General features: G+C 36.2%; 2 protein-coding genes across 2 annotated transcripts; both read left to right on the top strand.

Annotated features, from left to right (window-relative positions):
* The first annotated feature begins 5,043 nt into the window (after nucleotides 1-5,043).
* On the top strand, nucleotides 5,044-17,322 carry botv (exostosin like glycosyltransferase 3). Its single transcript, XM_088256616.1, has 8 exons — nucleotides 5,044-5,349; nucleotides 7,170-7,295; nucleotides 8,825-8,977; nucleotides 9,480-9,847; nucleotides 10,759-12,390; nucleotides 13,184-13,457; nucleotides 15,728-15,832; nucleotides 16,968-17,322. The coding sequence occupies exons 1-8, from the start codon at nucleotides 5,194-5,196 to the stop codon at nucleotides 17,070-17,072; spliced, it is 2,919 nt and encodes a 972-aa protein (XP_088112742.1). The 5' UTR covers nucleotides 5,044-5,193; the 3' UTR covers nucleotides 17,073-17,322.
* Nucleotides 17,323-27,676: 10,354 nt separating this feature from the next.
* On the top strand, nucleotides 27,677-59,734 carry LOC148311482 (uncharacterized). Its single transcript, XM_088256576.1, has 4 exons — nucleotides 27,677-28,764; nucleotides 37,009-37,213; nucleotides 41,895-42,351; nucleotides 59,241-59,734. Exons 1-4 carry the CDS (start codon nucleotides 28,655-28,657, stop codon nucleotides 59,732-59,734), a joined length of 1,266 nt encoding a protein of 421 aa, XP_088112702.1. The 5' UTR covers nucleotides 27,677-28,654.
* The last annotated feature ends 3,777 nt before the right edge of the window (nucleotides 59,735-63,511 follow it).

Genomic DNA, 63,511 nt, shown 5'->3' with positions numbered 1-63,511 from the left:
TTCAATTAAATTACAGTAAACCGCCTTTGAGGTAGTATTTTACGAAAATGGCGGTACATATATCGCTCACCCCTTTCAACAACGTCACATATAAAAAAACTTGATTTTTCAGGAGATCGTTTTTAAAGTTTAAGAATATATATATATATATATATATATATAATAAAACCCTTATCCGCACCCAAATGGTGCATAGGGCACTGTCATATAAACGCAGTATTATCTTGATCGTTTATACATGAAGGAAAGGTGATCAGCCCTCCGCTTCAGGTACCAGTCCATGGCAATGTTGAATAAATATTATAGTGAAAAATCACTAATATTTATTTTACCCCCCTTGGGAATCGAACCCGGAACCTCCAGAACGGTAGCCGAGCGTGCTGACCATTACACTACGAAGGCGGACATACATACACTAAGAATATAATGAAATGTATTAAAAATAAATATCAAGCCACTTATTGAACTTTTTACTGTGCAACAGATCTTTTGAGGTAAAACCTGAATGTTTTTTCTCCATTTGAAAAATATTTAGTATATTTCAAAAAATAATTAAACAATACCTTTTCTTCAAAATGCAAAAACAACACTTTCTGCCCTGTAGCGGGTAAATATTAAGTTAAAAATATGCTGCTTTTGCTGGGAAGTAGTACATTTTCTGGGCATTCTGAAAACATGCATAAAAAAATTACGATTTTTGATATATGACGTTGTTGAAAAGAGTGAGCGATATAAACTATCCACAATTATTTTTGACAGATATTATATAAGCAAGTGTTTGAGAAAGATGTCCAGCTCATTTTATATTTCATATTTATCAATAAATTTGAAGAAAAAAAAAAATCATTAATATTTTGCTGGTTTTCAATATCAATCATATTTATACTGCATGTATTATTTGACTGGATCAGAATTTTGTATAGGATATATATTTTTACTACTTGTAAAATAAAATTTGTTTTTAACCACTTTTATTTTTGGTACTTTTCTCCAACCGGTTTCGACAAGAACCTTGTCATCTTCGGGGATTATAAAGTGTACTTGTTTTATAAAATGTGCCACAATGTATCTGCAAAAAACCATTCAAGAAATTATATTTATACAAGTTAAATTTAAACAATATGGTCAATTGAAATTTAGGTTTTAAAATATGATATTTTACACCACTAAAAGCATTTTTTACTTGGTAAATACCACTAATGCTTCAAATCTATTGTGACACGTGTTTCCATATATTCCGCATCATTTTCAAACGGAATGTATCAATACACGTGTCACAATAGATTTTAAGAAGTAGTGGTACCAAATAAAACTTATTTTATTTATTGTTTCGGCATTAACTTTGTGGTAAGACATGTTACAATGACTAAAGAAAACACTTCGTTTTTTACCACTTGAGTTTTATTATAGACTACATGTTTCAGAAGTTAAACTTCCATCATTCAGGTCTGTATAATAACTAAAATATAAAATATAAAATTGTTCTATAAATAAGGAGAGGGGAAAGTAAGGGGAAGGGGTTAGTCAAGGGATGGAGTTTGAAATCAAAGGAAAAATGGAAAGCAATGGTGAAGAATTTTGAAACAATATATTATTTAATAAATTATTATAAGAATTCAGGTTTTTTTGGATTTCTAAATTTTACTTTATTTATTCATTTTTACTTTCCCCTCTCCTTATTTATAGAACAATTTTATATTTTATATTTCAGTTATTATACAGACCTGAATGATGGAAGTTTAACTTCTGAAACATGTAGTCTATAATAAAACTCAAGTGGTAAAAAACGAAGTGTTTTCTTTAATCATTGTAAATAAAACTTTAATAAAAAATTAGTAGATTTTATTACAAAGTGTGTGATCATATTTTAAAATCAATGCATAAGATCACATTCTGTCCAATTTCAAAGTGCAATAAAAATGAATTTAAACGCAACCAATGTTCAAATTAACAAACCTTTTAAATAACATATTTTTATTATACCAACTCGTTGAATTTTCTAAACGACTGACTTTAAACATGCATATTATCATTTTTGCATGGTGTAATTATATACTGAATAAATAATGGTTTTTAATTTTTAAATAACGATGGTTGTTTTTATTCGTATACAGCTAAGAAATTTTAATTTTAATCATATTAGTTTGTAAGATTGAAATAATCATAGGCGCAAATCGATTGAAAATAATTCTATTAAAAAAACTGTTTTTACTAGATACTGTAAGGGCGTTTGTGCACTACACGGAATTTACCGTCCGGCACTTCAGTTAGCGTAAAAAAAAGATGATTGGCTTGGATTGGTTTGTGCTTCTGTCTTTCTTTCTTCGGATCGGTGCGCTTGATCAGTGCATGATCACGGTGCGCGTAAATTTGATCACGCTGAACTATCATAGACGCTTTTATTTTTCAAAACCGGAATGCCGGACGGTAAAATTCTAGGTAGTGCACAAGCGGCTTAAGGCTAATTCCCGGATCTTTCTCACGGAAACTATTTGTCTTAAAATGTACTTTGAAATTCCTCTTTTTTAGAGTCTGAAATACGCTGGAGGAGTATAGAAACAAATTCTGAAGTTAAGAATGTCGGGGTTGCCATACTAAAATATGTATAATGATTCTGGTCCGCCTCCGTAGTGTAATGGTCAGCGTGCTCGGCTACCGTTGTGGAGGTCCCGGGTTCGATTCCCAGAGGGAGGTCTAATAAATATAAGTGATTTTTTCACTCTAATATTTATTCAATATTACCCTGGACTGGTACCTGAAGCGGAGAGCTGATCACCTTTCCTTCGTGTTTTAATGATCAAGATAACACTGCGTTTATATGATGCAGTGCCCTATGCACCATTGGGGTGCGGATAAGGGTTCGAATGAATGAATGATTCTGGAAGTTAAAGTTCGCAATGATTCGGGAAGTTTGGAACAGTCAAGAGAAGTGATCAATTTTTTAAAAAAGGAAGAACCCGCAAAGCCTTTATTTTAGAAGCTTGTCTGCAGGTAGGGTAGTTAGGAAAGTGAATGTATATGTGAATAATACATTACAAGCACCCAGACCAATTGAAGATTTATATTTTTTAAATTCATTTTGCAATTGGCAGGAATCGCACCCACAATGCCAGTTTCGCAAGTCAAGCGTCTACTCGACTAGGCCACGGCGCCTGACAATGGCATTGAACTTGACAAAAATTGTCAAAATTGACTTGTTAGACAAGAATGATTGTGAACTATCTTGACAAAGAGCATAATTGTCAACCTCTCAGTTTGTTCCTAAACCCCTCAGTACAATTATTTGTCAATGAGTACCTACATACATATTTTGAGATTCATAAAATTGTTGTTTTTCTCTATTGAATTAAGATTTACATTTTCCTACTGTATATTTTTTATATGAATATATTTTTTTCAAATCTTGTAGCCTAATTGCATGAATTTATTGTATTATAAATGTTTTACACGACGAATGAGGGATGCGCGGTGTCATATTTTGGACGATTTTAGACCTAATATACTCAAAATGTTTTGAATTTAGCATAAATGTCTTTCGGTTGCTAATTTTAAGTAGGTGAAAAAATGTAATGAAATTGTGTTTTCGATTCAGTCCTTTTTGAAGACTATTATAAAATGTATATTTTTTAATAAAAAAATAATAAAATCACCCTACGGTTTTTCTTTTCTTTCTTCCTACATGTTATTCATTGTTTCGGCTTTCATTTTATGGTTAGGTATGATTTCATTTTTAATAAAACACTTGTTTTTTTACGACATGAGTATTTTTATTATTTAAAAAAAAGAGAAAAACATATTTGCGTTTTTATTATTTACAAAAATACTTCAATTTCACACTATTTCTGTGAGCCTAAGCGGCTCATTATTAGAAATAGGTATCAAAATGTGGTAGAGTGGGTTTGAACCGAGAAACTCTGACTCAAGAGTCCGTGACACTAACCACGGGACCACATTATATTGTTAGGACTAGTTTTGTATATATTTGAACCCTTAGATCAGTATTTCTCAATGTGGGGGATACGCCCCCTTGTGGGTGTTCCAGAAGACTTAGATGGCATAAGAAGCCCAAAGAGACAGATAGAAGTGCTAAGAAGTAAGATATATATTTTTATATATTCCCTCTTTCTATGATAGGACATTCTGGCAATTTTGTTTTCCCCTTTGGTGAGAAATTTTGATAGGGGGGCGCCAGACTAAAATAGTTTGGGAACCTGTGCCGTAGAGGAAAGCTGTGTAGTAGCTCCAGAAACTAGTCATAACATTACTGACTCAAGTGGTGAAAACAAATATTTTATTTATAATTCTTCGTACATAATATTATACTCCCGACATTTTGAGTGTGTCCAAATCCTTGTTCACAAATCTGGGTTTCTCCACTTAAGAATTATTTATATAGACATCTCAACGCACATGAAGAAGAATATGTTAGTCTGGGTATTTACATGGGTTGCGACCTGTCATAGATTGGTTTAAGTGAACAATTAATACAAGTAACATTTACCATTGTAACCATGGTTGACAACCACACTACTCAAATTTTGAAGCATGCTATATTTTTACTAAAAATTACAACTGCGGGTGTGGTATGAGTGGAAAAAGATTGATATCTGAATGATGCGTAATTGACGTTAGTTTTTTTTTAAATGTCTAATCTTTCTCCACAAGTTATTATTATTATTATTACAAATATTTTTTAGGGAAGAAATATGGTCAATTGGAAATAAAGAAACATTGAAAAAATGTATAAACACGAGTGGAAAGGAGAACGGAACGTTTAGGAGCTGTTTCGGACTGCCCAAAATAGGAATACCTTCTCATAAGTAATAGTCAACGTTAGGGGGACCCGACATGACACAAAAATAGAAAACAAATTGAATTTGCGGGAGTCAAACTGATGACGCTAGTTTTACAGCAAGCATCTGATGTTTGCTATACGTAGAAATTTTTCAAAATACTGAAAATAAGGTATTTATTTAGGTACTTTATCACTTTTTGTTGTTGTTTTTGTTTATGTCATGAAATGTCTATGACAATTTTTTTGTTATAGCAACACTCGTTTTAATGTCAAAGTGATTTTTGATAGGTCCTTACGATGAGCAGTGTTTGCGACATATTTTCGTGATTATTTCAACTCCGGGACGTCCATCATGACTTGAACAGCGTTCTGAAAAAAATCGGCATTAAAAATTTGCCATGTCGACGTACGAGAACGTCGGGGGCTTCCACCACACAAGCTTTAAGGATGCAATTTGCCAGTGGCTCGGACACATGAAGCTTTCCAGGATTATCATCCTAGTGTCTGTAATATTATTCATAGTTCCTCTAGTAACACATTACTACTTATCTAAGGTAAGGATCGTCGTACATATAGTTTGCTAAAATCCTTGTTATATACTTAATTTTGTACAATACAAGTCATCATTATGTAGGGAGCACTTGTCTATATCGCCTGTATATTTTTAATTGAAAAAAAGTGGCTAATTTTTTTCGTCGTGGTTTTATGCAAGAGTGTTTAACCAATGCGTTCTACCCGTCCTAACCTATGGCGCGGAAACAATGACTCTGACCAAGCAATCCTCCCATAAGTTGCAAGTTGCACAGAGGAGCACGGAGCGAATTATGCTCGGAATAACATTAAGAGACAAAAAAAGGAAGGATTGGATCCGACGCCAGACACAGGTCTGTGACGTGGTAGAGCGAATCGCTTGGCTGAAGTGGAAATGGGCCGGTCACATAGCCAGAATGACCGACGACAGATGGACGAAACGCGTTCTGGTGTGGAGACCGAGGAACCAGAGGCCTCGAGGACGTCCACCGATGAGATGGGTGGACGACATCGGGAAGTTTGCTGGAAGACAGTGAATGGGGACGGCGCAGGATCGGGAGGAGTGGAGGCGGAAGGGGGAGGCCTTTGTCCAGCAGTGGACCTCAACGGGCTGATATGATGATGATGTTTTATGCAAGCGTAATTTGTAATGGCACGATCAGGTATGCCAAATACTTGAAAGTGGTCAGGTTAGGAGTCGTAACAATCGGCGGGTATGTATGAGGAGATGCATGAACGTGGAAGAGGCGAAGAATGTTTGCAAGGACAGAGTGGTGTGGCGCTCTATTCTCTCTGCCTACCGCTGCGGGGAAGTGGCGTGATGGTTAGGTAGTTAGTTAGTTTTTTAATTTGACACGGAAGCGTGTTTAGCTACCGTACTGGAGGTCCCGGGTTCGATTTCAGAGGGGGTGTCAAATAAATATATGTGCTAGTAATGTCAGTATTTAACCACTCACCGAGATTTTTGTCTACTGGTTTCGAGACGTACCCGTCTCTTCGTCAGGCCAATAGTGCTATGGTAGTGAAGGGTAGTATTGTTTGCATGCTGTGGTAGTGATTGTCCTGACGAATAGACGGGTACGTCTCGAAACCGGTAGACATAAAAATCTCTTACTTACTTACTTATAACCCTTATCCGTACCCAATGGTGCATAGGGCACTGCTTCGAATTGACGCAGTGTTATCTTGATCATTAACTTACATGAAGGCAAGGTGATCACTCTTGCGCTTCAGGAACCAGTACAGGGTAATATGAAATAAATATTGCAGTGCAAAATCACTAATATTTATTTTCACCCCCCTGGGAATCGAACCCGGGACCTCCAGCACCGTAGCTAAACACGCTGACCATTACACCACAGAGGCGGACAATTCGGTGAGTAAAAATCTCGGTGAGTGGGTATACACTAATATAAGTAACATTTTTGTAAAAAATGGTAGTAATATTACCTACCATACTATGCCTCCATGGTGTAATGGTCAGCACGCTCGGCTACTGTTCTGGAGGTCCCGGGTTCGATTCCCAGGGGGGGGGGTCAAATAAATATAAGTGAGTTTTTCACTGTAATATTTATTCAATATTACCCTGGACTGGTACCTGAAGCGCAAGAGTGATCATCTTGCCTTCATGTAAGTAATGATCATGAAAACACTGCGTCAATTCGATGCAGTGCCCTATGCACCATTGGGTGGGGATAAGGGGTTATAAGTATAACCCTGGACTGGTACCTGAAGCGGGGGGCTGGCTCATCCGCACCCGATGGTCGTTAACACATGAAGGAAAAGTGATTTGAAGAAGAAGAAGAAGATTATTATTATTATTATTAATAAGTGTATTTTTCAGGTTGAGTCCAACCCAACAAATGTGGACATACATCTGACAAGAACCAAACTGGAAACGTTTGAAGATTTTTCTTCTTTTACGGCGGCTGATTTGAAATCAAGGATAGAAGAAATGCTAAGAATAAAGGTATAATTATTCACAACATTTTGAGTGTGTCCAAATACTTGTTCAAAAAATCTGGATTATCTCCAATTACAGGAGTTATTTTCATATTGTTTAAATATTTGTCCGCCTCCGTAGTGTAATGGTCAGCACGCTCGGCTACCGTTCTGGAGGTCCCGGGTTCGATTCCCAAGGGGGGTAAAATAAATATAAGTGATTTTTTGGCTGTCATATTTATTAAATATTACCCTGGACTGGTACCTGAAGCGGAGGGCTGATCACCTTTCCTTCATGTGTAAACGATCAAGATAACATTGCGTTTATATGATGCAGTGCCCTATGCACCATTGGGGTGCGGATAAGGGTTTTATTATTATTATTATTAAATATTAATATCCAAATATATCCAAATATTATTGTAAATAAATTATCTGGTCAAATTATAAGCTTAAATAATTAAAATGAAAATGATATTTTCTGGAATTTCTCACATACTAATAAAAGAGTTTCTGCTAAAAAAAAAAGCTTCTTTTCATGTCACCAATAGATGTCTCTAGTGTGGTTCTAGTGATTCAAGAACAATGTTTCAAAATTGTTTCATACATATAAAGAACTTCCAAGAATTTGAGTAGTGTGGTTGTCAATAATCACTTAAACCAGCCTATGACGGTCGTCAGCCCCGTAAATGCCCAGACTTCCATTTTCTTCTTCATCTTTGATGAGATGTCAAAAAATAATATAGTTATCGTTTGGATTATTTTAGTAGCGACACTGATGTCTTCTTCGTGGCTTACAATCTGATGATTGGTTTGCTCCTTTCACGGACAGTCTTCACCCGGCCCTATCCTCCACTCGTCAATGTTAACTATACCATATCGCTCACTCCTTTCAACAACGTCAAATATAAAAAATCGTCCATTTTTCAGTTGTGCATGTTTTCGGAATGCCCAAAAAATGTACTATGTCCCAGCAAAAGCGGCATATTTTTAACTTAATATTTACCCGCCACAGGGCAGAAATTGTTATTTTTGCATTTTGAAGAAAAGGTATTGTTTAATTATTATTTTAAATATACTAAATATTTTTCAAGTGGAGAAAAAACCTTCAGGTTTTTCCTCAAAAGATCTGTTGCACAGTAAAAAGTTCAATAAGTGGCTCGATATTTAGTTTTAATACATTTCATTATATTTTTAAACTTTAAAAACGATCTCCTGAAAAATCAAAAAAAAAATCAATAAAAAAAAACCAAGGTCTTTTCTCCATTTGAAAAATATTTAATTTATTCAAAAAAACAATTAAACAATACCTTTTCTTCAAAATGCAAAAACAACACTTTCTGCCCTGTAGCGGGTAAATATTAAGTTAAAAATATGCCGCTTTTGCTGGGATATAGTACATTTTCTGGGAATTCTGAAAACATGCACAAGTGAAAATTGAAGATTTTTGATTTATGACGTTCTTGAAAGGAGTGAGCGATGTGAGAAATGAATGTCAGTACTAAAACGGTTGAAATTACAGCATCTGGGGATTTCAACTTGTGTTGTTTGTCACAGGGATCAGTGTCCACGGAACTGAGGGACTTGGAGGCCAAGAGACAGCGTCTGCAGCAGGAGCTGTCCTCGCAGAACAGCCGGATAGAGGTCCTGAAGCAGGAACTGCTGCGCCACCAGATGGAGCTGGACAGATTAAAAATTAGCGTCGAACAGGTAAATTTCTAATATGAAAAAAGCTCACCATATTTTGAATGTATCCTAATCTTTTGTGTTTGTTATTCTGGGTTTGTATCCGCTTAGGAGTTTTTTTTAAATATTGATATCGCCCACTCCTTTCAAGAACATCATAAATAAAAAAACTTGATTTTTCAGGAGAACGTTTTAAAAGTTTAAAAATATAATACAATGTATTAAATATAAATATCAAGCCACTTATTGAACTTTTTACTACGCAACAGTTATTTTTAGGTAAAACCTGAATGTTTTTTCTCCATTTGAAAAATATTTAGTGTATTCAAAAAAATAATTAAATAATACCTTTTCTTCGAAATGCAAAAACAATTTTGCTGGGATATAGTACATTTTCTGAGCATTCCGAAAACATGCACAACTGAAAATTGACGCTTTTTGATTTATGACGTTCTTGAAAGGAGTGAGCGACATGTAAAAAAATATCTCTCATCAATTAGTAAAAATCTTTTCCGACGCGTCCCAGGCGCAGGTGGCCCAGAAGGAGGCGCGGCTGCGCAACACGCCGGACTTGGCGCCGCCGCGGCAGCTGCTGGCCGCGGCGGCGCCCGCGCGCCGCGCCGCGCCCGCCGCGCTCGCCGCGCGCGCCTGCCGCATGTTCTCCTGCTTCGACCACTCGCGCTGCTCGCTCACCTCCGGCTTCCCCGTGTTCCTGTACGACCCGGAGCGCTGGCCGGCCGTGCGCGAGGCGTACGACGTGGACGGCTTCCTCAAGACCACGGTCAAGCAGACGCTCGGGTACAACGCGCACATCACCCGCGAGCCGGCCGAGGCGTGCATCTTCGTTGTGCTCGTCGGGGAGGCGCTGCTCAGCAAGCCTGCGGACAACGTGAGGTAGGTCTCTCTCTTCCTCCTGTTCCATCCTCAGATTCAGGAAGCCTAGATGCTTCTGTATGACAGCCTTCAATATTCAATCAATATAAATCAAGAGAAGGTCTGACAGGAAGCCTAGATGCTGTTGTATCAGAATCTGGGAATGCAGTGGGACAGCTTTCAATATATTCCATCCTCAGCTACCTTACTGTCTAACTGACTAACATTCTCTATAATTACGATGCACCCGCTCGCAAACGAAGTCACGTCCTTGGAGGACCACTACTAGACTCGGAGAAGGTGAAGCTCCTACCACTTAGGCAGGTCGTGAGCTACATGACTCATGTAGGTCTTGACAGTGAGCTATGACATAACAGAGGGAGGTCGCGGTGACTTAAGGGATGCAAGATCCCTTGACCTCATAATAAAAATAAAAATAAAAAACTAACTTACCTCTAATCCCTTTCACTGCTTACACTGGGGGAATTCTAGAAAATTTGTTGGTGGTTTTACCAACTTGTGTTTATTTAGATTGGCAGTGACTGTTTTTCTCTGTCTTATTCCTCATCACTGAGGGTTGTGACCCTTGTGAAAGCAATGACTCGATGTAGCGCCCCAACCACCTTAACTTGATCGCTCTATCGTGTGGGGGATCTTCCTCTCCCTCTCTCCCCTCCAGGCTACCCATCACAACCAGTCGTTCCAGGCTATCCTCGTTGCCACGCCCAAAAATTTACTTTATAAAGGTCAACATTTTTATCTAGTAACTTATAAACCTCTTTTGGGAGTGAAGAAAAAAAATGTTTTGCGGTAGGTAGTCTTAGTTTTAGAAATGTCATAATGTTTTCGTAATTGTTCTGAGAAAATTAAGTCATTTAAAGAGAGTAGACACTTTGTTTTATAATTTTGCTTAATAAATATATCATTTTCAGATATCATCAGTCCGTCACGACGGACACTGATGATGAAAACACTCCAAAAGATGGCGGCGATTCACACTCCACGTCCAAACCGGAATCCCCGTTGAACATCACCATGCTGCACAACCTTCCTTACTGGGGCGGAGACGGCAGGAACCACGTTCTCCTAAACTTTGCCAGGCGGGATCTGAGCGTCGGCTCCGGGAACGTCTTCCTGGACGCGAACACGGGCAGGGCTATGGTGGTCCAATCCACGTATTTACAAGACCAGTTCCGGCCGGGATACGATCTGATCGTGCCGCCGATGCTTGGCCCCCCTGGCGGCGACGTCTGGCACGAATGCTCACCCATCGTTCCGGCTAGACGGAGATACCTGATAAGCTTCCAGGGAGAACTGAAACCGACCCTGGCGAAACACAACCGAAATCGCGATGAAGAAAGCTCCTTCGATGATTACATGCAAGACATTGCAGCCTTAGATGATTTCGTCATCGAATACCTCAAGAGAATGGCGCTAGAAAAAGTGTCCATGGACAAGTTTTACTTTCAGTTTGAATGCGTTCCGGCCACGGAACAAAAAACGATCGCCCCCATCAAAGATTGGTCTCTCTGCGGCACCGATACGTCAAGAAGAAACGTGCTAAAAGATTCTACGTTTGTTTTGATCTTTGCGCCGGGAAATCCGGAATACATCAGCACTACTTTACTACAAGCGAGATTGTTCGAGGCTCTGCGATCCGGAGCTATTCCCGTGCTGCTGGGCGGAGACCAGATCCTGCTGCCGTATTCCGAGGTCATCGATTGGAAGAAATGCGCCGTCTTTCTTCCCAAAGCCCGGATAACTGAACTGCACTTCTTCCTTCGTGCCATATCCGACGGGGACCTCTTAAGCATGCGCCGCCAAGGCAGGCTCGTGTGGGAGCGGTACCTCAGCTCCGTCCAGGCCACTGTGGATACGATCGTGTCCATCATTCGCAATAGATTGAACATACCTCCAAAGCCAATCGAATCAGTCAGGGCGATATCCGTGTTCAATTCTTCCTTTGTGCCTCTGCGGACGGATCCCGTCATTCCGGATTCTGAGCCCGAAGAGTCTTTGGGACCGATCGAGGCGCCTTACGCAAGCCCTGCGTACAAGAGGAATTATACTCTAATGCTGACGCAGGGTTATGAAGTATGGAACGATTGGGGTGATCCGTTTAACCTATATCCTCAGTTGCCGTTCGATTTAGTTCTGCCGTCTGATGCCAAGTTCATAGGTTCGCAGCACGGCTTCCGACCTATCGGGAAGGGTGCCGGAGGCGCCGGGAAGGAGTTCTGCGAATCTTTAGGAGGGAATCACCCGCGGGAACAGTTCACGATCGTCATGTTGACTTACGAGAGAGAGCAGGTCTTGCTGAGCAGCTTGGCGAGGCTGTACGGGCTGCCTTACCTGAACAAGGTGGTCGTGGTGTGGAACTCCCCCAAGCCCCCGACTGAAGATCTGCGGTGGCCCGATATCGGAGTCCCAGTGGTCGTCGTCAAGGCGCTGAGGAACTCCCTCAATAACCGGTTCCTGCCGTACGATGTGATCGAAACGGAGGCCATCCTGTCAGTGGATGATGATGCACATCTGAGGCATGATGAGATCATGTTTGGATTCAGGTAATATCCTATTATTATTCTTCTGTGTCTTTCATTATTTGAGAGTAATATTCTTTGTTGTGGGCAGCTCTTAACAGCGCCTCGACAGTCCTGATCCCCATCCAATCTCATATATTCTGGAGCCAGGAGATCTTCCTTTTGTGCACACCTCATCGACCCTCTATTAGATGCAATAGCTCATACCAAGCTAGGACACAAATTGCCCAACCCTCTTCTAGTGGAACGAAAGGCCTGTTAACGACAATCAGCAGTCCGGCTTCTCCTGAGGAGTGCAACGTGGTTTCCTTCCAGCAATCACCAAATGCTGGCGAGTTCCTGACTAGATTATCCCTCCTGTTCCCAACACAGATTAAAGTAAAACATCTTTTTTTAAGTTAGAAGAAACAAAAATCCACTTAATGATTTTTAAACCTTGGATATAATAACCAAGGTCAATAATAATTGCGACTCCCAAAAAAATAAAAAATAATAATAATTAGCTCCTCTACTCTTAGCACATGCCCCAGATAAGACACCTTCTGGACCTTGATACCAGTCAGCAACTGTTTCCCTGCTCTTGTTCTTTGGAGCACATTTGCGTTGATGATCATATCGGTCCATGGAATGCGTAGTATTCTAAAATGTAGCTAATTGGTTCATAGTGCTGATCTTGATGAGTGGAATGTGTAGCATTATACGATGTATAAGATTCCGGACCTTGATATCAGTCAGCAACTGTCTCCTTGCTCTGGCCCTTTGGGACACATATGCGCTGCCGACGGAAGATGAGGTGATAAGGCTCGTGTGTTGGCAGGGTGTGGCGGGAGCACCGGGAGCGCGTGGTGGGGTTCCCGGGGCGCTACCACGCGTGGGACGCGGCGCACGCAGGCTGGCTGTACAACTCCAACTACAGCTGCGAGCTGTCCATGGTGCTGACGGGCGCGGCCTTCCTGCACCGCCACTACGCCTTCCTGTACTGGCGCTGGCTGCCGCAGGCCGTGCGCGACAAGGTGGACGAGTACATGAACTGCGAGGACATCGCCATGAACTTCCTCGTCGCGCACGTCACCCGACAGCCCCCCGTCAAGGTAACACAAACACTTATCTATTCAAACTGAACTGTGAGGACATCGCCATGAACTCCCTTGTCCTGCACGTCTTTGACAGCCCCCAGTCAAGATTAGCACAATCACTTATCCATATAAACTCAACACTTATCTATTCAAACTCAACTGTTATTTAGTAAAACTCAACCGTTATTTATAATATCTCATTAGTTATCTAAATATGCTCAACTGTTATTTAGTAAAACTCAACCGTTATTTATAATATCTCATTAGTTATCTAAATATGCTCAACTGTTATTTAGTAAAACTCAACCGTTATTTATAATATCTCATTAGTTATCTAAATATGCTCAACTGTTATTTAGTAAAACTCAACCGTTATTTATAATAACTCATCAGTTATCTATATCGTAGTCATACAGGAGAAAGTGACCAAGTGCATTGTTTTACAAAAACGCGATCATTGATTATTTGATATCTTACTAGCTTAATATTGCCCTGAACAAAATCCCAAAGGATTTTAAACTTGGAAGTATAATATATTGACTAGTTAAAAACGACTAACTGCATTGATGTTTATTTTCTAGCCTAGCAAAAGTGACTTAAATGGCCCTCCTGAACATTTTACCTTTTGGTAGTTGGTCACTTTCTCCTGTACGACTACGATATATGCTCAACTGTTATTTAGTATAACTCATCAATTATTTATAAAAACTCAACAGTTATTTATAAAAAATCAACAGTTATCTTTAAAATTATGAAGATTGTTATTAAAATCATCAATAATTATGATTATTCAAAATTGTTAAATTATTAAGTTACCTATAAAAATCAAGTTATTTTCAAAAAGTCAATGGTTATTTAGAACAATTTAATAGTTATTTATAAAAACTCAACGGCTATCTTTAAAATTATTAATAATTATGATTATTAAAAATTATTAAGTTATCTATAGTATTCAAGTTATTTTCAAAAAGTCAACAGTTATTTATTAAAAGTCAACTGTTATTTATAAAAACTCTACTGTTATTTATGAAAACTAATTATTTAATCAGATATTTTTATAATATAAGATTTTGGTTGCGTCTAAATCCTTGTTTACAAATTTGAGTTTCTCCAATTAGGGGTTATTTTTGACATTTTGACATCTCAGCATAGCTGAAGAGGAATATGAATATAAGTCTGGGTATTTACAGGGAATGTTGGAAAATGTTGTGGCGTTCTACTGTCGAAAGATAGTTAGAGTACTTTGACCATCTTTGAGGGGAGAGAAATACAAAGTAATTTGTATTATATATATTTATTCATTTATTGAACGGCTAATTCCTTTTACATAATACGTATTTACTGTATCTTATATAAAAATACACTAATAGAGAAACAAAAAGTTCTACACATAAAATTATAATAAAATAACAAATAGTAAGCACTGGTAAATACACGTCTCCTTCACACACTATCAGCGAGCAGCGAGAGAGAGTGAAACACAACGTTTACATTTATCCATTATAACATGGAGAAGAAATGCTGAGAAAGTACAGACTTCAAGGTGGATAACAATATATTAAATAAATCTATACTTTCAAAAGTATTGGCTAACGTGTGAAGCCGCCGAATGGGAGAGAACATGGCATAGTTTGCATTATGTACAAATACTGCGAATAAAGATTTTTGCCTAGTACCTCTTTGACGCACGCTAAGCTTTATTTGATTTAGGAGATCAGGGCTGTTAAGAATTTTATATAACAGGACCAAATCAGTAATTTCCCTTCTATCACTAAGATTTATTAATTTTAGCCGCTTCATTATGCAATTATAATCTAACTCAACAATGAATATATAGTGTTGTTAGTAATACAAGCAGAGACTTCTCTCAACCTGCTCAGACATCCGCCTTCTCTCGTATAAAAGCGATATATGCTTCATCTCAACTAACCATCACGCCGCTTCTCCGCAGGGGTAGGCAGAGAGAATAGAAGGCCACACCACTCTGTCTTTGCAAACATTCTTCGCCTCTTCCACGTTCATGCATCTCCTCATACATACCCGCCGATTGTTACGACTCCTAAATGACCACTTTCAAGTATTTGGCAAACCTGATTGTGTCATGTTTTTCTTGGTCTTCCTCTGCTATCGCTAATCGTGCCATGCTAATCGTGCCATGTTCTTCTCAGTCTATCTCAATTTGAGACGCTTAAAATATAGATATATTATCTGCAAGGTGAATTATCCAGTGTTTGACGGAATAAAATTGTGTAAAATAACCTGTTTGACTGTTTGTGATGCCGCAGGTGACGTCCCGGTGGACCTTCCGCTGTCCCGGCTGCCCGGTGTCCCTATCCGAGGACGAGACGCACTTCAACGAGAGACACAAGTGCATCAACTTCTTCACACAAGTCAGTATTGTCTTATAACTAACTAAGTAACCATCACGCCGCTTCCTCGCAGAGGTAGGCAGAGAGAATAGAACGCCACACCACTCTGTCTTTGCAAACATTCTTCGCCTCTTACACATCCATGCATCTTCTCATACATACCCGCCAATTGTTACGACTCCTAACCTGACCACTTTCAAGTATTTGGCATACCTGATCGTGCCATGTTTTTTTCATGTCTTATGATCATATTAATAATTGTATGGAAGCGAAACCTGGACTATCGGGCAGGTAGAATGGGGGCGGCCGAAGGCATTTGAGATGTGGTGCTACAGGCGCATGTTGGGGATTCATCAGCCGGAACATGTAGGGAACAACGAGGTATCAAGCAGTACTGGGGAGTCTAGATGTTTACTAAGTAAAGTAGCCAAATGGATAGGCCATAATATAAGGCACCCAGGCCTGCGTCTTACCATTGCGGAAGGCATGTGCGAAGGCACAAACTACAGAGGACTACAACATTTTGAGTGTGTCCAAATACTTATTCACAAAATCTGGATTATCTCCAATTACAGCAGTTATTTTCATATTATTTTTTGACATCTCATCAAAGATGAAGAAGAATATGGAAGTCTGGGCATTTACGGGGCTGACGACCGTCATAGGCTGGTTTAAGTGATCACTTTACACACGTGTAACATTCACCAATTCTACCCATTATTGACAACCACACTACTCAAATTCTTGGAAGTTCAATATATATATGAACCAATTTTGAACCATTATTCTTGAATCACTAGAACTTCACTAGAGACATCTATTGATGAGATGAAAAAATCTTTTTATTCATCAGAAACTCTTTGATTAGTATGTGAGGTCCGATCTTGGATTATAATCACACACATGAGAAATGCCAGAAAATATTATTTGAGTTTATAATTTGACCAGATAATTTATTTACAACATTTTGATATGAAAAATACTCCTATAATCGGAGATAATCCAAATTTGTGAACAAGTATTTGGACACACTCATGTTTCAAATTATGCCATCTTTATTAGTGGTGCAATGGGTTAATGAAAAACTCCCCGACAACAATGTGTTAATACAATTTGTACCCAATGTGAAATTTTTAATTGTGTCTATCTGTTCCAGGTTTTTGGATACATGCCGCTTTTAAATACGCAATATCGCGCTGACTCCATTTTGTTCAAGACTCGGATCCCACACGACAAACAGAAGTGCTTCAAATTCATATAAAAGCTGTCACAAACTCAATCAAGCTGTTTGAAAATAATTTATAATAATTTGTCTTCAGACACTGCATTACCGTAGAACGGGGCTACTTGAACTTTGATGTGTTACTTGAGCCCAGTACAAAAAAGAGATTTTAATCTGTATTTGGTCTACAATAATGAACACATTGTGACAATAAGTCGCTCACTCCTTTCAAGAACGTCATAAATCAAAAAACTTGATTTTTCAGGAGAACGTTTTTAAAGTTTAAAAATATAACACAATGTATTAAAAATAAATATCAAGCCACTTATTAAACTTTTTACTGTGTAAAATAAAATATGGAACAAAGGCAAAATAAAAAATTGTAAAAACTCATCTCTTTAGGTAAAACCTGAAGGTTTATTCTCCACTTGAAAAATATTTAATATATTAAAAAGAATAATTAAACAATACCTTTTCTTCAAAATGCAAAAACAACATTTTCTGCCCTGTAGCGGGTAAATATTAAGTTAAAAATATGCCTCTTTTGCTGGGATATAGTACATTTTCTGGGCATTCCGAAAACATGCACAACTGAAAATTGACGATTTTCGATTTATGACGTTCTTGAAAGGAGTGAGCGAAGTGTCACCTGTCAGGGAAACAATGAATCATGTCATACGTTCATTATTGTAGACCGAATACAGATCTATTTTTTTTTGTACTGGGCTCAAGTAACACATCAAAGTTCAAGTAGCCCCGTTCTATGGAACTCATCTTAAGAATGAGTAGTCCACTTGTAAACCACGTTATGTTTAAAAATTTAGATTTTTAGCCGGTAGAAGATCAAATCTTCTGTCAATTTGAGCTTTATTAAGAGGTTTTAGAAAGTGAACTGTCGATCGGAATAGCGAGTTTTGTAAGGTGAGGTGGGGTACATACATGAGGTGGGGACGACAACGAAGGCGATACTGGAATGATCATGTAAACAGAATGTCAGATGACAGACTTCCACGTATCGCCCTTCAAGGAATCCCTGAAGGATGCAGACCCCCAGGCAGACCTCCGAAAATATGGAAAGACAGCTGGGAGTCAACATCCCAAGAGCTACAAGCGGGGTCACAAACAGATCCTTAGGATATAGAAAAAGAAGATGAAGAAGAAGAAGAAGATTGATTTTTCTATTCCATTTAATTCCTAACTAAAATATGGACTCTTATATTTTTAATTATCTACCGATTGGTGCCATTTTCTAAAAAACTTAATTTTTTAACATGACCTGGTTTGCAAATGGTGTATTAACATTACAGGTGTCCCAACTTGAGATAAAATATCTATCATTCTTCACGAAGGAAGTCTGAGCATGCCAGGGCTTACGACCTGGCATTTGGCCGGCTTGAGTGGTCGCTTTATACACTCGTGTGACGTTCACCATACTGCCCATTATTGAACAACCATATTGCAGTAATTTTTGAAACTTTGAAACTATTCCTTTCATAAGAGAGTAGTTATTTTATAGATTTGGAAGTGTGCCTAATAGTGGCGCCATCACTTGATAAAATTGTGAAATATATGTATCTTACTCCATCACTTATTCATTATTTAACATCCATATTGCATTAATTTTTGAAATTTATATATATGCAATGCTGGTGGAACACTTTCACATTCTAGTTCTTACCATGTCTGGTGAACGTCGTTTAAAGTGATCACTTAGGTCAGCCAAATGCAAGTCAGTGCAATAGTAAAAGAACTTTTATTTGAATTTCAACAAGATTTGGAGAAAAATGAATGCAATCTTCCAGTTTTTTATATTGTATTTTTGGATAATTCTATTTTTATTTGTATACCTCCGATATGGTCAGAAATTGACAATTTCTTGATTACTGGCATATTTTGAATGATCCTCGGTTAGGTCTATGTAAGTTGCGAGTCGGTTGCTCTTCTTCTTACTTTAATATTCCCTCTGATGTGGATAGACCGACTCTGGCCGTCACAATTCCCATGACTTGGGAATAGTCCCAATATGGCCAATGTCTGTACCCGACGGATTCTCCAGTTCTTTGGACACGTTGCGCGTGGCAATGAGGATAGCCTGGAACGACTGGTTGCGATCGATAGCCTGGAGGGGAAGAGAGAGAGAGAAAGATACCCACACGGTGGAGCGATCAAGTTAAGGTGGTTGGAGCGCTACATGCAGCGCAGTCAAGGGATAACTGGAGAAGAGTCATTGCTTCCACAAGGGTCACAACCCTCAGTAATGAGGAATAAGACGGAGAAGAAGGGAATATATAAAGCCAAGGAGATGGCGCGTTACAGAGTGACTTGCAGACGTCTTGTGTTGACCATATGCTCCACCTAGGTAGCGAACATGGGAAAAAGGAAAATATGAACCTTATATTGAGTTATCATCTCAGAATGATATGAAAGATGCTTTTTTTTATACTTTTTTAATACAATTTTTTTTGTGTTTCATTTAATAATAGTATGTAAAAAGAGAATGAATGCTGGGAACAGGGTGAATGGTGCACTGAAATCAGTTATAGCAAATAAAAGCAGCGGAAGCTAAACTGGCAGTACTCAACAGAGTCCTGGTACAAGCTCTAATGCATGGGAGTGAAGTATAGAAGGATGAAAGTAGACTAAATGCAGTCCATACGCCATCTCTCAGTGGGGCGAAACCATGTATGGTAGATGTTCCAGTGGTGATATAAGGAAAGAATGCAAGGCTGAAATAAGCGTTATCCATCAAATTAACAAAAGTGTGTTGAGATGGTTTGGGCAAGTGGAACAAATAAGCGAGGAAAGAACATTAAAACAAATATATGAGGCCAATGTAGATGAAAATAGGAGCATTGAAAGGCCGAGGAAAACTTGGCGTGATCAAGTGTTTCGAACACATCTATCTCAACATTTTGAGTGTGTCCGAATGCTTGTTCACAAATCTGGGTTTTCTGCACTTGAGAGTTATTTTTTTGACATCACTACATAGATGGAGAAGAATACGGAAGTCTGGGTATTTACGGGGCTTATAACCTATCATCCTCTTTAAACCCTCATCCACACCCGATAGTGTATAGGTCACTGCATCATATAAACGCAGTGTTATCTTGATCGTCAACACATGAAGGACGGGTGATTAACCCTCCCCTTCAGGTACTAGTCCAGGGTAATATTGAATAAATATTAGAGCGAAAAAATCACATTTATTTATTTGACTCCACCCCCCGGGGAATCGAACCCGGGACCTCCAGAACGGTAGCCGATCATGCTGACCATTACACTACGGAGATGGACTAACTACTAACCTATCATAATAAAATAACAATAAAACCCTTATCCGCACCCCAATGGTGCATAGGGCACTGCGTCATATAAACGCAGTGTTATCTTGATCGTTTACATATGAAGGAAAGGTGATCAGCCCTCCGCTTCAGTTACCAGTCCAGGGTAGTATTAAATAAATATTACAGTGAAAAAATCACTTTTATTTATTTTACCCCCCTTGGGAATCGAACCCAGGACCTCCAGAACGGTAGCCGAGCGTGCTGACCATTACACTACGGAGGCGGACAAAACCTATCATAGGCTGGTTTAACCACTTCCATATTCTTCTTCATCTATGTTGGGATGTAAATAAAATGTAATATTATCGGCTTCTTTTATGGATACAATTAAAAAGATATGATTTATGAAAATGCCGTAGTGCTGTCTTATAGCAGTACTTAATTTGAATAATTTTTTGCAAGTCTCGCCAGTCTTTTTACGGATCAAATGTGTTGCCATTAGTGAAATTTTATTATGTGTATTTTTATTTTATTGGATAATACTCATTTAAGACTAATTAGTTTAGACTAGGTAGGTACTTGATTTATGACAGGAGGCTCTGAAATGTACACTGTTTTTTTTATAAAAATATTTTAATATATAATTATCTATTTTAAGGACTCCATTTTTATATAAAAAATATTTGACAATTTTTATTTATTCTCTCAAACACTGGATCATTCACCCTATGGATGATATATCATTATTATAGGTGTCTCAACTTGATATAAGACATCTATCGTTTTAAATATGAAACAAGACGGAAGTCTGGGCATTTTAGGGGCTTACAACCCGACATTTTACTAGCTTAAGCCTCTAAAATAGGGGCTTTCCGAGTTACTTATTTGAAATTGAGAATAAAAAGAAAAATCACTTTTAAAAGTTTTTTTGTGTCGGGTTGTGGTCCCGTGGTTAGTGTCGCGGACTCTTATGTCGGAGTTTCTCCGTTCGGACCCACTCTACCACAATTTGATACCTATTTCTAATAATGAGCCGCTTAGGCTCACAGAAATAGTATGAAATTGAAATATTTGTGTAAATAATAAAAAAAAACACAAATATTTCTCTTTAAAAAAAAATAATTATAGTCTAATCTTAAATCAATAATATGAAAAAATATTATCAATATTTTTCTTGAAATGTCTATGTATATATATATTTATATATATATATATATATATATATATATATATATATATATATATATATATATATATATATATATATATATCTATAAAACCGCATGTACATATTCCTTATATACTCTAGCCTTCAGCTACTGAAGTGCAGTAAACTCACGTCTCTCTACAGACAAGTATAGCGATGATATTGTACTATTTTTTTGTTTTGTCTTATTGATTATGCGCTCTTACTGCACTTTAGCAGCTGTACGGCAGTGCTGTACTACAGTAAACCCCCCTATGACATTGAGATAAGTACCGCGTTATCGGAGATAATGTTTTAGAGGGTAAATGTTTTTAAATTGTATTTAAATTAAATTTAATAATGACTAATTGCAGTTATTTCCGCTGGTTAAAATGTAGAAATACAATTTAAAACAATAACTCCTTATAAAATTGTAAATAAAAACACTTGTTTTTTGATCAGCCCTTCTCTTCAGGTTCCAGTCCAGGGTAATATTGAATAAATACTAGAGTGAAAAAATCACTTATATTTATTTGACCCCCCCTGGGAATCGAACCCGGGACCTCCAGAACAGTAGCCGAGCGTGCTGACTATTACACTACATAGGCGGATATATTTACCACTTACAAACTTTATATTCATACCCGAAGATGGAAGCATCAAAAGCTTCTGAAACTAGTCGTTAAAATAAATAAACTCATGTGGTAAAAAACAAGTTTTGTACGCCTCCGTAGTGTAATAGTCAGCACGCTCGGCTAGCGTACTGGAGGTCCAGGGTTTGATTTGATAGTCAAATAAATATAAGTAATTTTTCACCCTTAACCCTTACTGGTCCAATGTGGAATCTCATTCAACATTGATTTTTTGCCATTAGGTCCCATGTCAGATGTTATTCCACATTGTTTTCATCATTAGTATTATTTATTTAAATTCCAAGCTTACATTTTTGTCACTCGTATCTATTACAATAGTATGTGGAACAGAAGACAATTTTTTTTCCAATTGGAATATAACTCTACCTAGATTTTTTTTTAATATATTTTGGGGGACCAGAAAGGGTTAATGTTTATTCAATATTACCCTGGACTGGTACCTGAAGCGGAGGGCTGATTACCCTTTCTTCGTGTGTTAATGATCAAGAAAACACTGCGTTTATATGATGCAGTGCCCTATGAACCATTAGGGTGCGGATGAGGGTTTAAAAAAAATATATTTATTCAATATTACCCTGGAATAGTACATGAAGCGGAGGGCTGATTACTTTTCCTTCATGTGTTAACAACGATCAAGATAACACTGCGTTTATATGATGCAGTGCCCTATGCACCATCGGATGCGGATAAGGGTTTGAATGGTAAAAAACAAGTGTTTTCATTTATAATTTTATCATGTTTTACCTCAAAGTGACTGCCGAAACAATAAATAAAACCCCTTATAACATTTCCTCCGATACCGCGGCACCTATCTTAACGTTATACTAATGTGCAAAGGCATAGTCGCAAGTTAAAAACAGTAGTTTTGATATAAACGTGTTTAAAGTTAGCTTAAAATGATGCTTTTTGCCAACACATGTATCAAATTAATACAATTTTGTGGATATTTGGATAATGAATATCTCGGTAAAGGAAGAGATGGAGCAAAATCTGTGATTGTATATGATAGAGGCCAGTTATAAGAATGCTTTGAGCCGTGTTATGCCAAACAGCCGCAACTTGAGTTACGGCCAGTTGCCTTTACACATCGCTCACTCCTTTCAAGAACGTCATAAATCAAAAAACTTGATTTTTCAGGAGAACGTTTTTAAAGTTTAAAAATATACTACAATGTGTTAAAAATAAATATCAAGCAACTTAGTGAACTTTTTACTGTGCAACAGATCTTTTTAGGTAAAACCTAAAGGTTTTTTCTCCATTTGAAAAATATTTAGTATATTTTAAAAAATAATTAAACAATACCTTTTCTTCAAAATGCAAAAACAACACTTTCTGCCCTGTAGCGGGTAAATATTGAGTTAAAAATATGCCCTTTTGCTGGGATATAGTACATTTTCAGGGCATTCTGAAAACATGCACAACTGAAAATTTACGATTTTTGATTTATGACGTTCTTGAAAGGAGTGAGCGACATTAGTATAGGGAGTTTACTGTACTTGTGTTTTCCTATGTACGATTGGGTAGATTGTTTGTTATTGATGTAACTATTTATATAAGTAGTGAATTTATCATAGCATAATATTTGTGAGAGACTTTTGGTGTCTTTTGTACGATGCATAGTTATTTTGTATATACTGTTAAAATGTAATGTTTTTATACTTGGGAAATATCATTAATGTACATTGATCAATAAATGTGAATAAAATAATGTTTTTTGTATATTATTTTTTGACATTTCATCAAAGATGAAGAAGAATATGGAAGTCTGGGCATTTACGGGGCTGATAACCGTCATAGGCTGGTTTAAGTGATCACTTTGCACACATGTAACATTCACCAATTCTACCCATTATTGACAACCACACTACTCAAATTCTTGGAAGTTCTATATATATGAACCAATTTAGAAACCTTGTTCTTGAATCACTAGAACTTCACTAGAGACACCTATTGGTGAGATGTAAAGAAGCTTTTTATTAAGCAGAAACTCTTATATTAGTATGTGAGGTCCGAATCCTCACATGAGAAACGCCAGAAAATACCATTTTCATTTTTATTATTAAGCTTATAATTTGACCAGATAATTTATTTACAACATTTTGAGTGTGTCCAAATACTTGTAATTGGAGATAATCCAGATTTTGTGAACAAGTATTTGGACACACTCAAAATGTTGTAAATAAATTATCTGGTCAAATTATAAGCTTAAAATAATAAAATGAAAATGTTATTTTTCTGGCGTTTTTTCTCATGTGTGTGATTATAATCCAGGATTCGGACCTCACATACTAATATAAGAGTTTCTGCTTAGTGAAAAGCTTTTTTACATCTCACCAATAGATGTCTCTAGTGAAGTTCTAGTGATTCAAGAACAAGGTTTCTAAATTGGTTATAATAAATACATTTATATCAACTTAAAACAATTTCCGGAAATTTAAGTAGTGTGGTTGTCAATCATGGGTAGAATTGTTAATGTTACATGTATATACGTAAAACGTATTTGTCAAACGTTTAAAGCGATCACTTAAACCAGCCTACAACGGGTCATAAGGCCTGTAATTATTCAGACTTCTATATTACTTCATCTATGTCGAAATTTCAACAAAAAATCTTGACGTTTGTATTTTACTCATTACGCCTACATATAGGCAATTATTAAAGCGATTATGCTACGCATTTTGCCTAAGCACAGGCGCAAATCCACAAAAAGCATCGCGGTGAACGTTCATTGAACGATTTATCTGAAAACATCTTCCTGCGTAAAACGATTTTTCACCTATGCAGACGAAAAAAGTATTCAACATCATAGTAAAAATATAAGGCATAGATAAAAACAATATTCGGCCACGTTTTTCAATGGTTGAATTAAGACAAATTTTAACGACAAACTTTTTCAAGTTTTTAGATTTTTTCTGAAGGATCAGACAAATGTGTGGAAAATCATAACTAACTAACTAAGTAACCATCACGCCACTTCCCCGCAGGGGTAGGCAGAGAGAATAGAACGTCACACCACTCTGTCCTTGCAAACGTTCTTCGCCTCTTCCACGTTCATGCATCTCCTCATACATACCCGCCGATTGTTACGACTCCTAACCTAACCATTTTCCATTGTATGATAGAATTAAAAACGAAGATATAAGAAAGGAATGTAAGGCTGAACGAGGAATAATTGAAAATATTAGGAAGAGTTCTTTAAGATGTTATGGACGTGTGGAGCGAATGGATAACGAGAGAATAACTAAGAAAATATGTGTAGAGAATGTGAACGGGAAAACAGAACGAGGACGGTCGAAAAAGACTTGGCACGATCAGATCAATCAGAACCTAAAATCTGGTGGTGCCAAAAGTCTGCGTAATCGGAGGGCATGTATGACTAGATGTATGGATGTGAAGGAGGCAAGGAGTGTATGTCAGGACAGAAGAGTGTGGCGTTCCATCATTTCTGCCCACCCCTGCGGGGAAATGGCGTGATGGTAGTAGTAGTAGTAGTAGTAACGTTTTACCTTGACTTATATAACGATCTAGGCAAACCAATTGGATTCGATGAGGTGCCCTGTGCATCATTTTTGTGTGGATTTCAAAGAAGAAGAATCTGTCGGGAAATTGCCCAACACTTTAATTAGGGAACGTTTTATCAAAAACTTTGATATTTAAAAAGGCATATAATACATAGGGCACTGCACGTAACGATGCCAAGGCAAACAATACGAAGGCAAGGCAAGTCTGGCGCATTGTTTACCGGTGAAGGATCATCAATAAATAATAAATAAACTAAGCTAACGACCGTCCATAGGCTTGGTTAAGTGATCACTTCACACACGCGTAACATTCACCGATCCTACCCATGATTGACAACCACACTAATTGAAACCTCTAGATATATTGATTAAACTCGTAACACAGTATGCGCGGGTAAACAGCCATCTGTGGTGGGACGAGGAAAGCTTTTATTAAGCAGAGACTCTTTCCGTTTGTGTGTTTCTATTTGACTAGTTGATAAAGAAAATTTCTAATATTTGATAAAAACATGTAATGTAAGTTTATTATATAGTTATACTTTTATGTACATGACAGTTAATTTTTATTTTTAGTTTACTTTAGTGAAAACCTCTAATTGGAATGTTTTAATTTTTAATTTTATTAATTTATGTAATTTTTGTTTTCTGTCCGCCTCTGTAGTGTAATGGTCAGTACGCTCGGCTACCGTTCTGGAGGTCTTGGGTTCGATTCCCAGGGGGGGTAAAATAAATATAAGTGATTTTTTCACTGTAATATTTATTCAATATTACCCTGGACTGGTACCTGAAGCGGAGGGATGATCACCTTTCCTTTATATGTAAACGATCAAGATAACACTGTGTTTATATGAAGCAGTGCCCTATGCACCATTGGGGTGCGGATAAGGGTTTTATTATTATTACGTTATTTTTGTTAAATATTCTGTTGGTTTTCCAATAAAAAATATATAAAAAAGTGAGGTGTGTGAATTCTGGATTATTTTTCACTTATTTGAGAAACGCTTGAAAATATGATTTTCAATTTATTTTAGCTTATAATTTAACCAGTTAATTTATTTATAACACTTTGAGTGTGTCCAAATACTTGTCAAACTCTGTTAATGCCCAGACTTCCATATTCTTCTTCATCTGTATTGAGATGTCAAAAAAAATATATAAAAAATAACTTTTTTCTTGAATGCTTTTCGCAAACATTTTGTAACACATTTTATAAACTTTATAAAGTGAAATCACTTTCTTTTTAACTTCTTTTTGTTGGTTCTTTTCTCCAGCCGGCTTCGACAAGAACCTTGTCATCATCAGTGTTGAATATGTCCATGTTTAACCCTGATGACGAAAGGTTTTTGTTGAAACCGGTTGGAAAAAAGTACCAATAAAAAGTGGTTTAAAAAAGAACAGTTTTATTTTATAAACTTTAAAAAATAACTTCTTATCGGAGATATGTAATCCAGATTTGGACACACTCTAAATGTTGCAAACTTAGCTATTTGTAAGACCTGTTAATTATTTATTTGGGAATTTTACAGAACTTTTAAAGCAATAACTTCTCTTCAAAATGCAAAAACTATACTCTCTGCCCTATAACTGGTAAATATTTAGACAAAAATATGCCGCTTTTGCTGGGATATAGTACATTTTCTGGGCATTCCGAAAATATGCACAACTGAAAATTGACGATTTTTGATATATGACGTTGTTGAAAGGAGTGAGCGATATGTTGTGAAATATTTCACATTGTCACCTGGAAGAGGTTCGGAAGGAAATAAAAGGGGAAAAGGGAATGATCAAATCTAGAGTCCAAGATAAATTATGTTAAAATTGGGTCACACGACATTTTAATGAAGGAGAGGGTTAAGAAATTCATTCATTTAAAAAGTGCGCCGATTGCAGCCCGCTGTACCTAGGAGGCGTTCGTAGCCGGCGAGACATCTGCGGAAAATTTCTACGTGGAAAAACTTTGTCTATGGAAACCGGCGCATGCGCGACGCTCTGCGGGATCAATACGACCAGTTCTGACGTCACACCGTGTGCCATCCGCCATTGGCTCAGTGTTAACGCATTATATTATTTATCAAGCCGTCCGAGCCCCCGCGAGCGCCCTCCGGAGCCCTCCGGAGCCCCCCGAACGAGCCCCCGCCGGCCCCGCGACCCTCGATCGCGCGTTTCGACCGTGTTTTATTTTAAACAAGTAAAAAAAAAACAGTCAATGTAGCGCGATTCGGGAGGAGAAAACTGTAATTTATGACAGCGATATCGAGAGACGGTTCTGATTCAATCGGTGCAATATGGAAACAGAAATCAAACAGCGCCAATTTGCGACAAAAATCTACAAACTCGGTGACTTTGCGAACAGTATTCTAGCAAAATATCTCTCAACAACCCGAATATAACGCTGAAACAACCAAGAAACGATGGTGTTCGAGCCAAAATAACATAAAATAACCCGTTTAAAAGTGTGATTCGTATAGCACGATGGTAAGCTCGCTAAAGTCGCTCGCGTTCTCCGGATTGATTCGCCTGTATTATTTTTTTATTTACCTTCGGCGCCGCTTAAAAGTGATTCCGAACAACTGATTCGATCATGTGCCGGGGATCTAATTTGGCCGACGGCGCGTCGGTGCTCGCGCGACCTGCCAACATGTAGCGGTTGAAGAGACAACGGAAAATGTAATATGTGTTTGATATGTGACTTGTGGCACGAATTATGTCAAAAACGTGACAATCGAAAGGATTTTAGTTGCCTTGTATATAAACAGTTTAAAACATAGTATAAATTAGTCGAAATATACAAGGAAACAATCGTTTTAAGCCTTTTTTCTAGTTGACAGTTTGACTTGTGGCTAACTTCGCTCTAAACCGTTCGCTTTTGTGTTTTTTTTGCGGTTATTCTTCTTGACAAGATGCAAGTTCCTGGGATTTTTCGTTTGCGGATAGTGTGAGAGCGCTTCCCAAAGCGTGGGATCGTTGAAGGTTCGCGATGGCAGACGTGCCCGACCTGTCGTACCTCACGGCGGAGGAGAGAGCCATCATTGAGGGCGTGATGCTGCGACAGAAACAGGAGGAGCAGAGGGAAAATGAGATCATGAGGCAAGTTGGACCAAATATTTTTTTATATATTAAAAGCATTGTTAACTTTGTGGTATGGTAATATAACACTCTTCATCCTTCACTTACGACATTTTGAATGTGTCCAAATACTTGTTCACAAATCTGGATTATCTCCAATTATAGGAGGTTTTTTCATATCGCTCACTCCTTTCAAGAACGACATAAATCAAAAAACTTGATTTTTCAGGAGAACGTTTTTAAAGTTTAAAAATATAATACAATGTATTAAAATAAAGCCACTTATTGAACATTTTACTGTGCAACAAATCTTTTTAGGTGAAACCAGAAGGTTTTTTCTCTATTTGAAAAATATTTAGGATATTCAAAAATATATTAAACGATACCTTTTCTTTAAAATGCAAAAACAACACTTTCTGCCCTGTAGCGGGTAAATATTAAAAATATGCCACTTTTGTTAGGATAGAGTTAATTTTCTGGGCATTCCGAAAACGTGCACAACTGATAATTGGCGATTTTCAATTTATGACGTTCTTGAAACGAGTGGGCGATATTATTTATAATAAGCTAAAATGATAAAAATGAAAATGATATTTTCTGGCGTTTCTCATGTGTGTGATTATAATCCAGGATTCGGACCTCACATACTAATAAAAGAGTTTCTGCTCAATAAAAAGCTTCTTTTCATCTCACTAATAGATGTCTCTAGTGAAGTTCTAGTGATTCAAGAACAATGCTTCAAAATTGGTTCATATATATATAAAGAACTTCCAAGAATTTGAGTAGTGTGGTTGTCAATAATGGGTAGAATTAGTGAATGTTACACGTGTGTAAAGTGATCACTTAAACCAGCCTATGACGGTCATCAGCCCCGTAAATGCCCAGACTTCCACATTCTTCTTCATCTTTGATGAGATGTTAAAAAATAATAATATGCACTAATTCGTGACTACCGATTTCGGAATAATCATTCGATCATCAGGTCATTAATCGAAATTATTATGGTCTGACATTTGTACAAGAATCAATTTTTTAAAGAGAGAAAGAAGACACATGAATCACAATGGGAATATTTTTAAAAGTGGAGTTGAAGTTAAATTTAGTTGATTTAATTGATGATGATAATAAAATAATATAATAAAAACCCTTATCCGCACCCAATGGTGCATAGGGCACTGCGTCATATAAACGCAGTGTTATCTTGATACATTAAGGAAAGGTGATCAGCCTTCCGCTTCAGGTACCAGTCCAGGGTAATATTGAATAAATATTACAGTGAAAAAATCACTTATATTTATTTTACCCCCCCTGAGAATCGAACCCGGGACCTCCGGAACGGTAGCCGAGCGTGCTGACCATTACACTACGGAGGCGGACAGATGATGATAATAAGGAAGGCGAAGTATGAAGGGAGTTTATGGATGGAGGTAGAGGGATGAGGTTTGATGGACAGTTAGGGTTCTAATGATAGATAGTAATGTCTCAGACGTTTCTTAAAAGCTAGCAGAGAAGGTGCATTTTTACTAGGAGAGGTCTTTCATTATCGAAGTCTTTGGCAATTATTTTTAGGAAACTGGACAGTCTCATACTATTATTAGTTATTTTGTTTGCGATTGTGTCGGGTTGTGGTCCCGTGGTTAGTGTCGCGGACTCTTAAGTCAGTGTTTCTCGGTTCGAACCCACTCTACCACACTTTGATACCTTTTTCTAATAAAGAGCCGCTCAGGCTCACAGAAATAGTATGAAATTGAAATATTTGTGTAAGTCCAGGGTATAATTAAATAAATATAATAGTGTAAAATCACTAATGTTTATTTCTGGGAATCGAACCCGGGACCCTCAGCACGGTAGCTAAACACGCTAACCATTACACCACGGAGGCACATTAAGAAACAGTAGTAACAATAGTGAAACGAATTTACAAAGCGAATGTAGTTGGCAATTGAAGCAGAGGAAGACTGAGAAGAACTTGACACGATCAAATCAAATTAAAATTGAAAGCGGTCAAGTCAAGAGTCGGAATAATCGGTGGGTATGGATGAGGAGATGCATGAATGTGTAAGAGGCAAATATTGTTTGCAAAGACAGATTGGTGTGGCGTTCTATTCTCTCTGCCTACCCCTGTGGAGAGGTGGCGTGGTGATTAGTTAGAACTTCCATATTTTTATTTATTTATAAATATTTTTTTTAAAAAGAAAAGTATTCGTGTTTTTTATTATTTTAAAAAATACTTCAATTTCACGCTATTTCTGTGAGCCTAAGTGGCTCGTTATAAGAAATAGTTATCAAATTGTGGTAGAGTGGGTTCGAACCGAGAAACTCTGACTCAAGAGTCCGCGACACTAACCACGGGACCACAACCCGACACGGGTATTCAGGTAACAAATTCTTTTGGTATTCGAGCTGTGTCCTAAAAACAGGTTGTCTTTTTACTGTACATCCTATTCATAATTTCCCCCTTATTTTCTGGAGCGTGCGTATTGTAGGGAATGACGCAATTTCACGTCAAAAAAACCCGAAAGCGAACGCGTGGGCTTCCTCCTAAATCAGTTTATTTTTAGACTATTATGCATCCGGATGGAAACCGATGACGTCTTTCCCCCACGGTATTCCTTATCTCTATACCTCACGATTTAATCTGATACCCTTTCATCATTCGCCAGTCAAGTACCTACCGAGTACCTACGCAACTATTAGTCAATGTTTCATCTATGGTTTATGTTCGCACTGACGTTTATTGGTGGGACTGCATTTTATACAGGTTTTTCACTACATATTGGGGGTTTTACAATCCGAATTGGCCTAAGGGCGCTTGTGCACTACACGGAATTTTACCGTCCGGCACTTCAGTTAGCGTGATGAAACGATGATTGGCTCGGATTGGCTTGTGCTTTTGTCCATCTTTCTTCGGATCGGTGCGCTCGATCAGTGCGTGATCACGGTGCGCCAAAATTCGATCACGCTAAACTGTTGTAGTCGCTTTTATTTTTCAAAACCGGACTGCCGGACAGTAAAATTCCGTGAAGTGCACTAGCGCCTTTACAAATCAAATTGTTTTTTACGAATCAAATTGCATGTTTAACAAAACAAATTGGACGTTGTATTATATTTCATAATAAAAAAAGTACAAAACAAAATGTGTTCTACGGATACATTATAAGCAAGTTTTTTACTTCGAATTGGACGTTTTACAATCTAAATTGGATACCTTACAAATCAAGTTGGACCTTTATAAAATAAAATTTGAAGTTTTACAAAGGAAATTGGGTGTTATATTGTATTATATTAAAAAAATATATAAAAATATATAATGAATTAGTGTGTAAAGTGAACACTTAAAGCAGTAGTTGACGACCACTTAAAAGTGGTCGTCAGCCCCGTAAATGCCCATACTTCCATATTGTTCTTCATCTTTGATGAGATGTCAAAAAATAATATGAAAATAATTCCTGTAATTGGAGATAATCCAGATTTTGTGAACAAGTATTTGGACATACTCAAAATGTTGTAAATATTTTTGTTTGTTTCTTTACACCCCGTATGCGCATGCAAACGGGGTGTATAGAAACAAAACTGTTATGTACCTACATACCTACATAGGTACATGACCGTTTTGTCGCAATTCCTTTATCGGCGTATACAGGTACTTTGGCAACCAATCAGACAGCTGACGTCACTCGCACATTATCAGGGCTCACGAAGTCTTAATTAAGAGGAGAAAGTGAATTTGCCAACCCACTCCCGACAGACAATGTGCTCTTCTATGGAGAATTTAATAAAAAAAACAACATGAAGGGTGACCAGTTTATATTTTAATTCGATTCTGATCGTCATCACCTCCCAATTCATATCGCTCACTACTTTCAAGAACGTCATAAATCAAAAAACTTGTTTTTACAGGAGAACTTTTTTAAAGTTTAAAAATGAAATACAATGTATTAAAAATATATATCAAGCCACTTATTGAACTTTTTACTATGCAACAGATCTTTTTAGGTAAAACCTGATGGTTTTTCTCCATTTGAAAAATATTTGGTTTACTAAAAAAAATAATTAAATAATACCTTTTCTTCAAAATGAAAAAACAACACATTCTGCCCTGTAGCGGGTAAATATTAAGTTAAAAATATGCCGCCTTTGCTGGGATATAGTACATTTTCTGGGCATTCCGAAAACATGCACAACTGAAAATTGACAAATTTTTATTTATGACGTTCCTGAAAGGAGTGAGGGATATGTTGTAGTCATACAAGAGAATGTGACCAAGTGCATTTTTTACAAAAACGTAATCATTGACTGTTTGATATCTTACTAGCTTAACATTGCCCTGAAAAAAATCCAAATGATTTTAAACTTGAAGTATAATATATTGACTTGTTAAAAATGACTAACTGCATTGATGTTTATTTTCTTGCCAAGCAAAAGTGACTTAAATAGCCCTCCTGAACATTTTACGCTTTGTTAGTTGGTCACTTTCTCCTGTACGACTGCAATGTAAATATATCTTTTTCTTCTTTGTACTACCCTTATTACAAAGACACTCATTTTTCATAGCTCCAAAACTGTTTAATTATTATATAAGGTTTATATTATTCTTCTTCATCTTCTTCAAACACTTATCCGCACCCCAGTGGTGCATAGGGCACTGCGTCATATAAACACAGTGTTATCTTGATCGTTAACACATGAAGGGAAGAGGATCAGCTCCCCGCTTCAGGTACCAGTCCAGGATAATATTGAATAAATATTAGACTGGGAATCGAACCCGGGACCTCCAGAACGGTAGCCGAGCGTGCTGACCATTACACTACGTAGGCGGACTGCCTTCTTTATTATAGACACAAATTATTTGATTTTTAATTTGTTTCAATTTAATATTTTGTTGAAATTATTTATTGGAAAAACTTTGTAAGATCTTTTTTTTGGATTGATATAATATAATATTTTTTTAATTGTATTAAGTAAGTTAGTAGACTCAAAAAAATTGTGTTTGATTTAAAAATTAATTCATAAATCGATCAATATACTTACAAATTCCAAGAATTTGAGTAGTGTGGTTGTCAATCATGGGTAGAGTTTGTGAATATTGCATTAAAGTTTTCTTAATTTTTTCGCTACTTAATAATAAAATAATAATAATACCCTTATCTACACCCAATGGTGCATAGGGCACTGTGTCATATAAACGCAGTGTTATCTTGATCGTTTACACATGAAGGAAAGGTGATCAGCCCTCCGCTTCAGGTACCAGTCCATGGTAATATTGAATAAATTGTCAGTGAAAAAATCACTTATATTTATTTTACCCCCCTTCGGGAATCGAACCCGAGACCTACAGAACGGTAGCCGAGCGTGCTGACCATTACACTACGTAGGCGGACAGCTTTCGCTACTTAGTTGATTAAATTTGTAATTGCATTGCAAGATAAGGTCTGTCAGGAAGCCTAGATGCTTCTGTATCAAATCTGGGAATGCGGTTAGGAGCTTCCAATATCGTCCATATTGTTATAATTTTTAACATAACTAGTCTCCAGGGCCATACATACTCGTATGGCGGAAGGCTTCCAATAGTAACTGTGTTATTGTTTCAACTGTTAGTCACTTATAAGGTATCTAGCGTCATAATCCCTTCTTTATTTAATTTCAAATAGCATATTTATTTTTAAAACATATTACAAGAATGTCATATATCGCTCACTCCTTTCAACAATGTCATATCGAAAAAACTTGATTTTTCAGGAGATCGTTTTTAAAGTTTAAAAATACAATAAAATGTATTAAAAATAAATATCAAGCTACTTATTGAAATTTTTACTGTGCAACAGATCTTTTTAGGTAAAACCTGACTAATTTTTCTCCATTTAAAAAATATTCAGTATATTTAAAAAAATAATTGAAGCATACCATTTCTTCAAAATGCAAAAACAACACTTTCTGCCCTGTAGCGGGTAAATATTAAGTTAAAAATATGCCGCTTTTGCTGGGATATAGTACATTTTTTGGGCATTCCGAAAACATACACAACTGAAAATTGACGTTTTTTTTTTATAAATGACGCTGATGAAAGGAGTGAGCGATATGTATGTGGATCATAATATAATAAATATATAATTTTCTTATTTGTACTACTCCATACTAGAGGTTGTCATGAGAATTACATTATCATTATTATGACAATTCTGCAGCCGCTGTAAACAGCGCCTCAGTGGAACCACTCTGTCAAGTATTATGTTTACAACATTTTGAGTGTGTCCAAATACTTGTTCACAAAATCTGGATTATCTCCAATTACAGGAGTTATTTTCATATTATTTTTTTGACATCTCATCAAAGATGAAGAAGAATATGGAAGTCTGGGCATTTACGGGGCTGACGACCGTCATAGGCTGGTTTAAGTGATCACTTTACACACGTGAAACATTCACCAATTCTACCCATTATTGACAACCACACTACTCAAATTCTTGGAAGTTCTATATATATGAACCAATTTAGAAACCTTGTTTATGAATCACTAGAACTTCACTAGAGACATCTATTGGTGAGATGTAGAGCGCCTTTTTTAAGCAGAAACTCTTATATTAGTATGTGAGATCCGAATCCTGGATTATCATCACACACATGAGAAACGCCAGAAAATACCATTTTCATTTTTATTATTTTTTCTTATATATAGAACTTCCAAGAATTTGAGTAGTGTGGTTGTCAATAATAGGTAGAATTGGTGAATGTTACACGTGTGTAAAGTGATCACTTAAACCAGCCTATGACGGTCGTCAGCCCCGTAAATGCCCAGACTTCCATATTCTTCTTCATCTTTGATGAGATGTCAAAAAAATAAGTATTATGTTGTTACAATTAGCTTGAGGAAGACTACACATTATTTTTAATGAATATAAGGTGAGGGGATGGTCACTACCTTCAGCAATGAGGACAGCGACGCAAAAAATAAGATTTTTAAAAATTTAACGTTTGAAATTATAAATAAAATGCTTCAAATAGTGTTTGAAACGACTCACAGCAACACCAAACCGATTTTTAAGAAAGAAATTCATCATTATAATACACGAAGATATAATAAAATACATGTGAAGCCGATAAACACAATTGAGTTTGCAGTAAGATCCTTGCAATATATTGCCTATACCCAAATTGACCAGCTGCCTGACATGTATAAAATAGAACCCAGTCAGGGATCCAAAATTAATTAATTTATTTTTATTTTCTTAATAAAATGAAATAACTTTGCTACAACCACTTTTTATATTATATTTTAAAATTTTAAAAACGATCTCCTGAAAAATCAAGTTTTTTTTATATATGACGTTGAAAGGAGTAAGCGATATGTGGCAAATAAATCTTGGTTCCATGAAAATCTTTTCAGGAAGTTATGCATTTTGCCTAAACTCAGGCGCTGCTGTTCATTCGATTAATTTTTAAAAAAAACTTAAAACTCTCAATAGTGAAAGAGCACTGAAGCCAACCTCTAATGTGGAGTTTGTGCTAATAAGAGAAGTTTATGTTTATTTTATTATAATTATCCACATACATATGTGATCAAATACATCTTGGTTATATGAAAAAGTTTTCAGGAAGTTATGTGTTTTGCCCTTACTCAGGCGCTGCGTTTATTCCATTTCAAAAAACTGAATTGAAATAAAGCACTCAATTGTGAAAGGCACCAATGGTGCCAATATGTCCTTCACTATTTTTTTCTTAAAAAGAGAAATATTTGTGTTTTTATTATTTAATTTTTTATTTTTATTTTTATACTTTTTTGAGAGCCTTAGCGGCTCATTATTGGAAATAGGTATCAAATTGTGGTAGGGTGGGTTCAAACCTAGAAACCATGACTCAAGAGTCTGCTACACTAACCACGGGACCACAACCTGACACTTATTTTTATCATATGTGATACTACTTTTCGCGTGAGGTTCTATGAATATTGTTGATAACGAGTGGGTGTTGTTGATAAAGCGTGAGTGTTGATGATAACGTGAGTGGTGATGATGATAACGTGCGGGTGTTGATGATGCGTGGGTATTGATAACGTGTGGATGTTGATGATAACGCATGGGTATTGTTGATAACGTGTGGTTGTTGATGATAACGTGCGGGTGTTGTTGATAACGTGCGGGTGTTGCTGATAACGCGTGGGTATTGATAACGTGTGGGTGTTGATGATAACGTGCGGGTGTTGTTGAAAGCGTGAGAATGTTATTGATAACATGTGGGCACTGTTGATAGCGTGTGTTGTTGTTACAGACGCAAGCAAGATGAGGTCACGATCCTGGAGGACAGCATCCGGCAGCGCTCGGAGCAGCAGAAGCGCGCCGGCGTGGAGCTGGACGCCACGTGCCACATCTGCCTCAAGACCAAGTTCGCGGACGGCGTCGGCCACGTGTGCAACTACTGCCACACGCGCTGCTGCGCGCGCTGCGGCGGCAAGGTCACGCTGCGCTCCAACAAGGTAGGTCACACATCGACAAGACTTCGGGAATCCCGTCAACATGTCATATGGCCTTCTGTCACATAAGGTTGGGAGTCGCAATAATTGTTAGTCAACTTTCAATTCGAGGTCACGTATCAACAAGACTTCAAAATGATTTCTCCCAACCATAAAAATTCATCCCAACTATAAAACACTACATCTGGTTAGATTGGTAGTCGAAATAATCGTGGTTCAACCTCATATTCAAGGTCTTATATCAACAAGACTTTGGGAATACCGTCATAAGCTTGTAACGATGTGTTTGGTCAGGTTGGGTTTCGGAATAATCGTGGGTCAATTTTTAATTTGAGGTCATATATCAACAAGATTTTAGGAGTCCCGTCAACATGTTATATAACCTTGTAACGATAAGTTCTGTCAAGTCAGTAGTCGGAATAATCGTGGGTTAGCTTTTAATTTGAGGTCCATATCAACAAGACTTCGGGAATCCCGTCATAACCTTGTAACGATTTGTCCGGTCAGGTCAGAAGTCGTTATAATCGGAGGTTAACTTGATAAATTATTTGCAAAGAATATAGTCAATATTTTAGAAAAGCCAAGATATAACAGCCTAGATATTGAAAAGGTCAAGAACAGATAAAAATAAAAATCAAGATGTTAAAAAAACAAGAACAGATGAAAATAACAGTCCAGATTTTGGAAAGGCCAAGAACAAATGAAAATAACAGTCAAGATGTTAGATAGACCAAGAACAGTTGAAAATAACAGTCCTGATCTTGGAAAGGCCAATAACAGTCCAGATGTTAGAAAGACCAAGAACAGATGAAAATAACAGTCCAGATATTAGATCAAGAACAGTTGAAAATAACAGTCCAGATTTTGGAAAGGCAACAACACAAAAGAAATAACATCCCAGATTTTGGAAAGGCCAAGAAAAGATGAAAATAACAGTTCAGATGTTAGAAAGACCAAGAACAGATGAAAATAGAGCCCAGATGTGAAAATTACCATGATAATTGCTATAACTTCAGTATAGAGTGACACAATCAGAAGAAGAAGATTGAAGTTAAAGACGAATGTGTCCGAACTTTTTACGCACCCAGTATGTTTATTTACGGAATGAAACATAGTGAGGATAATTGAATGTCCACTCATAGAATTAGCCAAATGATCCGATATTATGAGCACCGAGTACCTAATCAAATCAGAATACCTAGGCGATTGAACCAATAATCTTTCATCCATGTTTAATATGTCATGTCTCCCTTTATAGTGTAATGGTTGGTGCGTTTAACTACCATGCTAGGTCCTGGGTTCGGTCCCCAGGATGAGTCAAAGTTTGAAGTTCTAGTGATTCAAGAACAATGTTTCAAAATTGGTTTATATACATAGAACTTCCAAGAATTTAAGTAGAGTGGTTGTCAAAAATGGGTAGAATTGATGAATGTTACACGTGTGTAAAGTGATCAATTAAACCAGCCTATGACGGTCGTCAGCCCCGTAAATTCCAGACTTCCATATTCTTCATCACCTTTGATGAGATGTCAAAAAATAACATGAAAATAACTCCTATAATTGGAGATAATCCAGATTTTGTGAACAAGTATTTGGACACACTCAAAATGTCGCAAGTATAAAGACAAGTAGAACCGCCATTCATTCAAACCCTTATCCGCATCCCGATGGTGCATAGGGCACTGTATCATATAAACACAGCGTTATCTTGATCGTTAACCCATGAAGGAAAGGTGATCAGCCCTCCGCTTCAGGTACCAGTCCAGGGTAATATTAAATAAATATTAGGGTGAATTAATCACTTATATTTATAACGTGGTAATATTTTTCTTTGTAAATTGGGTGTAAATAATATGTAAAGTGGGTGTATAATAATAAAATAAACAATGTGTTGCTTTGTTATTAAAGTTTATAATTAAAGTTTATTCTTAATTTATCTTTATAATAATTTTCTATCTATCTATCTGATTCTGATAGTCCAGAATATTATATTTTTTCTATCTGATGTCTTTCGTTTTATTCTGTGCGACGCATGTGACATCTGGTGGTAGAACTGTTTTATGTAGGTACTATTTTTAAGTACTTAATAAAATGTATAGGTATTTTACCTAGGTATTTTATTACATATTTATTTGACCCCCTGGGGATCAAACTCGGACCGTTAGAGCGGTAGCCGAGCGTGCTGACCACTACGGAGGCGGACGAAACCGTCAGAACCGTCTGCCAACTGAATTAAATATTTTGTTGTAACTGTATTAAATAAATTTAAAAATCTTCTTTAGGATTATGCAGATTCAACTGCAGTGTGCAATTTCAGAATATGCAATTCGCCATTTGCCATATTACTGAAATTCGTGTAATGCCATACGAAAATTCATATTTTTATAAATAAAATAATACTTTAATCCGCTGGGCGCCGAGAGACAGCTGCGAACGATTCGCTGTTTATAAGGGGATCGTGCTAAATTAGTTTTATGCAGTTTTGTTTCGCAGTGCATACCACTGCACTATGGTAAGGATGCGTTTTAATACTTGACACTAGCAGAAACATCCTTTCACTGGGTGACTGCCAAATAAATAATAAAAAAAGGATGCGTTTCCGTTGTATAGTAAAACCTCGATAAAACGGAACTTTATTAAACCAACTTAGGATATCGCTCACTCCTTTCAAAAATGTCATAAACAAAAAATCGTCAATTTTCAGTTGTGCATGTTTTCGGGATGCCCAGAAAATGCACTATATCCCAGCAAAAGAGGCATATTTTTAACTTAATATTTACCCGCTACAGGGCAGAAAGTGTTGTTTTTGCATTTTGAAGAAAAGATATTGTTTATTTTTTTTATTTAAATATCCTAAATATTTTTCAAATGGAGAAAAAACATTCAGGTTTTACCTAAATAGATCTGTTGCACGGTAAAAAGTTGCTTGATATTTATTTTTTATACATTGTATTATATTTTTAAACTTTAAAAACGTTCTCCTGAAAAATCAAGTTTTTTTTATTTATGACGTTCTTGAAAGGAGTGAGTGTTATAGCGGACAATAAATAACCCTTTTAATGTGTAAAAATTATAATATAGTGTTGTTGATAACATGCTTGGCTACCGTTCTGGATTTCCCAGGTTTGATTCCCAGGGGGGTCAAATAAATATAAGTGATTTTTTCACTGTAATATTTATTCAATATTACCCTGGACTGGTACTAGAAACGGAGGGCTGGTCACCTTTCCTTCATGTGTAAACGATCAAGATAACACTGCGTTTATATGAAGCAGTGTTTAAAAAATATATTTATTCAATATTACCCTGGACTAGTACCTAAAGCGGAGGGCTGATTACCTTTCCTTCGTGTGTTAACAACGATAAAGATAAAATTGCGTTTATATGATGCAGTGCCTTATGCACCTATGTATTGGTGTGGAAAAGGTTAGAAGAAATTTTTTTTTTTTTTCATTCTTTACATCATTTGGCGTGTGTCCAAATCCTTATTCACAAATCTGGATGTCTCATTTAGGAATTATTTTTACATTTTTTTGTCATCTCAACACCATCAACAACCCCTATGCACCATCGGGTGCAGATGGGGGTTTAAAGATGAAGGACATACGTTAGTGGTTGGTAGACTTTCCACCCTCTCTGCCCACGCCTGCGGAGAGTGGCGTGTCGGTAGTAGCAGACGCATCTCACCCTCGTATCTTGTTGCCAAATGCTCCTACGCTAAAGGGACGCTCACCCCTACCAACGCCTCTTGGCTTTCTGCCCATTTAATAGCAGAAAATTCGCGCATTCTACGAATTCTACTGAGATTAATCTCACAAACTTTGGATTATGATAAAACTGGATTTAGATAAAGGTCGTGACGTCGCAACTTGAAAAAGTTTTATTTTTACAACTAACCAGGGGACCAATCATGATGCGTATTTGCTTCCGCACGTTTTGTGTTTTCAGGTATACAACGTACTAACCATCGCGCTATCTTCTTTATACAAGTATCCCCCTTTCCTTGTAGTATCTTCATACACAAGTACCTGACGGGCATCTATCTCTTTTTCACCGTACTTTTCATCGTGATATCTTCATATGAAAGTACCTGACGGGCATCTATCACTTTTTATTCGTACTATCTTCATATACAAGTACCTGTCGGGTATCTATCTATATTTCATGGTTCTTATCATCGTGTTATTTCCACATACAAGTACCTCACGGGCATCCATCTCTTTTTCACAATACTTATCATCGTGTTATCATCATATAAAAGTACCTGACGGGCATCTATCACTTTTTATTCGTACTATCTTCATATACAAGTACCTGTCGGGCATCTATCTATATTTCATGGTTCTTATCATCGTGTTATTTCCACATACAAGTACCTCACGGGCATCCATCTCTTTTTCACAATACTTATCATCGTGTTATCGTCATATAAAAGTACCTGACGGGCATCTATCACTTTTTATTCGTACTATCTTCATATACAAGTACCTGTCGGGCATCTATCTATATTTCATGGTTCTTATCATCGTGTTGTTTCCATATACAAGTACCTGACGGGCATCTATCTCTTTTTGATTGTACTTTTCACTGTGCTATCTTCGTTTACAAGTACCTGACGGGCGCCTGTCTCTCTTTCTTAATACTATTATTGACATTATTTTACATGTATTTTTTTTTGTTCAAGGTCATTTGGGTGTGCATCCTCTGCCGCAAGAAGCAAGAGCTGCTCTCCAAGACGGGCCAGTGGATGCACAAGGGCGCGGGCCAGGACGCCATCATGCGCCGCATAGAGGCGGACATGGTGGGCGGCGAGGTGCTGGGCGCGCTCGGCCCGCCCGGCCACGGCCCCGCCGGCGCGGCGCCCTCGGCCGGCGCCGACAAGCGCCCCAAGCTGGAGCGCGCGCACTCGGAGAAGGAGAACCAGCCGCTGCAGCGCTCGGGCAGCGCGCTGCGGCGGCAGTACTCGCAGCAGGACCCGCGCCCCGGCGAGCTGGACTCGCTCATGAGGAAGCACCCGCACCTGCTGCACCCGCGGCAGCAGCAGCAGCAGCACGCCAGGAGGCGCGCGCCCACGTCGCCGTCGAGCTCCGACGACGAGCTGCGTAGCACGCCAGACTGCCAGAGCGACGAGAATGACAAAGGTAAGTTGTGTGTTCTCACTTGGCTTGACAGTAATACTTACTCGATATATACCGTACTTCCCAAAGCTTGATGCTACAAGTTCTGAAACTGTCGGCGATAACGTGAGATCAGTCGTTTTTAAAGCTAAAGATATAATCGACAAATGTACCAATCGAGAAATCGACAAATAGTCAAATCGACAAATCGACAAATAGTCAAATCGAGAAATTGACAAATAGAGAAATTGACAAATCCCCAGGTTAACAGATTAACAAGTTGTCAAATTTTTATTTTATCTTATTTTTTATTTATTTCAAAACATATTACATACATAAGTCATATATACATATAATATTCCCGATGAGGAATTTATATTTCTCATTTTGGGACATGGGATTAAGGTTAACAAGACTGGAACACAAATAATAAAGTAACATTTTTTTTAAATAACCAAAACTAATACTAATACATGGCAAAATAAAAAAAAACAATAAATAGGCACAAGAAGCATATTTAAAAGAAATAAATGAGAAAAACATAAGGTAAGAAGGATATTTAAAATAAATATAAACAAACAAATGAGAAAATAGATAAAATTGACACACGATCTCAGATTTTGAGATTTAGGTTATGAGCTCATTTCTCGGTGGAACTGCATTTTATGTAATAAAACAACGAGATAGTTTTTCTTCCATTTTTCTTTTCACTTGACTAGTGACCGGGTTTGTCATTTTAGCCCTGGAATGCTCAAACTTCGATCTTCGTTCGCAAAAAAACGATATCACATCGTCACTGTTGAGGCACTAGTATGCAACAAGAAAATGAGTAAAATGTGATGAATTTTTTTTTAAATGATGCTGAACGCATTGAAACACGTGTCACAAAACTTAAATTAAAAATTAATGTTATTTTTTGACATCTCATCAAAGATGAAGAAGAATATGGAAGTCTGGGCATTTACGGGGCTGACGACCGTCATAGGCTGGTTTAAGTGATCACTTTACACACGTGTAACATTCACCATTCTACCCATTATTGACAACCACACTACTCAAATTCTTGGAAGTTCTATATATATGAACCAATTTAGAAACCTTGTTCTTGAATCACTAGAACTTCACTAGAGACATCTATTGGTGAGATGTAAAGAAGCTTTTTATTAAGCAGAAACTCTTATATTAGTATGTGAGATCCGAATCCTGGATTATAATCACACACAGGAGAAACACCAGAAAATACCATTTTCATTTTTATTATTAAGCTTATTATTTGACCAGATAATTTATTTACAATAACATTCACCATTTTGTGAACAAGTATTTGGACACACTCAAAATGTTGTAAAAATTAATGGATATTTTTACAAAGTGACTGCCAAAACAATTTTTTTTTAAAAAGAGTAAAAAGTAAAGAGGATATATTAAAAGAATATGTTAAAATTCAAAAAATAAATTTCTATACGAGATTTATTCATTATATGGACAATTGTAAACAAAGTCTCTTGTAAAATGTAAAAATTATAAAATAGCGAATTTAAATTCATTTTATTATTTTTGTTATTATCACCATTCAAGTCAAGTTCATTTTTTCATAAAAAAATATGTATAACCATAGTTTTCAGTCCCTGCCTTGTTGTGTCTATAACACGACAATTATGTCATGCCTCCTACCAGTCTGGTGATGTTGATAACGACAAAACTAGGTCACTGGTCAAATAAAATATATGTGGAAAAAACTAAAGCGTTATTTTATTACATAAAATGCAGTTCCACCAAGAAATGTCAGTAAAAAACTTAAATGTAATAAAAATATAACAGTTATCTATCAAAAAAGTAAAAGTTATTCCTCAAAAAAGTTACATCATCAAACAAGGTAACAGTTACCTCATCAAAAAAGTAATATGTTACTGAAAAAAAATAACAGTTGCCATAAAAAAGTAACAGTTACCCATCTAAAAAGTAACTCTAATCCATTCAAAAGTAACAGTTACCCATCTAAAAAGTAACTCTTATCCATTAAAAAGTAACAGTTACCCATCTAAAAAGTAACTCTTATCCATTAAAAAGTAACAGTTACCCATCTAAAAAGTAACAGTTACCCATTCAAAAGTAACAGTTACCCATCTAAAAAGTAACTCTTATCCATTAAAAAGTAACAGTTACCCATCTAAAAAGTAACTCTTATCCATTAAAAAGTAACAGTTACCCATCTAAAAAGTAACAGTTACCCATCTAAAAAGTAACTCTAATCCATTAAAAAGTAACAGTTACCCATCTAAAAAGTAACAGTTACCCATCTAAAAAGTAACTCTAATCCATTAAAAAGTAACAGTTACCCATCTAAAATGTAACTCTTATCCATTAAAAAGTAACAGTTACCCATCTAAAAAGTAACAGTTACCCATCGAAAAAGTAACAGTTACCCATCTAAAAAGTAACAGTTACCCGTCTAAAAAGTAACTCTTATCCATTAAAAAGTAACAGTTACCCATATAAAAAGTAACTCTTATCCATTAAAATGTAACAGTTACCCATAAAAAAGTAACAGTATATGATACTCTTTTTCGCACAAAGAAATTACATACATTGGAATGTAAGTAAAATGAATACCATACCAATTCTTCAGCATATTGCCACAAACCTATAAGTCTGTTTTTGGGATCGATTAGAGTCATGTTATAGGTACATTTGTGCCAGTACATTTATAAAATCCATATGTTATACGCACCAATTACACCGTGTTTCATGTGCTCATATACTGTGTAATCAAATTTCACGTTGCACATTTTCTGAGTGGTCTGCACTATCAAGGACATCTTGATCTGTGTTAATGGCCTTGATCAGTTTAGGACTATTGAGACTCTATGGTGTTTTTGATTTTTGAATGACCTCTTTTAAGTTTTAGTGGTTTTTGTATCTGGAGTATTTTTAGGACGTTACTTAGAAACCTTTGAAAATTGTGTAATGCTTTCGAAGTCTTTACCTTCAAAAACGTCTGAACTTTACTTATCGCCTCTTGTTCCTCAATTCATTGTACAAAAAATTGGTTGTATCATCAAAAATTTCATTCAATATTTCTGTATGTAAATCATATTTTTTCGACGGTTAATTTTTACGACAAATTTTAAAATTTAAATACGTTTGTGTATAATTTATATACTTATATAAAACATACCAATCTACGTTTTATTAAATTTTTATAATATTATCGTTTTCGTAATTAAAAAATATATACACTGAACACGTCAAGTTATTGATATTTTTAAAACTTAAATAAATATTCCGGTGTAAATCAAAGGTTAAAATTATATAAAATAAACACACAATATAGAAACATAATAACAAAAAAATATTTGAAAATCGTTTTTAGATGAAATTTATGTACTTAAAAACCTTTAACAGATTACGAACAACCCTTAAATCGAATTATTATTAATGTATATATATATATATATATATATATATATATATATATATATATATATATATATATATATATATATATATATATGTATGTATATACATACACATATATATATATATATATATATATATATATATATATATATATATATATATATATATATTGTATATATATATATATATATATATATATATATATATATATATATATATATATATATATATTATATAATAAATAATAATAAAACCCTTATCCGCACCCCAATGATGCATAGGGCACTGCGTCATATAAACACAGTGTTATCTTGATCGTTTACACATGAAGGAAAGGTGATCAGCCCTCCGCTTCAGGTACCAGTCCAGGGTAATAATATTGAATAAATATTACAGTGAAAAAATAACTTATATTTATTTTACCCCCCTTGGGAATCGAACCCGGGACCTCCAGAACGGTAGCCGAGCGTGCTGACCATTACACTACGGAGGCGGACAAATATATATACATATATATATATATATATATATGTAATAAAATAACTAGGTACCTACCTATACATTTTATTAAGTACTTACAAATAGTACCTACATAAAACAGTTCTACCACCAGATGTCGCAAGCGTCGCTCAGAATAAAACAAAAGACTTCCGATAATATTATTAACTGTCAGAATCAGATAGATATCAAAATTATTGTAAAGATTAATTGAGAATAAACTTTTATTGTCGTTTCTTTAATTACAAAGCAACACATTGTTTATTTTATTATTATACCCACTTTACATATTATTTACACTCGATTTACAAAAGAAAAATATTACCACGTTATATATATATATATATATATATATATATATATATATATATATATATATATATATATATATATATATATATATATATATATATATATATATATATATATATATATATATATATATATATATATATATATATATATATATATATATATATATATATATATATATATATATATATATATATATATATATATATATATATATATATATATATATATATATATATATATATATATATATATATATATATATATATATATATATATATATATATATATATATATATATATATATATATATATATATATATATATATTTGTGTGTGTGTGTGTGTGTATAGTATAGTACATATACATATACACATGTATAGTAAAGATAATTTGGAAGCGCCGATTGTGCAGTTTCCCGCCAGGCGGCGCACCGGGCACATACAATATTAGTTTAGTTGGCCGAGTGACGTACGTCACTACCCCCTCTCCCTTTCCCTCCCACCTCCCCCTCCCCCCGCCCGCCGCCCTCGGCCCGCGGGGGCGCCGAGGGCGGACCCAGCGCCATCTCTGCACCGAGATGCGGCCGTGCAGCAAACGGAGGTACAGATCACACGGTGGATTGTTTTGGAGACGTTTTTCTAGGGGGATGAAGTGAAGTCATGATGTGAAGTGTATTCAATGATACCTAAGGCAGGAAATTTATACGGCCCCTCGGATTAGGGAAAAGTTCGGAATAGAATAATTGTTCGGATTATAGGATAGTTTGTCCGCCTCCGTAGTGTAGTGGTCAGCACGTTCGGCTACCGTTTTCGAGGTCCCGGGTTCGATTCCCAAGGGGGGTAAAATAAATATAAGTGATCGATTCACTGTAATATTTATTCAATACTACCATGGACTGGTACCTGACTGCTGTCTGTCTGTCTGCTGTGCTGGTCGGGGTTGTGGGCGTCTGTGTACCGGCCAACGTCGATTCGTAATCGGATCTAGCTGACTAATTGAACTAAACACTAATCCCTTTCACTGCCTACACTGGGGAACTTCTAGAAAATTTGGTGATGGATTTACAGCCTTGTATTATTTAGATTGGCAGTGACAGGTATATTGAAAGCTTTTTAATGTAAATTCATAGTAAAATCGGGATACAATTTTATGTTGTTTCACCTTTTCAATAAATTTCGCAACTTAGTTCAAAAAAAAAAATTGCTTAGCAAAAGCAGATCTGTCAGGAAGCCTAGATGCTTCTGTATCCGGTGGGACAGCTTTCAATACCATGGACTGGTACCTGAAGCGGAGGCCTGATCACCTTTCCTTCATGTGTAAACGATCAAGATAACACTGCGTTTGTTTGACACAGTGCCCTATGCATCATTGGGGTGCGGATAAGGGTTTTATTATTATTATTATGGAATAGTTTGGATTAGGGAATCTTTCGGATTAGGGACACATTCAGATTTTTTCGCATTTTACTTGCCTCTTCGCTTCGGATCGCAGATCCGTTGGACCACACAGGTCCACAGCCAGGTATTTAAACTTTTCCACCTGCTCTACCAACACGCCATCCACAGTCATGCTACATCCCACTGGGATCCGAGAGAACACCATGCTCTTGGTCTTTGTAGCGGATATAGCCATATTGTATTTTTGACTAGCAATATGGAATGCGTGCAAGACTAGTTGCAGGTCCACTTCAGTCTCAGCGAATACTACGAGTAGGATAAGTGAATGTCACAATTCGCTCACTCCTTTCAAGAACGTCATATATCAAAAATCGTCATTTTTCAGTTGTGCATGTTTTCGGAATGCCCAGGAAATGTACTATATCCCAGCAAAAGCGGCATATTTTTAACTTAATATTTACCCGCTACAGGGCAGAAAGTGTTGTTTTTGCGTTTTGAAGAATAGGCATTGTTTAAGTATTTTTTAAAATAAACCAAATATTTTTCAAATGGAGAAAAAATATTCATGTTTTACCTAAAAAGATCTGTTGCGCAGTAAAAAGTTAAATAAGTGGCTTGATATTTATTTTTAATACATTGTATTATATTTTTAAACTTTAAAAACGTTCTGCTGAAAATTCAAGTTTTTTGATTTATGACGTTCTTGAAAGGAGTGAGCGAATTGTATAAAGTGATTTACACTTAACACGCCTAAGACGGTAGTAATCACTCTAAATGTCCAGACTCTTATATTCTTCTTCATCTATGTTGAGTTGACATTAAAAAAAAAACATAAATGGGTAAGGGCGATATTCTTTTAGAGTTTTTTTTGCGATTTTCTCGAGTTGATAGCGAATAGTGAAAATGTAGGCTGATGGGCCATCCCTGCTCGCGGAATCACGGCCCAGTGACGTCATGGCCCTCCACCCCTTCCCGTCCCCTGATTGGCGGACGGTTTGATCCATTCGGAAATACGAACTAATATCCAAAAACCGACCTAAGCGCCACCTCGCCGAAAGGCACGAAAACAACCCTGGGCCAGAAAATCGGCGCCGATATCACCCGGAAAACTTTCTACCCAGGCTACACAATTTACGAGACGTTTAAGAGAGAATAAGTATAGAGAAATCTATCTAGCTTTCAGTAAGGCTGCGTTTTCTTCGCTGGCGGTACCGCTTCGCAAGGAAAGTCCAAAACATTCCTGTTACAACGAATTATTTTCATGTTTTCCGGGTTGAAAATGTTCCAAACTCGTGTTAGAACATTGTGTTATGTCGAAAAAACGTCGAAAGTGAGTTGTTAGCCAATATGACGTTACGTTTTGACACTTTTTAGACGAAATACAACAATACCCGCGAGCGGTGAGTCAATAATGAAAACTGTGGTGTAATGAACCAGACTCTACATGGTTTTCTTCGTAGTAAATTTGCCTTTTATAGTGATGTTTCCTTCGATAATATTTATATTAAAATACCTTTTTGATTCATTTTAAGACAGTCTATAAAATAAGTGTATTTGTGTTGTATTTTGTAATGAAGTGAAATGTGTTCAAGCAGTGTTTCGGTCGTGTTTTTCGATAAAATACAACAACACGGTGATCATGAAAGAAGCATGATACGAAATATGATATTATTTCTAAGGTGATTGAAAAAAAATGCATTTTTTTCTCACATCGGATAATTTTAAACTGTCACTCAGGTTAGTCAGTTAATTTTTTTTAAACATCAATTTTTATATTTTTTATTTTAAATTAAAGTAAAAATATTTGTGTTTTTATTATTTACACAAATATTTCAATTTCATACTATTTCTGTGAGTCTGAGCGGCTCATTATAAGAATTAGGTATCAACTTGTGGTGGAGTGGGTTCGAACAGAGAAACTCTGACATAAGAGTCCGCGACACTAACCACGAGACCACAACCCGACACCTTATTTACCCAAATTTAATTAATTTTTGTTAATATTATTTTCACTTATTTGTTAGATACGTTACCTTTTATGGCGATGATTTTTAAAAAAAATGCTAAATAAATATATATTCATAAAAAAAAGAAATACTTTTGCTTTTTTATATACGCGTATTGATACAAATATTTCCATTTCATACTTTTTTCGTAGGCCTAAGCGGCTCGCTATTAAAAATAGGAATCAAGTTGTGATAGAGTGAGGCTAGATTCAGATTCAGCGATACTAACGACAACCCAACCATTTTAAAAATAATTAAAAAAGTATTATTATTTATTATACATTTATTTATCAAAAATATTTGGGTGTGTTCAAATACCTGTTCACATATCGCTCACTCCTTTCAAGAACGTCATAAATCAAAAATCGTCAATTTTCAGTTTTGCGTGTTTTCGGAATGCTCAGAAAATGTACTATATCCCAGCAAAAGCGACAAATTTTTCACTCAATATTTACCCGCTACAGGGCAGAAAATGTTGTTTTTGCATTTTGAAGAAAATGTATTGTTTAATTTTTTTTTAATAAACTAAATATTTTTCAAATAAAGAAAAAACCTTTAGGTTTTACCTAAAAGATCTGTTGCACAGTAAAAAGCTCAATAAGTGGCTTGATATTTATTTTTAATACATTGTGTTATATTTTTAAACTTTAAAAACGCTCTCCTGAAAAATCAAGTTTTTTGATTTATGACGCTCTTGAAAGGAGTGAGCGATATGCTACAGAAAGATAAGGCATGGCCTAGGTGACACTGTCCATGATAGAAGGGCCTACATCCTGAAGACGAGGAGAACTGACTCCAATAGTCTTTAAAGACTATAAGTTTTGATGAAGAAAAGTGTATGACAATAAATAAATAAATACTTAAACAGACGTATACCAAGAACCTCGTAATGCATCCAAATTATATTATATTTACAACTCCGAACATATATTTTCTTGTGCCAAATAAACAAACCTTTTTATTGGTGGTAAGTTTATTTTTAGACTCGTTTTTTGTTAATAACAGGTCCGTAATATATGCACACTTTTCCACCGTCGTATATACCTCCCACGTTCTAAGCAGCGTTTACACTGGTAGATTTCTTTTTACATTAGGGCTTGTATCAAACTTTTTGTTTATTTTTCAAAACATATTACATACATAATAATAAAATCCTTATCCGCACCCAATGGTGCATAGGGCACTGCATCATATAAACGCAGTGTTATCTTGATCGTTTACACATGAAGGAAAGGTGATCAGCCCTCCGCTTCAGGTACCAGTCCAGGGTAATATTGAATAAATATTACAGTGAAAAAAATCACTCGTATTTATTTTACCCCCCTTGGGAATCGAACCCGGGACCTCCAGAACGGTAGCCGAGCGTGCTGACCATTACACTACGGAGGCGGACAAAAGTATAAGTCATATATATAACATTCTCGATGAGTAATTTCTATTTCTCATTTTGGGACATTTCGGTCTCTACTTAATAAACGCTTTCCTCATTCCAACATATGTAGATGGCTGTTGTGAACCAGCACATACGGTGTCATGAGTTTGAATAGTATATCTAGAAGGTTAAAAAATTCGAGTAGTGTGGTTGTCAATCATGGGTGGAATTGGTAAATGTTACATGTATGTAAAGTGATCACTAAACGAAGCCTATGTCAGTCGTAAGTCCTCTAGAGGCATTTGCCCAGACTTTCATATTCTTCACCTATGTAAAAAAAATAACTCCTTCTTCTGCTTAGTGTAGGCCTTGCTGCCTATTTTTAAGAGGGATTAGCCTCCTGCGATGTCGATTCCCAGCTGTCAATCCATCTCTTGGGGTTGGCCGTACAGTGCAATGTGAGGGAGTCTGGATAGTTCCATTCTCCTCACACGCGCATACCATTATCTCCTTCGTTGCCTTCCCCACCTAACGACATCTTCCATCTCGCATATTTCCCTTGTCCTGGTGTTCCTTATTCTATCTCGTAGACTCTTGCCAGATATGCTCTATGGAGTCTTCATTTCTGACACTCTTCGCGCGTCCGTGACTCCGTTTTTGTGACTACGGTGTCCGCCCTACTTTAAATCCCAAATGCCACGATGGGTCGCACACAATTTCAATTAAATAACTCCTATAATTGGAAATTATCCAGATTGGTGAACACTTATTTGAAAAAACTCAAAATGTTGTAAATAGATGAAGAATAAAATTCTACCGATGTAAACTATGCTTCACTTTTATTTGCTAAGCTAAGGTCGGCGTTCGCGCGTGGGTTGGTTTACAAAATTGCTCAAATTTCCTAATGAATACGGATAGTACGCATTTTATATGAGAATTAAACATACCCCCCCTCGTCTTAAACCGAGGTACCGACGCACTAAGCGAAAAGGGGATATCTGCATTCAGAGGAAGTCATATGGTCGTATTTTATCGTAGTCGTACAGGAGAAAGTGACCAACTAATAAAACGTAAAATGTTCAGGAGGGCCATTTAAGTCACTTTTGTTTGGCAAGAAAATAAACATCAATGCAGCTAGTCATTTTTAACAAGTCAATATATTATACTTCCAAGTTTTAAATAGTTTGGGATTTTTTCAGGGCAATATTAAGCTAGTAAGATATCAAATAGTCAATGATCACGATTTTGTAAAAAAAATGCACTTAGTCACTTTCTCCTGTATGACTACTATATATATATAATTTATAAACATAATTTTCTGCTGATTTTTTTGTGTGTGAATAATAAAAATGAAGAGATATTTTAATTGATAAATGTTCAAGTAATTTCTCTCTTGGCAAAGATGGCGTTTTGTTATACGTACTTGAAATTGAATTTAAGGGCCTCCGTTCGCGATACGATGTCTATTGTCTGTGGGCAGCCTTGAAGCAAAAACTCCAAGCCGGGACCACTTGAACACTTCACTCGTATATGTGTGGTGTTACACCAGTATAGAGACGGCCATAGTGTGGTCTAGATACCTTCATAGTTATAAAATTTTCAGTGTGTCCGAATACTTGTTCACAAAATCTGGATTATCTCCAATTACAGGAGTAATTTTCATATTATTTTTGACATTTCATCAAAGATGAAAAAGGATATGGAAGTCTGGGCATTTACGGGGCTGACGATCGTCATAGGCTGGTTTAAGTGATCACTTTACACACGTGGAACGTTTACTAATTCTACCCATAATTGACAACCACACTCTTCAAATTCAAGAACAACGTTTCGAAATTGGTTCATATGTATGGAACTTCCAAGAATTTGAGTAGTGTGGTTGTCAATAATGGGTAAAAAGTTCAATAAGTGGCTTGGTATTAATTTTTAATACATGTTATTTTATTTTTAAACTTTAAAAACGATCTACTGAAAAATCAAGTTTTTTGATATATGACGTTGTTGAAAGGAGTGAGCGCAATACATGAATATTTCCTACAAGTTTCAAGTGCAGATACGGCCCGATCGCCTAGTAAACAACACGAACAATTTCATTTACCCACCACCCTTGGTCGCGTGTCGATTCGAAGCTTGACAAGCTCATGTGATTACTCAGAAAAAAAAACTGGGACGTGTTTCTCCTTGTGACCTCTGCTGACTGCGCGTAGTGAATGCAGCGCTAATAGCAGCGCCGACTGAAAAGTCACGACGAATGAATTCGACGATTTTTTGTCGAAATTCTGACTTGTGTACACTTGATAATGTGGCGATAAGAACGAATGCTGACATGCGATGCCTTAGGGGCCAACACGACAGCAATACTTTGTGTAATTTCAACGTGATTTAATGACCGACTGACCAACTATCCGCCTCCGTAGTGTGATGGTCAGCACGATCAGCTACCGTTCTGGAGGTCCCGGGTTCGATTCCCAGGGGAGAGGGGGCAAATAAATATAAGTGATTTTTTCACTCTAATATAATCTAATATTACTCCTTCATTTCAGGGTAGTAATTAAATAAAGTTTCATGTGTTTCCATACTTGATCATCCCAAGTTTTTTTATTAGCTAGAACCTTCATGGTGTGTATGTAAGATTCTTCCCGAATGATTTTAGGGAATGGAATACTTAGGGAATGCCTAAATGAAAATATAATTTTCTATTTTTTCAAACTTTTTTGACCAATTATTTTTATTTACTATTTTTTATAGATTTTAATATTTTTATTGATGTATGTAATCAAGGATTAAAATAAAACTTTGTTGAATTAATGCAGTGCCCTATGCACTATTTTGTTCAGATAAGCGTTAGGAGAAGAAATAATTTACAGTTTGTATTGCCCGCGCAACGTGTGGCATGAAAATAAAAATAAAAACTCCTGCGGTCGGCAAATTGCATAGCATCCTGCTATGCAATTTGCCTACAACAAGGCGCTCAGAGTGAGTAATTTATTGTTGCATTCCGGACACCAATTCTTCAATCTAATTAATGGACGCAATGTGACACGGTCGTCGTTTATTTGAAACGATGAATAACTTAATACAACATTTCATAATGAATTGTCTTTCTCAGTTTGATAGACGTTCAAATGAGTTATATATATATTAACATCGGACAGAAGTCAGAAAAAAATAGGAAAATTATACAAAATTTTTGGAACTTCTAGATATATCAATCAAATTTTTGACATATCCACCTCCTCCGTAGTGTCATGGTCAGCACGCTTGGCTACCGTTCCGGAGGTCCCGGGTTCGATTCCCAGGGCTGGGGTCAAATAAGTATATTTTTTTCAATCTAATACGAGTATTTATTTAATATTACCCTGGACCGGAGTAAGCGGAGGGATCACCTTTCCTTCATGTGTTAACGATCAAGACAACACTGCGTTTATATGATGCAGTGCCGTATGTACCATTAGGGTGCTGATAAGGGTTTGAAGGACATGTGAGTTCAAAATAGCCATCTTTGTCGGAATAGGGAAAACTGTTTCCCTTTTTATTTTTAAACAATGTTTGATTGTTTACAAATAAAAAGAGAAAACGTTATTTGTATTTTAAATGTCTTTTTATATTTGACCAGTTGTTTTATTTACAATATCTCTACTATATTATTTTCACAGATTTTACAATATTGAAAAAAAAACTTCTATAATGAATGCATCCCATTTTTGTGGATAAAAATACTGCTTTAATTATTAATGCTTCCCATTTTCGTGGGTAAAAATACTGCTTTAATTATTAATGCATCCCATTTTTGTGGGTAAAAATACTGTTTTAATTATTAATGCTTCCCATTTTTGTGGGTAAAAATACTGTTTTAATTATTAATGCTTCCCAGTTTTGTGGGTAAAAATACTGCTTTAATTATTAATGCTTCCCATTTTTGTGGGTGAAAATACTGTTTTAATTATTGATGCATCCCATTTTTGTGGGTAAAAATACTGTTTTATTATTAATGCATCCCATTTTTGTGGGTAAAAATACTTTTTTAATTATTAATGCTTCCCATTTTCGTGGGTAAAAATACTACTTTAATTATTAATGCATCCCATTTTTGTGGGTAAAAATACTGCTTTAATTATTAGTGCATCCCATTTTTGTGGGTAAAAATACTGCTTTAGTTATAAATGCATCCCATATTGGTGGGTAAAAATACTGCTTTAATTATTAATGCATCCCATTTTTGTGGGTAAAAATACTGCTTTAATTAATGTATCCCATTTTTATGTGATGCATATTTAAATGATACATATTTAAAATAATAATATAACTGTAAATTTACTTTAACTTTTAAGGTGCGTTCATTATTTGTGTAAACTTTAAGTAATAACAAAAATATTTATAAAAAACAACATTTAAATATACAGCAGTTTAAATAAAAATAATATAAATATCCGTTTATAAAAAATTAATACATTTTTGCCTAACTTTTTCGGAAAATTACCTTACGTCATAGTGATTCTAAAATAAATGATTCTAAATTTTACGGCTTATGCAACACCGCTAATAATGTTGCTTCTTAGGCTCCAAGTATTACTTCCAATGTTCAAAGATACTACAATCTCATTTTATTTGTTGATTTGGCATTACGTTTGTTGAATAACACGACGATTGAAATATAATAAGAAAACACTTGTATAAGACCACTTTTGAGTTTATTAATGTAAACACGACTAGTTTCGAGAACTCCAAATGTGTGTTTCGAGAACAACGGGTGAAAATGCAATAAAATCCGTCATATATTTTTTTTGTATTCACCCATTAATGAGAACATTTGTTGTTCTAGAAATTACTCTTGTTTACATTAATAAACTCAAAAATGTGGTCTTACACAGTTGTTTTATTTTTATACTTAAAAACAATGTCATGTTGTTCTTGAGTGAAAGTTTTTAAACTCTTGCTAGTTTATTTTTACAATATTGAAACAATCCATTGTGTAAGGTACAAGTGTTGAATGTTAACGGTTACGGCACGGTATAAAAAATATAGAGTTCATAGTATATTTTTAAAGATACTTTTTAAATGAATATACAAAATTTTCATTCACAAATGTTTTGTTTATAGAATTAGTTAAAAAACCCATTAAGTATCAAAAACACTTGCTAGTTTACAAAATTATACAGGCCATTGTGAGGTACAAGTGTTAAATATCAACGTTTACGACACGGTATAAAAAAGTATAGATTGCAGAAAATATATTCTTTAAAACATATATAAATTTATATACCAAAAATTCGGGTACAGGTCTTTTTTTTATTTACTCAATTAAAAAACCCAATGGGTTTCACTTGCTAGTTTACAAAATTATACAGGCCATTGTTAGGTACAAGTGTTAATGTCAACGATTACGACACGGTTTAAAAAATATAGAGAACATTTGATACATTTTGATATTTTACAAATGAATATACCGAAAATTCGTGGGTATCTATTAAAAATAGTTTTATTTTTTGTTGTCGTTCATTTTGTTTAAACATATTTGTGTTTTTCGACGATTGTTGCTCCCGGTAACATTTAGCTGCACCAATTAGGCTTTGTTACTATTTATTTTCATTATATTATACATAGCTATGATAGAATTACCATTTTTGTGGTATCATGCCAACGCCTTTAGTGCATTTCTTTGCTAGACTTCTGCGGGCAGTGTCTAAAATTTGTACAGTTTAAAAAAATACATAGATATGTATATTGTTATACGCAAAAGTCTCGCAAATGTGTCCTCAATCCCAAAGTTAGAACTAGAGTAGCGAATACTGCTTTGAAATTTGTATTTTTTCATGAAACGTTTCCTCATTACATTGGCTGTTTTCAGGATTCATTTGTTACAGTTTTCTTGTGACGTAATCAAATTATATTTCAGGATATTCTGCAAACGGTGAGTATTAGTTTTTATTTGATTTTTCAAACTTATATATGGTTGTATATCTCCTGTTTTCTATGTAATTTAATAGTGACCCATCATTGTTTTGTTGAAGTATCACGTGTTTTGTACGAATTGGTGTAACGTTGACTCTTCCCCTGACTCCCGTCTCGTCCCAAAGTACATTTCCAATGTTGTCTTTTACAGAAATAAGGAATAAGATCAAGCTGGATCATGCCCGGCTCCAGCAGCAGGCGATTTTAGACGAAAAGATAAAAAAGTTCCTAGCGGTGAGAGAAGTGTTCTGTGAATGTTCCGGTGGGACGCATCCTTTTGATAAATTTGCCGTTAATGTGTATTTTTTTACTTATTAATATTTCAGCTGGGTTGTTTAAATGTCTGTCTCGATATTTGGCTAATGGAATGCTCCTTTCGCCCACATAATACAAACTGTCTTATGCTCTATCTGCTATCCTGGTTACTTTATTTCTCTCTTTTATCCTTTTCTTCTATTTCTATCCTTCCTTGGCCGATATTTTGACTCATTCCGGATTTTTAATCTAAAAATGAAACACTTGTATAAGACCACTTTTGAGTTTATTAATGTAAATACGACTAGTTTCGACAACTACATATGTTCTTATCACCTTTTTTTATTACAATTAATTTATAATAATAATAATAAAACCCTTATCCACACCCCAATGGTGCATAGGGCACTGCATCATATAAACGCAGTGTTATCTTGATCGTTTACATATGAAGGAAAGGTGATCAGCCCTCTGCTTCAGGTACCAGTCCAGGGTAGTATTGAATAAATATTACAGTGAAAAAATCACTTATATTTATTTTACCCCCCTTGGGAATCGAACCCGGGACCTCTAGAACGGTAGCCGAGCGTGCTGACCATTACACTACGGAGGCGGACACTAATTTATAACCATAGTTAAAGCACAAAGAACGTAATATTTCATACATACAATATTTCAGTAAAAAGTTACCTTTCTAATAGAGTGTAGTACTCGTATTTAGGGAGAGAGTACGCTGAACAAAATATGTTTTATTTTATTTATTAAATTGATGATTGTAATGTAAAGGTAATGTAATAAATAGACTTAAAAATAAAACAATTAACCCTTACTGGTCCAATGTCGAATCTCATTCGACATTGATTTTTTGCTCTTAGGTCCCATGTCGGATGTTATTCGACATTTTTTTCATCATTAGTATTATTTATTTAAATTCCAAGCTTACATTTTTGTCACTCGTATCAACAGTATGTGGAGCAGAGGACAAAATGTTTCTTCCAATTGGAATGTAACTGTCTACCTAGATTTTTTTTTTAATTTTGGGGGACCGGAAAGGGTTAAGCTAAATCAAAGTAAAATAGGTGAAAATAACGCTTGTATTTTCATCTGTTGATGAAAATATCTGTAGTTTTCAAAACTAATCGTGTTTACATGAATAAACTCAAAAGTGGTCTTATACAAGTGTTTCATTTTTATATTTGGATCAAGTTTTAATACATTTGTTAACGTTTTGAGCATCACGCGACTGGGGCTCGATATCGGTCAATATTTGATGTCTGTCTGCATGCAAAAGCGAGAAAGAACTCTTGTTTTACTACTTCTAGATGTTGTAACTTGACGATGCACCAAAGTATGATTTTGTTATCCTATCAATCTAACATTGCTGAACGGTAACTCTTCTTTTTTGCTTTTGCGTGTGTGGTGTTTCCATATCGATTGGTCTTTGTGTCTTGCAAGAAAACAGCTCTGAATGATACCTTGACTGCATCCATTTCAATATGTGTTTCGGTGTTAGATGAATATTTGTTGGGATTGCAGTGGACGTTGTACGTTGTCTTTGGTGATGAATGCTCGTAATCACATGTTTCGTCTCGAACTACGTACGGCAGTGCGTTTTAGACGAGTGACACCCTCCTCGCTGTACAATGTCTCCCAAGCGCCGCCGTTTTACATCCACAGTGTTTTCTTTTGGCCTAATAGGGAAACTAGAGAACGGTTCACTGCACTCCTCGGCCATCGACTCGGTGACATCGAAAAACTATTACAATCTGTCCGATCGCCACGCCGCGATGATCAATGACAACGAAGGAAAGCTTTACCGGCCGCCCGAGCTGGACCCAGACCGCGGCCTTGCGGGACACCGCTTCGGGTACTCGTACGACTTCCGCGATGACCTGGCCATGTACAGAGACAAGGGGGCGAGAGAAGGCTCGTACGGGTGGGAGGATTCAGCCGACAGCAGGAGGTTTACGGAGCGGAGAAAAAAGACCGTCCGGTTCGACGGACAAGAGGGCAGTCAGACGTTTCCCAGGAGGGCGAGGGACTCGCAGCTGGCCCACGGCTGGGCCACCGTGCGCTGGGAGTGCGACAGGCAGGGTTCGCAGGATTCTGCCACCAAGGACTCCGGCATCGACACGTCGAGTACCTTTACGTCGAGCGAAGACTCTAACAGAGGAGACCCGCCCAAGGTATAGCCTCTGCGGAGAACTGTCCACAGTTAGATTATTCCAATCACGACTAGATCTTTAGATACATTTTTTTACGCATTTAAATAGAGCAATGGCGCATTTATCCCAAAAACTGAATTACCATTTCCATAGAGGCATTCCACAATATTTTGACAGAATTTTTGGAGCTACATAATTTTTTGAAAATATGATATGAAATGTACTCATAAAATAATCGATAATACAGGCGCTGTGGCGTAGTTAGGGGGATGCTTGACTGCAACAATGTGGCGTGGTGGGTTCGATTCCCACCAGTTGCAAGGTGAATTGAAGAATGTTTATTAAATTAGTCTGGATGTTTGTGATGTGTTGTCCACATCTACCTTGCCTATCTTTACTATCCAACATGCAAATCGTCTTTTTTTCTTGCTTCATCCCAACAAATCGTCTTTGAAGACTATTGGGTTCAGCTCTCCTCGCCCTCAGTAGGTCCTTCCATCATATAAAACGTCACCTAGGCTATACCTTCATGATTTTCATATCATGTTACCTTTCTGTATCATTCATGAATTTTTTGGTCTTCCTCTAGACGCCTTTCGAGGAAGATCCATGACGATCGCCTAGTTTACAATATGCTCAGGTTTTCTACGCCCTATGTGCCCATACCATCTCAATTGACTTTCCTCTGCCTTATTTTTGATGATAATTACACCCAGGCTTCCACGAATGGGTGAACTCTTTATTTATGATCTTTTCTACACTGCTGGATATAGGTCTCTCCGTATCCTTCCATTTCCTTCGGTCGGTTGCTGTTTGCAACCAGTTCCTATCCCCCACAGCGACTATGTCGTCGGACCATCTTTTTTGAGGTCTTCCGACACCTATCTTAGTCTCCCAAGGTCTTCATCTCAAAATTTTAAGGATCCATCTTGTGTGGTGCTGTCTCACTACATGTCCCGCCCATAGTCACTTTGCGTTTTGAGTTTTGTCACGCGATCCATGATATGTGTCGCCTACTTTCAAAATCCGCCATATCCATGTAGTCGATTTTCCAAAAATGCAAAATTCTCCGGGTAACATTTATGTTTAAAAGATTTGTCTATCTTTAGATGAAATATTAGGAAATAGAGAATTTCAACATTATTTTAGTTTTTTTTCAGTATTAAAAAAAAACACGAGACACAAACCGATAATGACGTCATCTTAATTTTTGACCTATCCCCGCTCTCTGATTGGCCGATATGGGTCAGAAGGCAAGTTCCATGAATATAGCGGAATACAACGCTGTTTTTAAGTATTTTTTAGCAAGGTTTTCAAGTATATATTTTATATATTTTAACAATAATACCCACAATTGGCATTCCGATAGAGTATTTATTTTAATATCTTATAAAATTGGATCTGGCGGATTTTGAAAGTAGGTAACACATATACACATATACACAGACACACATATTTCGTTTACAATTTTGAAATTAATAGTTTATACGTGTTATTTGTATTTCTAAAGTATATTTGAATTAATAAAACCAGAAAAAAGGGATAAATCCAATTGCTCTATTTAAATAATAAAATAGAAAAAAAGTTCAAATCTGGAAAAAACAGAATAGGAACAGAATGTAGATTAGGATGAAATTTTAGCTTCCACAATTTTATTAGGTTAAATTTAGTGATTTTCAACAAAATATCCCAGTGAATGAATTTCTTAGCTTTTTTATAAGTAGTGAGCAAACACTGTATATATTATAAATGAAGTAAAAGTTATATATATATATATATATATATATATATATATATATATATATATATATATATATATATATATATATATATATATATATATATATATTTCATTTTTCCTGGTCAATTTTCAATTTTGAAGGATAGTTATAGCGCCCTCTTTCATGTATTTTTAAAATAAGGTACGATGGCAATTAGGAATATGAAATGATGTAAAATCTTGTGTAATTTATTCCAGAAATATCTGTTAGTTCTCACTATATAGAGTTCATAGGCTCACAAACATGAAACGCAGGAGAAAAGTTGTCTGGTTTCCCTAATTTTGCATCTATAATTGTTGTTTTCAAAACGCAGAGTGACTCGTTTGATGCGCATAGGTGAATACATCGGCAAATGAAATCATATCTTGTGAACAGGTTTGTCACTTCAAATTTGATGCCCCACAAATCAAATTCGACGTTTTATAATGCATTAAAACTTCGATATAACGGACCTCTAATTAACTAAGTTCGGATATAACGAACCAAAACTCCTGTCAAATGTGTAAAAATTAAAAACGTCCTGTTAATATTAACCCTTTCCGGTCCATAAAAAAAAATCCACCAGGTCCACAATAGATTTACAGCATTACAGGGTTAAACAATACATCCAAGTTTTTTTAAAAATAAAACTACACTTGTGTTAATAATTTATTTTTATTTTGAATGTATACAAACTTGTGTCTTATTATTACATTTTACACTAAATACGAGTGAGAAAAAAATATGTTTGCTTGTATTTTAACACTAAACTGATGAAGAAAAAAATGTCGAATGACATTCGACATAGGACTCACCGAAATAAAGTCGATGTCGAATGACATTCGACATAGGACTCACCGGAATAAAGTCGATGTCGAATGACATTCGACATAGGACTCACCGGAATAAAGTCGATGTCGAATGACATTCGACATAGGACTCACCGGAATAAAGTCGATGTAGAATGACATTCGACATAGGACTCACCGGAATAAAGTCGATGTCGAATGACATTCGACATAGGACTCACCGGAATAAAGTCGATGTCGAATGACATTCGACATAGGACCGGAAAGGATTAAGTATACATTTAACACTTGAATTTTTAAGTGTCGCCGCATTTATACAATTTTTAGCGGCCACGATAATCACGTCATACGTTTATTAACTATAATATATTTCAGTTTATTAAGTTAAATGCGTTTGATACATATAATGTATAACAGTAGACTCTCTCCTAACCGACCTTGACGTGACCGCCCCAGGGCCGGATAAACAAAAAAGCCGGTTAAAGAGAAGGTAGTAATAAAAAATACTTTCGCAAGAAAACAGAACATTGATTCTGTATTAGAAATTCACACATTAAAAATTAACATTTCGCATACCGTAAAAAATATGTACGGGAAAAAGCCAAACATTAATAATAAAAAATCCCTTACCGCACCCCAATGGTGCATAGGGACTGCTTCATATAAACGCAGTGTTATCTCGATCGATTACACATGAAGGAAAGGTGATCAGCCCTCCACATGAGGTACCAGTCCAGTGTAATATTGAATAAATATTAGAGTGAAAAAATCACTTTTATTTATTAAACCCCCCTGGGAATCGAACCCGGGACCTCCAGAACGGTAGGCGAGCATGCTGACCATTACACTACGGAGGCGGACAAGACAACATTACTCCAACTAAAAAAAAAATTAGGTCTACAATGGATTAATTTTTTGTTATTTTCTGCTGCTTTTTGTGTCGAATCGACTTTTAATATATAAAGCGTAGTCACGCCATTTCTTTATGACCATTACATCTAGTTGCTACTTGTCCGCGTGTATTTAGGGCGCGAGGCATTCCTAGAAGAAGCCGGTTAAAAGAGCGTCTACTGTGTACGCAGTTTCACAATTTTAGGTAAAATAAAACAAAAAACAGCAAATTTTAAAAGCGCAAACAAAACCTGATTCCTTTCCCAAAGCAGGATTACCGAAAGCAAGCGCGTCGATATCAAACAGCAACGTCACTTCACGACGATTGTCCGAAGACAAAAAAT

This window comes from Brachycentrus maculatus, unplaced genomic scaffold, assembly GCF_059751285.1.
Source record: "Brachycentrus maculatus isolate JH-2025_06_01 unplaced genomic scaffold, ASM5975128v1 h1tg000064l, whole genome shotgun sequence".
Classification (NCBI taxonomy): domain Eukaryota; kingdom Metazoa; phylum Arthropoda; class Insecta; order Trichoptera; family Brachycentridae; genus Brachycentrus; species Brachycentrus maculatus.
The sequence above is the reverse complement of the archived record's forward strand: the minus strand, read 5'-3'. Positions and strand labels throughout refer to the sequence as shown.

Coding starts and splice junctions, on each gene's coding strand:
- botv (XM_088256616.1), top strand. CDS start 5,194: ATGTCGACGTACGAGAACGTCGGGGGCTTCCACCACACAAGCTTTAAG. Junction 7,296..8,824: donor AAGAAATGCTAAGAATAAAG/GTATAATTATTC, acceptor TGTTTGTCACAG/GGATCAGTGTCCACGGAACT. Junction 15,833..16,967: donor GCATCAACTTCTTCACACAA/GTCAGTATTGTC, acceptor TATCTGTTCCAG/GTTTTTGGATACATGCCGCT.
- LOC148311482 (XM_088256576.1), top strand. CDS start 28,655: ATGGCAGACGTGCCCGACCTGTCGTACCTCACGGCGGAGGAGAGAGCC. Junction 28,765..37,008: donor AGGGAAAATGAGATCATGAG/GCAAGTTGGACC, acceptor TTGTTGTTACAG/ACGCAAGCAAGATGAGGTCA. Junction 37,214..41,894: donor TCACGCTGCGCTCCAACAAG/GTAGGTCACACA, acceptor TTTTTGTTCAAG/GTCATTTGGGTGTGCATCCT.